Source organism: Ostrinia furnacalis, unplaced genomic scaffold (assembly GCF_004193835.3).
Source record: "Ostrinia furnacalis isolate ACB-3 unplaced genomic scaffold, ASM419383v2 OfSCF6289, whole genome shotgun sequence".
Classification (NCBI taxonomy): domain Eukaryota; kingdom Metazoa; phylum Arthropoda; class Insecta; order Lepidoptera; family Crambidae; genus Ostrinia; species Ostrinia furnacalis.
The window spans coordinates 34,430-106,518 of record NW_021136528.1 but is presented as its reverse complement, the minus strand read 5'-3'; the positions used below and the strand labels follow the sequence as shown (position 1 = coordinate 106,518).

The 72,089-nt window shown below is 35.3% G+C and overlaps 3 protein-coding genes across 12 annotated transcripts; 1 reads left to right on the top strand and 2 right to left on the bottom strand.

Annotated features, from left to right (window-relative positions):
* Positions 1–8,966: 8,966 nt before the first annotated feature.
* fabp (fatty acid binding protein) lies at positions 8,967–28,712 on the bottom strand. The gene is made up of 4 exons (XM_028317523.1): positions 28,528–28,712; positions 13,998–14,164; positions 13,324–13,434; positions 8,967–9,244 (listed from the first exon to the last, which is right to left on the bottom strand). Exons 1-4 carry the CDS (start codon positions 28,595–28,597, stop codon positions 9,194–9,196), a joined length of 399 nt encoding a protein of 132 aa, XP_028173324.1. The 5' UTR covers positions 28,598–28,712; the 3' UTR covers positions 8,967–9,193.
* A 4,774-nt stretch (positions 28,713–33,486) lies between these two features.
* On the top strand, positions 33,487–59,115 carry LOC114362232 (neo-calmodulin). Of its 4 annotated transcripts, none has more exons than XM_028317535.1 (8): positions 33,487–33,644; positions 43,309–43,423; positions 44,000–44,100; positions 53,762–53,901; positions 55,507–55,650; positions 57,482–57,691; positions 57,974–58,030; positions 58,212–59,115. In XM_028317535.1, exons 2-8 carry the CDS (start codon positions 43,421–43,423, stop codon positions 58,316–58,318), a joined length of 762 nt encoding a protein of 253 aa, XP_028173336.1. In that variant the 5' UTR covers positions 33,487–33,644; positions 43,309–43,420; the 3' UTR covers positions 58,319–59,115. The 4 variants fall into 4 exon arrangements, with proteins under 4 accessions (XP_028173336.1, XP_028173335.1, XP_028173334.1 ...); XM_028317534.1 differs by having other exon boundaries at positions 33,504–33,644; positions 43,304–43,423; XM_028317533.1 differs by lacking the exons at positions 33,487–33,644; positions 57,482–57,691; positions 57,974–58,030 and adding exons at positions 41,210–41,333; positions 56,399–56,608; positions 56,900–56,956.
* A 2,368-nt stretch (positions 59,116–61,483) lies between these two features.
* On the bottom strand, positions 61,484–71,339 carry Pgam5 (Phosphoglycerate mutase 5). Of its 7 annotated transcripts, none has more exons than XM_028317525.1 (5): positions 71,033–71,339; positions 70,641–70,819; positions 70,068–70,285; positions 67,732–67,865; positions 61,484–63,712 (listed from the first exon to the last, which is right to left on the bottom strand). In XM_028317525.1, exons 1-5 carry the CDS (start codon positions 71,203–71,205, stop codon positions 63,562–63,564), a joined length of 855 nt encoding a protein of 284 aa, XP_028173326.1. In that variant the 5' UTR covers positions 71,206–71,339; the 3' UTR covers positions 61,484–63,561. The 7 variants fall into 7 exon arrangements, with proteins under 7 accessions (XP_028173326.1, XP_028173328.1, XP_028173331.1 ...); XM_028317527.1 differs by lacking the exon at positions 67,732–67,865 and adding an exon at positions 64,176–64,309; XM_028317530.1 differs by lacking the exon at positions 67,732–67,865 and adding an exon at positions 64,176–64,306.
* Positions 71,340–72,089: the final 750 nt, after the last annotated feature.

Here is a 72,089-nt window from a genome sequence, read left to right as displayed (position 1 = left end):
GTTTCTGGTGATAGACTATTTGGAAATTGTGTTAAAAATGATGCGACTAGAGTTGAGTTGAGTTGGTGGACGTAAAACTTATAGACACCTTGGAAGCTTTAAAATTATACTGGTAATAGAGAATAGAGCCCAGACTAACGCAATATAAATAATTAATCCTGTTTCATTGGCTGGTGCCTCACCGTGCCTCGATTATTATACCCTGAAGACAGGCTAGACAGCATCTTAAATTCTGAAATTTTAATCAGGCAGCGCCTCCCTCATATATTAAGCGTATTCTTCCGTTGGTTATGCATATAATTTATGTACATATGTAGTATGACGTAGTCCTCCTCCCTCACATAGCTAACCCTTCTTTAGGGTGCACCTGCTTCATTGATTCCTTTTCCGTTACGTTTCCCAGTAGCACAAGCCTCAATTTGATTTACGTATTCTTATTTCGTGACCGATAAGTTCGTACCTATATAAGGGTGACAAAAACTTGGCATGATTGAAGATAACAAACCCAGTATTGTTTTGTTTTTCTGATCAGTCGTTCCCTCTAAGTTAGTCTTCCCACTCAATTTAACGCACATCATAAATTTCAGAGAGTAGTCTCTGAAATTTAAAGGAGTTGGAGCTGTTAAAGGAGGAATCGAAGCCATCCTTCGCTCATAATTCAATATAACAACACGCAATATTTCGATGGCAATTGATGTACACGCTGTGCAGTTTATAGCTCTCCTTACGGCTTAATTTGATAGGGGCACGCGCAGCACTTGAATGAAGGAGGCCTATCGACTCGAAAAGTTGGAAAGTCAATGACTGGTACAACAGACGAGTTTTCGGATTAAAGCAATATATACCGTAGGGTCCGTAGGGTTGGAGCGTGTAAAACATATTTTTTTGAAACCTAAGTTACTGAGAAATACTGAGAGAGAACAGTAACTTCTAGTTACAATTAATTTATTTCAAGTTTTACAGGCACAGAGAACTATCACACCGCCAAAAGAAACCATTTTTCAAATCGGCGCTAGTGCATTGCATGCCACATCTTAGAAGAAACATGAAACTGTTTCCCAGTGATCAATTGGATGGCGCAGTAGGTAGGTACGCATTTAATTTTGCAACGCGCAGGCGTGTCATTTAAAAATAAAAATTGAACCCTGATAGTACTGTATTTTTATTTAATTAAATTGTGTCTGTTTCTTCCATAGTTCTCATTTCTTTGATAGGATACCTACTTGCAGGAAACTCGACGGGTGACTAAGACGATGCCGTGATGTCGATAAGGGGCCGTTCAAGTATTACGTAAGCAGATTTCTTACCATTTTTTACCCCCCCGCCCCCCTTGTCATCAAAAGTAAGCAAAGCACTTACCCCCTCCCCCTATGCTTACGTAAACATTTTTAGTTATAAATGTTTTTTTATATTGTCATTTTTAAAATAGGAAAATTCATGAAAATATTAGTTTTAACTGATACACACAGAGTAAGGGACAAAAAAATATAATCAGAAATAAAGAACATAACAAACATAATTGCATCAATTATGCATCAACATAAACATAAACAAAATGATAACTTTCAATGCTTACAATACGTTTAGTATCCAAACAAAACACGCGCGCGGGAGGCCGCGTGTTTTGATGATATTATGCGGACTACGACTCTCAAATGGCAATGCCAGATTTGCGGCCATCGACCAAACTTTGTTTTTTGATTACAAAATTTTCATACTAGATTTGCTTTTTGTGCGCAAGTTTTGTTTGCGCAACAAAAGTTTGCGCGCAAAAAGCAAATCTAGTATGAAAATCATCAAACTTTTAATGCTCGTAACTCAGTTCAGACTGAGTTTAGAGATATACATGTCATAGTAAGTTTGATTTATTACACTATTTTGTAATCAAAAAACAAAGTTTGGTCGATGGCCGCGCGAAAAAAAAAGACGCCAATTTCCGGCGTTGTCTTTTCAATGGGCAATGTCGGCACGAGAGTTAATTATATTAGACAAGTGAATAGCGCNAAAATTTTCAAGCTATAGGGTGGCATCACTGGCAACCAGCCAAAGGCTTCCATCCGACAAAGATTCACAGTGAAGTGCGCATTAGTAGTATTCAACGAGCTTCGTCCATACGAAAAATAGGTCATAAGATCATAAATAGTATAATTTGTTAGCTTACTGAATGAGAAATGCATCATAGCACTGCATTGCAGTTTTAATCAGGTCAATTAGAGTCACTAGGGCTTTAGTATAAGCCACGGACGTTCACCTCATCGATTATTTTTCCTCCTTACTTCGAAATGCGACTATAAAAACTTCGAAGTCATTGTTGTCTATTCTCGTTTAATTTTATTTGTTTAATGATAAAAAGGGTAACACTATGCTGTAACTTTATACACGTAATAGTTAATTAAAATTAAAATTGATGCTACTAGAGTTGGTCGACGTAAACCTTATGAAACAGGAGAAGCTTTCAAATTATACGGGTAATAGAGAATAGAGCCCAGCCGACTAACGTAATCTAAATAATTAATCCAGTTTCATTGGCTGGTGCCTCGACTATTATACCCTGAAGACAGGCTAGACAGCATCTTGGATTCTGAAATTTTAATCAGGCAGTGCCTCCCTCAAATAAGCGTATTATTCCCTTGGTTATGCATTATGTATTGCAGTATGTAGTCCTCCTCCCTCACATAGCTAACCCTTCTTTAGGGTGCACCTGCTTGATTCCTTTTCCTTTACGTTTCCCAGTAGCACAAGCCTCAATTTGATTTATGTAGGTATTCTTATTTCGTGACCATAAGGGTGACAAAAACTTGGCAAGATTGAAGATTACAAACCCAGTTTGTTTTGTTTTTCTGTTCAGTCGACTCTCTAAGTCAGTCTACCCACTCAATTTAACGCACATCATAAATTTCAGAGACTACTGCTGTTAAAGCTGGAATCGAAGCCATCCTTCGCTCATAATTCAATAACAACACGCAATATTTCGATGGCAATTGATATACACGCTGTGCAGTTTATAGCTCTCCTTACGTTATAGCTTAATTTGATACGGGCACGCGCAGCACTTGAATGAAGGAGGCCTATCGACTCGAAAAGTTGGAAAGTCAATGACTGGTACAGACTAGTAGGGTTGGAGCGTGTAAAAAATACTTTTTTGAAAGCTAAGTTAAGTACCTACTGAGAATACTAGCTACAATGAATTAATTGCAAGTTTTACAAGCACAGGGATCAAAGAACTATCACACTGCCAAGAGATCATTTTTCAAATTGGCGCTAGTGCATTGCATGCCACATCTTATAAGAAACATGGACCACCCCTGCTTCCCAGTGATAAATTGGATGGCGCAGTAAATACGCATTAAATTTTGCAACGCGCAGGCGTGTCATTTAAAAATAAAGATTGAACCCTGAGTATTTTAATTTTGTTTTACTGCTTCTTTCATAGTTTTCATTTCTAATAAGCTACTTGAACAGGAAAATTACCAAGTAAAACTAAGACTGTGTTTATGACCATGCCGTGTTATCGATAAGTGCAGTCAGGGCTGGGCAGGCACACCCCTTCAGATAATGCCATATGATTCGGTTTCCTGCCAGCAAGGTGTATCAACATGCACCGCACAGCTGACTGCAACGACAGCGGGGGCTGGCTATCGATTGCGAGGCCGGTCGGCCGGATCAGCAGGGCTATTCCGATAGTTTCGGGTCTACCTGTCACCGTCGCACATGCTGGCATCTCGCTTTGCGTGAGGGGGATGTTAATATTCGATTTCAGATACGTTTTCGGAGTAACCCCGCAGAACTAAGTTCAGAAGTGTAACGACCTATGCGACCGACGTATTTTGGGGAGGCATTAAATATTAACCATTTATTTTAGAACCCTGTTTTCCTTACGAGCTTCGACGTCTTACGGGCTAACCAAGGCATGTTGTAAACCTGTTTTTATGGACCATATTTTGTAGGTTTGAGTCAATTAGTTTTATCAACAATGTGTGGTTTTATCACTAATCACTTTTTATTACAAAAACATTTTGGCTTATTTAAAAAAATATTATTTTGACAGGTGGTGTACTAAAACTTCTTTATGTGCCCATGGTATCATCATCTATCTGCATTGAGAAATATTTTACATTATTTTAGGTAACATTTAATTTTATTTTGATTGTGTCTGATTCAACCTCAACCTTATGTGAGGAAACCTACAAAGATATGTGTTATTTATTATTATCTGTAAAAGCAAATAAACAAACATTTAACAAGTTTAACAACAGAGATAAACCGATGTAGGTATGATGTAAATGTCTGTCTGAGTTAAGTCACTACAATATCACTGGAAAATTTTTAATTATTAAAATTCCATCAAATAAGGCCTATTTGAATAAATTGTTTACAAATTTTATTACACATTGATGGTACAGGCAAAAAGACTGAAAAATGATTTGGTTTCTAAAATCATTTAGAACTTTATAGATAAACTTTGGTAATTTTAAATAAGATTTAATGCAAGTGTATTTTCTTGTCTTTTCAATTTTCTTCATGTGGGATTTGTTCCAAGATTTGAAGAATCTGGTGTGGCAACTTCTTTTTTTCTGTTTCCTTTATGAGGTTTTTTCTCACTCACTCCTGAAGTAAATTGTTTTCAGAGCTTCTTTACTCCTACATAAAAATCAAAAGCATTAATACCAGTTGAAAAACACAGCAAAGTAAAGATAAAACTGGTCTATCGGATATTAATGAAATAATTTATGAAATGAATAAACTTGAATAAATAAACATTATATTAATTTTTTTTTTTAAATTATATGATACAGAACTATGTAAGTGAATATTATATTTTGTAATCTACGGGGAGTTTTTGAAAATTGTATGTAGGTACGCCTTGTTATGTTACAGTCATGAGGGTAGGTATTTATATTAATTAAATNACAAGTGAATAGCGCACGGTAATTTCCCTAATGTGCGGTAATTCCCCTAATCAGTTCTCAAAGCGAGTGCCTACGCATATGTATTATTTGCGGGAATCCCCGAAAAAACGTAAATAACTAACGATGACGTAATCATCATCTAGACCCCCCCTACCCCCCATGTCATCCAAAATAAGCAAAACAGAGACCCCCCCACCCCCCCTTGGTGCTTACGTAATACTTGAACGACCCCTAAGTGCAGTCAGGGCTGGGCAGGCACACCCCTTCTGATAATGCCATATGATTCGGTTTCCTGCCAGCAAGGTGTATCAACATGCACCGCACAGCTGACTGCAACGACAGCGAGGGCTGGCTATCGATTGTGAGGCCGGCCGGCCGGATCAGCAGGGCTATCCCGATAGTCTACCTGACACAGTCGCACATGCTGGCATCTCGCTTTGCGTGAGAGGGATGGTAATATTCGAAATTTCAGATACGTTTTCGGAGTAACCTCGCAAAACTGTGTAACGACCTATGCGACCGACGTATTTTGGGGAGGCATTAAATATTAAACCATTTATTTTAGAACCCCGTTTTCCTTACGAGATTCGGCGTCTTACAGGCTAACCAAGGCATGTTGTAAACCTGTTTTGTAGGTTTGAGTCAATTAGTTTTATCAACAATGTGTGGTTTTATCACTAATCACTTTTTATTAAAAAAACATTTTGGCTTGTTTAAAAAACTATTTTTTTTTGACTGGTGTGTACTAAAACTTCTTATGTGCCCATGGTATCTACCTACATTGAGAGATATTTCACATTATTATACATTTTTCAGCAGTATTACAACAATTTACTATTATTTGGATGATATTTCTGTATTCAACCTCACCTTATATGAGGAATTCTATAACGACAAGTGTGTTATTTGTTATTATATTATCTGTAAAAGCAAATAAACATTTAACAACAGAGAAACCGGTGGAAGTAGGTACCACTTTGTTTATGTCTGATTTAACTCAAGTCACTATCTCATTGGAAAATTTTTAATTAATATATTAAAATTCCATCAAATAAGGTAGGTATTTGAATAAATTGTTTACTAATGTTTTTACACATTTACCTACAATTGATACAGATGGAACGGGTGAAAAGACTGAAAAAATGATTTATTTCTAGTCATTTAGGACTTCGTAGAAAAACTTTGGTAATTTTAGTTTTAATAAGATTTAATGCAAAAGTGTATTTTCTTGTCTTTTCAATTTACTTCATGTGGGATTTGTTTCAAGATTTGAAGAATCTGGTGTGGCAACTTCTTTTTTTCTGTTTCCTTTATGAGGTTTTTTCTCACTCACTCCTGAAGTAAATTGTTTTCAGAGCTTCTTTACTCCTACATAAAAATCAAAAGCATTAATACCAGTTGAAAAACAGCAAAGTAAAGATAAAACTGGTGTATAGGATATTAATAAAATAATTTATGAAACAAATAAACTTGAATAAAAAAACAATTCATTAAAATTGTATTGAAAATGATGTGATATACAGAACTATGAGGTAAATATTATATTTTGTAATCTACGGGGAGTTTTTTATGTGTAGGTACGCCTTGTTATGTTACAGTCATGAGGGTAAGTATTTATATTAATTAAATCTATATATTAAAAGAAAGTCGTGTTAGTTACTCCACTTATAACTCAAGAACGGCTGAACCGATTTAGCTTAAAATTGTCAGGGAGGTAGTTTAGAGCCAGGAGAAGGACATAGGATACTTTTTATCCCGTTCGAAATAAAAAAAGTCTGCTTATTTATTGCCATTAAGGCGGAACAAAGTTCGCCGGATCAGCTAGTTTTTAATAAATAGAAGAGAAGCCATGGGCGCAGGTAGTTGATTTGAAACCAACAATGCTGGCCATGACCCACCTGTTATCACTAAACGTTTTTAAGAGTTGATTAAGCATATCAATTAAGTCTATTAATACCTACATAGGTACCTATTGTTTGTTTACTTTTTTATCTATATTGATAATCATTGTATTCAAACATAGCCATTGAGGTAGATAAATAGCTGAGGACTTCATACATTCCAATGAGATTCTTACTCATGTTTGACACAACTAAACCGAATGACTCGGAAGAATGCTATGTTTGAATTTATGTCTTACACTTTATACATAGTTTGTGTAAATATTTACTTACATAAGTATTAAAAATCCAACTGTGCAAGCCTCGTTAAATACACGGAGTCATTCACACACAAAACACAACAACACCGCGAATTCCTGACATGATAACCACAAAGTTAACACAGTAGATCGTCAGGCACCACAATCACAAATGCATTATAACTTTAAACACAATTAACACGAAATATTCACATTTATCACCGTCCCGCAAACACACAGTAAAATCCGAAAATTAGTTTGACAGATGTCGATATCGCGTTCCGTCCGTAGATGCGAAACGTATCCACTTCGGTAACGATTCTAATAAACTAAACAACAATCGAATCGAATCGACCTCGGTCGGTCGGTCCCCGCGAGATGCGAGGAGCAAAGCAAACGCCCGGGTGCCCGGCCGCGGCCCCCTTACATTTATTGGTTCGGTGCGGTGATGATTGATGCTGAAAAGATGAATATTTTTGACGACATGAAACCTTATTACTTTTTGCATTAATTATAAACAAAAAATATATTTCTTAAATATTTTTTTAATCAATAAAACATAAAACACAGATAATAAATGTAAAACCACGAACGTAAGCCATCTAGTGTTGAGTAGACTTACTAAAAATGTTTTGAAAAGCATGCTTTTTGCGCGCCATCTAGCGTCGAGTAGATGTACTATTGTGAAATTTGGTTGCTTTTAACAGTATGCTATTTTATGAAACAAGGTATTGTTTTTTTATCCGCTAGATGTCTCAGACTCAGAATTTAATAATATTTTTTTTAAGTTATTAAGTACTTTTGGGTTCATGAAAATCGTTTTAGGAAGTCCAGTCAGATAGATAATATTTTTTTGAATGATACTTAGATATTTTGGGATAAAGTAGGCAGCCCACCTAGGTAGAAACGGTAGAAGGCAGTTCTAACGTGGTAATGGTAGGGTATAGCATAGCTAAGTAAATGGGTTCATAATCTTCTACAACGTTTACCTACAAACTACAAGTAAGAAGTTCATGCAAAATTACAAACGGCCGATATGTGAATTAACAGAGTTAACTTGACTTATAAAACCATCAAATACCTACCTACCAAGGTAAAATATAGGTAGTAGGTAGGTAGAAAGGGATAGTTTTGTTGTTCAGGGGAAATAATTTATAATACATGTACGAGTTATTATTATTCTGTGGTAGGTATGAGCACAGAATAAGTAATAGTACAGGTNAGAATAATATATGAGATAATAATAATATGTCTGAATTCACCACTATGACTGAAAAAAAGGTATATAGTTCCAAAATACTGAACTGTCCTGTGCATGACATTGACAGCGGGGCGCCACCATCAATACCGAATCGCTAGTTCCGATTTTTGCCATGTTGGAAACCATAAAGTTGAACGATGGTAGCGACCCCCTGTCATTGAGTTTGGCGGGACAGTTCAGCGTGGGTCATCTAGTTTTGTACTGTGGTACTGCTTAAGTAGGTATTTAGTAAATGAACTCCCTACCTGTAGGCTGTATAGGAAACGATGCTCAAGTTTTGGGTAGGATAGATAAGTAAAAATGCTTTCAAACTTGAATTCAAAGGCAACAGTAGAATCTATTCGACTATCACCCTCGTATTAAGAAATGACGATGAAATAAGAATAAGAAATTCAAAATACATCATAGTTTAATCTAACAGGCTTCACGCCATAGTTTGCAATTTGCAATATTTAAATTCTAATGATTACTAAGGCTGGGTTGCACCATCTTACTTTAACTTTGACTGTTTAACAAAAACGTCAAAAAGCGGTCAAAATCCATACAAAAAACACCGATTATTATTATAGTTACGGTCCTAGTTAAGTAGGTGGTGCAACTCAGCCTAAGTCATTAGTAAACCTCTTTAGCTTCAACACCAAATAAAAGTCAATAATATTACAAAACGATTTATTAAATATGCACTGAAAAACTTATACAACAGTAGGTATGATCTTAGAATTCCGAAACTCAACTTTGGCAAATATACTGAGCGTACAAAAATAAATTACTGCGCGTGTCCACACCTACAGGAGTCCTAAATAAAGATAATTTAACTTTACGAATAGTTGTGCTAAAATAGGATAAACATAGGGCGCCGCCCTACAGTCTTGCTTCACGTGCTTATTGCACCTTGTAGACTCGGGTGCATGTGACGTCCTTGGCGGTCATCACCTGGGAAAGAAAAAAACATTTATTAGAACACGGTTAATTTACAGATTCTATGTGGGTAAATCTTATTTGGAACAATTTTAAAAACAATATGAGAAGCTATCCATCTCTTTGCAAATTCTGTACAGCCGGGAATTCAGCTTGACCGTTAAACATTCCAAGCTGTTCATTAGACCCAGGGGAGAGAACTAGTCATTGGATGGACCGAGTGAACTCCTTAATATTTTATATTCTGGTTTCAAAAGTTTTACCACTAAAGTTTTAACACCACACAAAAATTAAGCTTTAATAAGTCTTTCTTTTTGTCCTTTGTGGGACACTAAACTGCAGTAGCGGTGAACGGTGTCTAACAACAAGACACGAAGATTTTAAAAATTCCCTCATTTACATAATTTCTTACGTTACTTCACATTTTCAATGGTTATTGATAGTCTATAATTTGAATATTTTTGCTTAGGTTAACTTTGACAAACCGCCGACAGTTAAAAGTAGTTACCTACTCGTCGCGACCTTTCACCCGGTATTCATACATTTTACTAACGAATGATGAAATTACGAAAAGAAATTCATTTACAATACAAAACAAGTGTCTTCAGTGTGAAAATGTGGATCTATTCGTTTATTAAAATAGTAGAGACAACCAGGGCCGGATCGTGAATTTGTGGGGCCCTGGGCTGAAACTACTTGGGGGCCTATCTTAGTACTCACTCAACTAATAGCCATGCCAAAAAACTGTTTCTATAATGATATTATTCTTATACATACAGTGTGAGTCACGATTAAGTGCACATATGAAAATAGGTGAAACTAGACCTATTTTTATCGACAAAAAAGAGGTCAAAAAATTTTTGATTTTTTTTCTGCCAATTACTTACGTTAGGTAACGTAAGGGCCCCGGGGTTACAAGGGGCCCCCAGATCCCGCTAAAAAGTAGGCAATAATTTGAAAAAAACAAAGAAAAAAAATAGTTGTTTGTAAAGTCGGTTTACGGACGATATTTTTACGTGACAACGTCATAAGAAAATATTGATTAAAAATTGCATACTAAATTTTTGAGATTTTTTAAAATTATTTCTTCTGTCAATTACTTCTTGTAAAGAAAACGTAATAACTTTTAAACTAAGAGGTATATCCTGATAAAATAAAAACAGTAACAATGCTAAATAACAGGCGATACCAAAAAATACATAAAATTCCCAGAAAATGCCAACAAATAATAAAAAAGTATACTTTTTGAAAAAAATTTGCTTTTAAATTCGTGTTTTTTTGGTTATTTGATAAATTTCTCCAAAAAATGCCCCCATAACAGGTGGTTTTTATTACTTTGTATTATTCTCTATCGTATTAATTTTGTAAAACCAAAAATCGGAAGTCTCTATCCCTATCACAACATTTGCTATGATCGTTTGAACAAAGGCCTGCCACCACATTATTCTCCGCTACAGGTTCTCTACCTCAATTTTAATTTTAATTAAAATGCTTATTTTACTTCGAAAACTTTTGTTTTTATTTGAAATGTAACTTGTTTTTATCAAAATTACAAATCTAGAGCCACTTTCAGTTTCGTTGTTAACGAAGCGTTGAATGGCGCGCCCGGAGAGGCTTAGTTCAAACGATCATTGCAAACGTTGTGATAGGGATAGAGACATGCGATTTTTAGTTTTACAAAGGTAATACGATAAAGAATAACACAAAGTAATAAAAACAACCTGTTATGGGGGCATTATTTGGAGAAATTTATCAAATAACCAAAAAAACACGAATTAAAATGCAGATTTTTCTCAAAATGTATCATTTTTTTATTTTTTGTTGCCATTTTCTGAGTATTTTTTTTAGTATCGCCTGTTATTTAGCATTATTACTGTTTTAATTTTATCAGGATATACCTCTTAGTTTAAAAGTTATTACGTTTTCTTTACAAGAAGTAATTGGAAGAAAAAAAATTAAAAAAAATCTCAAAAATTTAGTATGCAATTTTTAATCAATATTTTCTTATGACGTTGTCACGTAAAAATAAAAACTCAGTAAAAAACTCAGTAAAACTCATTTATTTCTGTAAGTAGGCTTTAAAAAAGCACTTTTACACGTCCCAGTATTAACCCTACCACTGCTTCAGGACAATAAATGGTCCAGTGCTGAGAAGAAGCAGCGCAAGAAACTCAGACACTATTGTCAGCCTCTTTTTCAAAGGTTTACAGGTTTTCAAAATACATAGTTATAAATATTTATAAATATTTATGCGAGCTAGGCAGTTACGCATCCCAAACATTTTTATCTTTTAAATAATCATCGACTTTATAGTAGCCCTTTTTCATTAAGGTACTTTTAATATGTGCTTTGAATTTATGAATGGGTAGTTTTACAACAGTTTGTGGTAATTTATTAAATAATTCAATACATTTCCCCATAAATGAATTCCCAATCTTATGCAGTCTGAAATTTGGAACGGCAAGTTTATTTTTGTTTCTTGTATTAAAGTTATGCAAATCGCTCTTTTTCGTGAATTGCTCTATATTTTTGCGAACATATAAAAGGTTTTCATAAATGAACTGTGAAGCTACTGTCAGTATGTTAATTTCATTAAAAAATATTTCAAGGAAAATCGGGGTCCAAGGTTATAAATGGCCCGCACTGCTCTCTTCTGCAGAACGAAACACAGTTTCAATTTCCGCGTGAGAGTGTTCCACTTTTTTTATTTTTCAAATTATTGCCTACTTTTTAGCGGGATCTGGGGGCCCCTTGTAACCCCGGGGCCCTGGGCTGCAGCCCAATCAGCCCATAGGTAGATCCGGCCCTGGAGACAACATTACTGATTCTTACTTACCTATCCCCGTTTGTTGTAAATTATAAGCTATACCTACCCTATAAAATAAATAACCCAGACAATGCCTAATCTCCTAAGCCTTGTACGTACATTGATAAAAATCTTGCAATAGGTAAATATAATTATTGACAGGTGGGGATTTTTGGTACTTATTTTAATGATAATTTGAAAAAAAAAAAAAACCATGTCAGTAATTTTATTTAATACATAGATTGCTTAAGTAGGTACTCTTTATTGAAAAAAAAAAAACTGTCAAAAGATATAAAATTACTCTTTATAAAATTGAAAAGGCACAGTTAAAGCGGTCTTATTGTTCGGAAGCGAACCCTTCCAGAAAACCGCGGCTATAAGACTGCAGGAGGTTGACATTTAAATTCATTTTTTTTTGCATATTTTCCTAATTCATGAATCGACTAACTGTTTGAATGTAAGGCCTACCTATTGTATTAGTATTTCAAGCATTTAAGTACACGAAGTAAAAATCAATGTGACCTTCACGTTAATGTCAGAATTAGTGACGTTTTTCATGGAAAAACAAAGACTACCTAAAATCGACTGTAAAATCAATGTTAGGTACCTATGTAGGTGTGTCAACATTGTTCTCTTTATCGTTTAGTTTAGAACAATGGTTTTTGACATTCGTGTTAAAACCGCCCTTTGAACCTTTGCAAATAATATGTAATATTAAACAGACAAACCTTTTTATAAATATAGAACTTAATTACAAACTCGTTAGTCACCATAGAAGTGGTGTTAATGCTGTAAAGGATCCGTAGCCATAAGTGGACACTAAGTACTGCTTATAAGGAATCTGCGTGGTCTCTTGGAAAACGAAAGTTGATCTGCGTGAGACACGTTACTGTTTAGAAAGAGTGGCCCGTACTTTGATTGAAACGATACTCAAAATATGACTGAATTCAAGAATCAGTCTGTGATTGGTTCAAATATTGAAAAACCTTGTTTTAATGCTAAATTAAAGTTTTTATGATGCAATCGCTATGGTTTTCAGTAGACCTAATGCTGTGTGATGAAGACTAAATAATTGCGATGGATTGAACCCACGGAACACAAAAATGATGAGTATTCCACCTACACAATAGCTTCAAGCTGTAGGTGTAGATCCTGGCTACACAGGAGTTGCAGCGGTGGGAACAAGAGGTGGGAATAGTCCCGTACATCATGTATAGCTTAAGCTATTATTCTGTGATTTTTAACAAGGAATAGGAACATTTTCTGGGAGGAATAGGAATATACTCACAGCCTTCAACTCCTCAGGTCCGAATTCTCTAATATAATTGACTTCCAGGCCGTCGGAGCCCTTCTGTGTCTGCTTCAGGACGTTGCCTTCGAAGGTGCACACTGACTTGACCTGTAAAAACAAAAGAAGATCTCCTTTAATAAAAGTTACATTTAATTTATAAGGTGCAAACGAACTAGCACGAGCGTGCGTGCAGTAGTGGACGGGTGTTTTATGGACGTACGAACGAAGTTAAATGATTGTGCGTGAAAACTGGTGGTAAGGTAGTTTCGTGGAGTAAACTTGTTTGCGTTGTATGTTTTTACAACGTGTGATCGTTCACAGTACTATGAGCAGCGAAAGCTTGGACTTTCGACCTTGTCATGTCGTCTACACATAATTATCGAGTCTAGTAACCATTAATTAACAGAGCTCATGCTATGTCGTAAATTATAAGAGATCATGAGTGTAGGCAAATGTAACAAAACAGTTTAACATCACAGCAAAAGAAATTCTGGTCTCAGTCACATCTTAAGATCTTTACACAAACTTATAGAATGTAGGGGATGTTGTCTGTCATCAAATATCATACATTACATTTTTCAACACACAATAAAAGTAATTTACTTGGCACTGGATGTGCAAATTCTGCTCTGAAAACCGTACAACATCATAATGAAAAGCGAAGATCATACCTTGGCACCGTCAGCGCGCTCCTCATCGAACTCCTCGCCAGGCTTGAACTTCATCTCCGTGGTCTTGAAGGTGGAGGACGTGACCAGGTTGTACTGGTCGCCCTCCTGGCGCAGCTCGATGGTGGGGGTCACGGCGTTGGCGGCCTTGCGGGTGATGAGGCCCACGCCTGGAAAGAAGGAGGATTTAATGAGTTTCATTCGTCACTTCAGCCTATTGTTGGATTTTCTTGGCCACAGCTGGAAAATTTAAATTGAATTGAAACAGTGCCGAAATTAGGGCGGCGCAAGCTGTATCAAGACGCAGGGCGCTGTAAATGAACCTTCCCTGAAAGTCAGGATAGCACGATCATTGCAGTCAGGTCTGTACTGGATGAATTTAGTTGCAGCTTAAAGTTTATTGTAAACGGTGACAGAGTTCCATTGATATTATTTTTTATAAAAGTGGTAAGCAAGTAATTTAATTTCGATGGCAAAGTAAACGTTCAATAGAGCCTTTTTACATCCTTTAAAAGAAAAAACCACGGTCATGGACTTTTTTTATAGGTCCATGACCACGGTCATATTCCATTCATATTCATCATCTTTGCCCTCAGTCTTTACCTAAAGCTTTCATAAATTCGTTGAAGTTATCAGTATAGGTAAGCTTATACTTCTTGCCGAAGTATACTTCCATTTTCTTAGATCTAGGTGATATATTCCAAGGTTATACTTAATTATAATGCCGAGAAAAACTAGAAATTGTGAAAGTAAACCGCAGACGCTCGGGTGAAATGACAACTCAAACGTGGGACGTCATTCGGAATTGCGGTCAAAGATATAGACAAACTCTATGTCTAGAAAATAAGGTTACATACTCAATGTAAATGTTGAGTATGGGTAAATTTTATTGTTTCAGACCTGAAAAGTGCATTTTTTTTCAAGTTAAAATTGGTTATGCAAAAATATGAATATTTACTCCAAAGTCTAAATTAGGTACCAATAAAATTAATNGGACTAATAAATGACCTAAGTAAGTAGGTATTTATGCATGCATGCTTGTAGACAAAGCAATATTTTGTGGCAGGAGTCTAAAACATTGTCAGGTCACCTCTAACCGGTATCTAAGGAAGTCTTGATAATGATAATAACAAGTTCTAATCAGAATTAAACAGCGCAAAAACCAGAAATAATCTATGATTCATTCATCGTTTATAATCCCTGGGTAATTATCCCATAGGAATCAAAAGGAAACATAAAAAGCAGACGTATATGGATAGTTACTATTCATGTGAAGTCCGAGGAAGGCAGGGTGTACCGTGACCATGTAGGGGGCTGCCGCATTCCAGGCTAGGGCCTTCGGGAATCCAGTTACATAAATTTATAGGGCTGCCACACTTGTGATCTTTTGTTAAAATAATGTAGAAATCGCCGAAAAAATGTTGGAAAGATGTATTGTTATGAATTAAAACATAACTACGATAGTTAAAGCGTTTAACTCCAAGGTTTAAACAGTTAAACGCGCTGATCTCAGGAACTAGGTAGTGGTCCGATTTGAAAAAAAAATATTGTGTTGGAAAGCCCATCTAGGAAGGTGTCGTTAATGTACCATCTCGCTACGACCAATAGGAGCAGAGTATCAATGAAAATTGTTGTGGAAACGGAAAAAATATTCAAGCTATTTTCACGCGTAAAATACACATTTCGGATTTTCTGTCAGCGATTGATAATGATCGATTACTCTTTCCCAGATCTATCTTAGCTTCAATCTGTCTGTATCTTATCAATCGGTAAACAACAACAGATTATTCTGGGCTTCTGTGTGTCACGTGAGATATATTTCTAAATCCGCCTTGACATGATTTTGTTCTCAAGTGTTATGACCATGATTGTTTGGAAAAACTACCAATATGAACTAAATATTTACAGAAAAATTTGGAAAAGCTGCCCCTGGATTGCACCATCTTACATAATAAAACGTCATCGTTCGGGGTTAAAGTGAGTGGGTGGTGCAACATAGGCTGATTTTTAGTTGCTTTGAAATTGTTTAAAATTCAATTTTGCTGGAAAATCAGTGACGTCATCGACTAGTATTACAATGTACGATACAAAATCTAAGGGAAAATGGGTTTCTAGTTTCGAAAACATATAAAAACGTCAATTGATATGGTGTCAAATACCCTTAGCGAGTGGCACCCCTATAAGTGACGAGCGCGCCTAGTAACCGCATCTTAATTGAAATACAACGCCATCTAGTCAATAAAGTGTAGCAAGAACTATATACCTTGCAAGGGTTCTTGCAACGGCCATGATGAGATGAGTAATACTAATCAGTCATAATAACGATACCCTTGAAAGCATAATATTTTCTTTATGCTTGATATCTTATCAGCTGTCTGTGACCTTTTGTGATCGGATGTTTAACATTCTTACCAAGGGGTAGGTCATCAACTTGTTTATAAGTTTGTTTTGTATCTGCTATTATAAATGCGAAAGTAACTCTGTCTGTTTGTCTGTCTCGCTTTTACGCCTAAACCACTGAACCGATTTTGATGAAATTTGGCATACCTACAGATAGTTCGAGTTCCGGGAAAGGACATAGGATAGTTTTTATCCCGGTTTTTGAAACAGGGACGCGCGCGATAAAGTCTTTCTGTGACAAAATTCCACGCGGGCGAAGCTGCGGGCGGAAAACTAGTAGGTATACATTTAAAATGAAATTGCTGTTTAACAACAAAAGTCTTGCTAAAACTCGAGATGATATTGGTTTGAAGTGTTGTGGTCCAGTCCAGGCACATGAGTAATAAAGAAATAAGTTACTCATGTGGTCTAGATTATTTCAGATATGTAGGTACGTGAGACATCGAGAAAATAATATAGAATAAATAGATAGTTGTAGGTATTCATGAAGTTCACTGGATAATCTAGTCACGGAAAAATATATGGATACTCTTCGTTAGGTTCTTATTCAATTCATTAGCTACTGGGTAATGACATTACCCACTAAGTTCCTTCTAATGCTTACCACGTTCGCAGTTTCCCACCCCTCTGCGGAAAACCGGCCTCCACAAAGGGGAGACGGGAGAAAGTGCTCCTAACTCGATTAATATTATAAGTTTGATTAGTAAAGAAAAGGCGTCATTATTTGAAGGGATATTATTATTGCCCTTATAATATCAAATGGGCAATAATGGTTTAAATTTTGTTTTTGGTTTAAATTACGCCCACAATTTGTTATTTATTTCTTTGTTTAATACTTGTTATATTAACGTATCTTTTATGAGCAACAAATAATATTAAACTTGAGTTGTACCTACATAGGTATTAAAAAATAGTAAGTGGCTAGATTATAGTCGAAAGCAATCATTAATGTTAATTAGCAACAAATGCGGCAAGGATAATTAATGAGATCATTGAATTGTAAAAGAAAGTAACGGAAAAGGCGACAAAAGCCTTTAGTTAGGTAATTGAAATTCACATTCACACTTATGGTGAATCTCGAGTCGAATAATCAACGATGGTTGACCGTTTTGCACTTGAATAAATAACGCAGGAGAGCAACTCGATCCTAGTGCGTTGCACTTCATTAAAAGATTATACACCGTCGTACAATATTATGAGTTTATAGCAGTGCCCGCGACTTCGCAAGCGTGAAAATCAAGTTTGCTCTGCACCTATTACTCGTAGCGTGATGGTATAGGTAATATTGCCGGTGCGATACGCCCTAATTTAACTTCGCACTGACGTCACTCCACCCTTACACAAGTGGCTTGCATGTACAATGTAAGCACATCAGGGTAATTAAAATCGAGTTAATAAAAACTGAAAAACTCACACAGACTGAGGTGGTCGACATAATTTGTGCGGCATAGAGAAAACTATAAATCTATAGCCTTTCTCGATAAATGGGCTAAATTTCTCGATAAATCTAACACTGAAATAATTTTTCAAATCGGACCGGTAGTTCCTGAGATTAGCACGTTCAAGTAAACAAATAAACAAACAAACTCTTCAGCTTTATAATATTAGTATAGATGAGACAGTAAGTAAGTAGTTCACAAATTATTTGGTATTTATCTCTGTATGATTTACAAGTTGAATTTTCTTAATGAAAACATTAATGCTTCAAATTAATTTAATGAACTATAATAATTTCGACCAACTATCAAAATTAGAACTAGAACGCACGAATGAATTTCGAATTTATCGTTAAATAATTAACTTCCAATTACAGAATAAAATAATAGTTTCAAAAGTAGTGGTAACTTATTTGTAAATAAAAAAATTCGTCAAATAAAATGTTTCACTTGTAAGGTAGTTAATTTAAGTACAAATAGTTTTATAACTATTGCAATTACAACAGATTGTAAATAAAATTGTAGGAATTCATGCATGAATCATGCTTCCTTAGAGCCTAAGATCATTCCACACACATCGACATGCCTATTAAGATGAATCAATGATCCTACGCTCTGATTGGCTACAGCAACTCATCGCACCACCCTTCCTACGCTCTGATTGGTCGTCGAACGACATTCCCGCGTCGTGATTGGTCCACTGGTGGCGCGGTGTGAGGTAGAGGACATCGACCTCCTAAATGGCGGCAATTTTTCAATTTAGAATCCATTAGCGAAGGAACTAGTCAGGCGATCATAAAGGAAGATTTGCTTTGTATGGGTGTGAGGCGAGAGCAGGCAATTACCATTTATTGATATAGAAGCTATTTTTAGGCAGAAAGTGTAGACGTAAATATTATTTATGTAGGTACGCATCTTTCCAGAAAAATGTTTTGCAAATGTCTCCGCGCTTTTATTGATCAAAACTAAAATTGGATGACAAAGGGGATGCTGACTCAAGAATAATAAGAGAACCAGCGTCATTCCTTAATAAACAAGTCATCTATGGAGTGCATTAAATCATGCAAGTTATTATTTAACGGAGCGTCAGTCAGATAATTATAGAGGTTCAATGTCCACGGTGCCGCGGTGTCACTATCAGCTGGCGAACGATGCCAAAGCGCGACTGAATGAAGTATTTTCGTCTGTGTTATGTATTTCTGAACTGAATGCAACCAGAAAATCGCACGTTTCTAAGTCAAACGGGTCGACGTTGAAACAAAATTTCACTGAAATTTGTTCTCATGGATACTACCAAAACAACTCTAGATAGAGCCTTCATAACATTATCATCAGTCCATTTAGTTTAGTTTAGTCCAATCAGACCAAAACCCTCTCTAATTTACCAGAGGCAAATGAAGGATTTCCAGAGCAAAGGCCTCTTTAACTATTTGCTCCAGTTTTTCCATGTTTATCTTTTTTTTTTCAGATTCTCTTTACATGATTTTTTCTTAAAGTTGGTCAACTATTCATAGAATTTCGAAGACACAAATTAATAATTTGTTTGGTTATAAAGTTTTTAGTAGTGTAATGGTTGGCATATGATACAAGTAGCTTTGATTTCCTAATCATCTATTAAATTCATATTCTGGGTAGTTCACGGCATGGAAACTAAATCTCATCTCATCAACCCTAAACTACAAGTGCGGTAACATCTTTCAAACAATCTTTATTGCACCCAACATTGTTCCTTGCGTAAACACATAATTATTATCAGAGATGACTAATATCATTTGCGTGATATAACAAATTGTGTAGCCCACATAGATCGCAATGTCAAGTTCATTGTGATTGGTGCAGATGCGTAGGCTGCGTGGGCGCAGAGATCCGCGGTTGTCCTGAAATTCTTGATGGAAATTGCTATATGTTTATAGTTATGCAGCTCGTAGTTAAAGGAAATAAAATTTATCATTTAAAGTTGAATCACATGACAGAACTTTATTGACCGATCCTTAACTTGATTTAGACAAAACGAGAAACCAAAGTCCCTTGCAAAAAGGGTCTCGTATAGAATAATATTAGAGTAAAACAAGCTGTAAGTGCTGTAACATTAGGACGAAGCGAAGCAAGGAACAAGTAAATTTACTCCCAAATAAAAAAGTGGAATCGAATTTTCGAGACAAACATTATGTTGAGTTCAAAGCTAGCAATAATACAAATAACAAAGGGGAGGCGGGGCGTTTCTGTCAAAGAAACGGAGAGTCATTTTTCGTCCATCAATTCAATTTAGGAACTCTGATTGAAACTTGAAACAAAAACGAAACGACTAAAATCAGCCAAGGTTTTTGTTTTATTTCCATCTCGTAGAATGTAGATCCATATCTTTGTGCGTCAAATACAATGTCGCAGCGCAGACCGCAGTATCTTTCCACAGACGATTGAATAAATCAGTGCAATCCGCGCCGGAACCCAACTGTCGGGTTATAGAAAACTGTCGGCTCCCAGCATGTATCTTGTTGAGGCAATTGAGGTTGATTGTTGGCCATTTTACGTCAATTGCCGACCGCCTAAATCGCCCAACTATGCCGGGATATTCACATGCAGTCTTCCTAATTAGTTGAAAGGATCGGACCATTCGGGCGTCTTTTGATGTCCCAAATAGAATAGATTAACTATGGATGGGTACTATGTAAAAGGACCTAACTGTCTATGGTATAGTCACTTCTATGTATTTGGCATAGTCACAATCGTTTTATGGTAAGACTAAACGCTAAACTGCGTTACTGAAATAATGAATAGGGAAACAAAATCCACAGTCCGGTTATTTTATTTTTATGACCTATAATTAAGGACGATAGAGATACCTAAAGTACATGACAAGGTTCAATTTCGTGTCATGATACATAATTTGTGTAATACTTAATTAGGTACAAAGGAAGTTGATTCAACTTACGACGTTAGAAATGACAAGTTTTTTGCCAAAAAGACCTTATCAGAACCTCGCTCTGTCAGTTAAAATAAACCTGAATAATATCTAATCGATGAGTGATTGATGAATCAGTCATCGAGTGCAGACAAGCCCACCACGATATCATTGTAGTCCAGTCGCACACATTTGGCGTATTTTTTAATCCGCCAATGTCATTCACATTTCACACGGCTCAAGTCCAAGGATTCGATAATTCTGCGGGTTTTGGTGTGTGAATCTACTAATACAATTTAGGCGTCTGTTTGGATTATTTATTAACAGGTTTACAAATCTAAAAAACTTTATGTCTGTTTATACTGGTAATATCCGAAACGAATAGTCTGTAAGTATGTATTTGATTTTTTCGGTCAGACTGCTATTAAGAAGTAAGTTAGGCTTAGTATTAAAATTTTTGTTTTCGAAAAAAATCTGATTCCGCTTTGAAAATTTTATAGCCCTGATACTTATTGGAAAAATAATTTAGGTAGGTAATCGTAACGGACCCAAATCCACTTAGGCTAAGCCACGGTTAACTGATAACATACATACAACATAGGTACTTCAGAACCTAAGAACTTATCGAATATAACACTAATCTGATCAAGTGAATCTGAAAAATACCCAATCTATGACATGACAATGTTGAGTCAGGTCCGATTTAGACAAGCCCACCACGGTATTTGCACTGTGGACGGACGACGCCATATCAAGCTTAACATTGAGGCCTCTTATTCAGTTGCCATGGGTGTTATTTTGCAACAAAAAGTCAGATGCTGTAGACTGTACTGTGTCCCACACCTTTTGGCTATTCGCACTCCGTCCAATGTCATTCACACGGGGCCAAGTCCAAGGTTACGATTATTTCGCGCTTTTTTCCTGCGCGTGAGTGCTTTTGGGAACGCTCAAAGTACAAGGCAATGTCGGTTTTGGGGATATGAGTCAGGGTATAAACAGGCACAGATTATGTAACGAATATCTTTCTTATTCTTTTTTCAAATACCTAAGCGATTGTTTTTTGTTTTATCACGAATATCTTTTCTTATTCTTTTTTGAAATACCTAAGTGATTGTTTTTTGTTTTATCTTTGCGATGGTTACAGTTGAGTGCACACTGTGAGACCTTGAGGATGTTTTATAATAGCAGTTAGTTACTTCACTTGTTTACTGTGTTTTGTTTAAATTACTGAAGAAGATAACACGTATCGCCTTGACAAGGTTCAGTTAATGTTAACGTCTAGTCGCAAAGGCAGTTTCTACTTAATTTTCAGTAGGTTAGGAACACCAAGTGGCAACTAGGCCGTAACCTGAATTCTATGCCAAACAACGCTGCTGAACTCTTGAACTGACCTGAGTTTTATTTGCTTCTCATAGAGCTATGAGTACGATATGGATCAATACTTAAACGCATAAAATGGTTGGAGACTAGGAATGATGCTTGGACTATTTTTTTTGGATTTCAATTGGCATGATCGTAATGGAAAAATCGTTGCAAAATTAGAGCGCCAAATTAGACTGGGTAAGAAAGCGTAGGTTGAGGAAATTCAAACACCACAGGTGAGGTAAAACCAGAATAATAAATGTGTGTTTTCTAAGATAGGTCGTCAATTTAAACAAGATGTGCATGGTAAAAATCAAAGAAGTTGGGGAAATAAGGCTAAAGGTGTAGATTTCCATAAGCCAGTTTGGTTTTGCCGCACATTTTAATATGTTCGTGTTAACCTACTGTATTAGCAGGTCGTACAAAGTCGTGCTTCACGCATCGTTCACCGCATTGTGATGTAAGCGGACTATACAAAATCACCATTGTAAAAACATCTGTAGTTCTTATGCTGTTGTAATAGAATCGTTTTTTGCTGCAAAAAAAATGTAGGTATAGTCTGATGTGCTGGTGTCTGCATGGCTGACAGCAAAAAGTGCATGATTACGATAATTAAATCCGGCCGTCTATATTTTCCGAGTACGATCTATTCTCGAACAAAAAATACTTGCAATAGATTTTCAATACCATCTCAGAAATTGTATTGAGTTGATTTATCTTTGAAGTCTTTGCAGACTTCTTCTAAACCTTAGATTAATAAAACCTAGATGGATAGTCTTCATACAAACGCTTCGTCAAGAGTGAGGCAAAAATCTTATGTCATTAGTGTCAATTTTGTTGGGGAGTGTAGACAGTGAAGGCGATTTTCCCGAAAGTAGGGAAATTTTTAATACGTTTTTAATTATTTTATAATTAACAAAAACAAAACGCATCATGTACTTACTTATTTATTGAATTCAAAGAACCTACCTAATCACAATAAGATAAATCGACATAAAAGTCTCGATTTCATAAAAAAAGGAAGTGTATTTGTAGGGCGAACAATTGGGAAATAAATTTTCTTGTTACTGGTATCATTCCCGTATTTAAATTTTGAAAGCCAAATACAAGCAAAATACGCGTCTACTTATGAAATGTAACACTGGTCACTTTCTTTCGTTTTTCTGATGTATTTAGACACCCTTTCACAGCCCAAACCGTCATAATTAATTAAAATTCGTCGGACGTGTTTACTAATTTTTCACTTTAACTGTTCATGTGACGTTTACGGGTGAGCCATTCTGGCTCACTAAAAGCTGCCTCACCTTTCGTGTACTGACTATCTATCTAGGTTTTATTAATCTAAGTTCTAAACTAAGTAGGTAATATAAAAAAACGTCCGATTTGAAAAAATATTTTTACGTTGGATAGCCCATTTATCGAGGAAACTATTATCACCCTACAGCCAATAGGAGCGGAGCAGTAAAGAAAATTGGTGCAAAAACGGGAAATATTATTCAAACTATTTTCATGTGTACGAAGTCGCGGACACAGCTAGTTTTATTATAATTTTAAGATCACCTAGACTAAGTCATTTTCTAGATCTATACGAATTAAGACTACAAACATCATCGCATTAATCAAAAACATTTTAGAGGTTCTTATAATCGTTGCATTTTGTTTTCTTATTAGAATGCAACAGACTTGAATTTGCAATGCAAATGGAGTTCAAAATTGACTCTATGAACTAAGTACATAATGTCAAAAAGCGCAACTTCCTTTAGAAGCAATACCTAGTATGTAACTGTGGGTCAAAGGCTAACTGCTAACGTATTCACCGCAGAATTGATACACGACGACTTGCATAATCAGTAGCATTGGGCTCGATTCTTTGATGTTTGAGTGTTTACTATGTCGAAAAATTATATAAATATGTATTATGAAGTTTTTAAAGTTATCTTAAGTTTTAAAGAAATAGAAAATGTTGACCAATTGAGTGAGACCGACGTACAGAATACACATGTGAGTGATATTTTATGGGCTCCGCTATTAGAATTTATTTCTTAAAAAAAAATGAAACTTCAATTTGAAAACAATTTTGTAATAATGCATACAGTAGCGTTGTCGTAAATATCATCAATATCATACAGGTTAATCCACAGAGGTGGTACGGTGAACTTTGGAGATAATGGCGGATTCAGAAAATAAAAATTAATTAATATTGAAGCATAGCAACAACATAATGACTCACACAGGGTATACAAACAAACAGTTTGTTCTTACAAAGAGATTTGTCAGCAGACAGACTATCAACAAAAACGATAACCTTAAAAGGTTAAAATATTTACCTACTCATGGTATATAGATGGAAATGAACCTATCTTTATATTAAACTGTACAACGAATTCAACAGAAATTCCTTGAATGGACCCATTATTAATTAAGTACTTAGTACCATTTAATTTTCTTCAAAGACCTCTGTCAAAGTGAGTATAATCAACATTTATTGGATCATTAATTTGATCATATCACTATGTAACTGTTGTAATAAAACGATAGCCAGTATCTTTATTTATGACATTTTTATAATATATTTAATTTATCTTTATGGGGACTTCAAAGATGTCCGCCTGCTAGAGATAAGTTAATTTAATAATTACCTGTTTAAGTATACTTAATACAAAAAAATATCGATACATAATACAAAAATAATGATTCAAGATAAGATGAGAATCAAAATTCAAAGAATTAATCTCAAAAATTACAGGGGTTACGTTCAAGAATACATGAAGCGAATGAATAATGGAGCGTTTCTAATAAAATTGAAATTCTTATTGTGAAAATAACGTGTATTAACAGCATTGGATGACCTGACCACTCCTCAAAAATAAAGTATTAGCTGGCCAGGCTAAAATGATAAGATAATCTAGCATTACTAAGTGCAGGGATTAAGTTAATCTACTGACTCAGACAGGTTCCAAACCTCGAAATTGTTACTAAGCCGATAGCCGAAGCAGTGGTAGGGTTAATACTGAGACGTGTAAAAGTGCTGTTTTAAAGCCTATTTACAGAAATAAATGAGTTTTATGAGTTTTTATATTTAGTAGGTAAAATACCTAGATGCATATTCACATGTATTTAAAATGAGGAGGAAGTGCGAGAAAAGCTGGCATCATCATCATCATAATTTCAGCCACAGGACGTCCACTGCTGAACCAGGCCTCCCCCAATGATTTCCACAATGGCTGGTTGGTAGCGGCCGGCATCCAGCGCCTTCCTGCTACCTATATGAGGTCGCCTATCTATCTTGTAGGTGGACGTCCAACTATGCGCTTCCTAGTTATAATAAAAGATGTTCAACATTAACTGCCGTTGTTGATTTCTAATGAAATATTATCTTCATCGTCATGTCATGAATATACTTAGCCGAAGTCCAAGTCGCTATTTCTGTATGAATAATTTAATACGTAAGTTATTTAACTATTTTAAAAACATTTATTGCTTTGGTAAAGATACATTAATGCCTTTTCCACTTTAAAAAAATCTATTTACGATTCTCTGATAAATATTTATCAGACGCTATCTATTTATATTTATATATTTCGATTTCGATAAATAATTTTATGTGTAGTTATTTTCCAGAAAAAAATTGGTACTTATACAAACACTTTTCATGTTGGACATAGTTTATNGGAAAATGCCTAAGAACTGAATAAATGATTTTTTTGATTTGATCATTGCGACAATTGTTAACTTTCGCTGATGTTTATGGATGGACGGTAATCACTTACCATCTGGTGATCCGTCTGCTCGTTTGCCTAATGTCACATAAAAAAATATATCAAAAAACTTATTATTATCAAACTTAAGAATAGTCCTCTTGCAAAAAATGACCTAAGATCTAATTAATAAGTCCACAAAAAAAAACGGTCATATTTAATGTTTGACACTAGCAACTGTTTTTGAGTTGTTAATGAATAACAAATAAGCAAAAAAAAAACAAGGTACAATGAAATCAACTGTTTTGACTTATTCGTCGAACTTTGAACTTAAACAAACATAAACAGCGACGAAGGCTGGCTGAATGACGTACAATACAAAGATTTCTGTCTACACGGTTTTTCTTATCAGTAAGACCTCAAATACATTTTGTATTTTATCTGGAAATACCTACATCCCATCAAAAACAATACTTGTCAAAAAACCAAGTCTCGCAACTCAGTTGTTCTACGGTAAAAAGTTGTGAGATCCATGTAATACCAAGTCCAGGCCAGGAAATCTTTAACGTTTTACATAAATATATTGACTTGGCCATCGCATGAAAACACGTGTAAATTAAATTATTTAGTGCGATGGCCAAGTCAATATATTTATGTAAAACGTTAAAGATTTCCTGGCCTGGACTTGGTATTACATGGATCTCACAACTTTTTACCGTAGAACAACTGAGTTGCGAGACTTGGTTTTTTGACAAGTATTGTTTTTGATGGGATGTAGGTATTTCCAGATAAAATACAAAATGTATTTGAGGTCTTACTGATAAGAAAAACCGTGTAGACAGAAATCTTTGTATTGTACGTCATTCAGCCAGCCTTCGTCGCTGTTTATGTTTGTTTAAGTTCAAAGTTCGACGAATAAGTCAAAACAGTTGATTTCATTGTATATTGTTTTTTTTTTGCTTATTTGTTATTCATTAACAACTCAAAAACAGTTGCTAGTGTCAAACATTAAATATGACCGTTTTTTTTTGTGGACTTATTAATTAGATCTTAGGTCATTTTTTGCAAGAGGACTATTCTTAAGTTTGATAATAATAAGTTTTTTGATATATTTTTTTATGTGACATTAGGCAAACGAGCAGACGGATCACCAGATGGTAAGTGATTACCGTCCATCCATAAACATCAGCGAAAGTTAACAATTGTCGCAATGATCAAATCAAAAAAATCATTTATTCAGTTCTTAGGCATTTTCCAGGGCACTTAATACACGTCCCAAATATAGCTTGCCCTACCACATTCGGGACAACATGGGCTGGTACCGAAAAGTGGCGGAAGAAACTCGGTCACCTTTGTCATACATAACAACGGGTTATTATTTTAACAGGTTTTATTGAATAAACCTTTAAACGTCATTGGCAGACCGATGTACCCATAAATAACTTTTAAATTGATGCAGATTGGACTTCAATGGACGTCACCGCATCAACATGTTTATCAATTTCTATTGATTTTCTAAGTGATCCGAGGCATTGAACTGTCCAATTGAGTTTTAGGTGTAAGTAAGGTTCAATTCTATTCCCATCGGAGGGAGTTAATTGAAACAATGATCGTGATTGATATGCGGGCTCTTAAGATACATAGATTTGTTTTTCAACCAGTTAAAATAAGTTCACGACTCAAATTACAGCCGTCTGATACTGAAAATGAATGTGGTGATTTCAGACAATAGGAAATGAAATGTCGCGTACAGATTTGCGTCACCGCGTACAAAAGGTTAAATTATATTTTTTGTTTCAATGGCGTGGGGTAGATGGCTTTTAATCACACTTAGCTTGAATGTAGAGTACTTAGATGAAGGTAGTTATATAATTAGAAGAAAATAAAATCTTCGCAGCGATGTTGGTCCTCCCTGCAGAGATTTCTACAGTTAAATATTAGCAGTAGAATTCTCTATGGACTTTCAATAATCTAATATTGAATAATTTATTATCCTTAAATTGAAAATGTACTTTACGTGCATTCATTTATGAATATTACGTACACGTAAGTAGGTATTACTTAGGATCTTCCGCTAACCACAAAGTCCACAAATCTAAATGTAGGTTAATTTTAAATCTATTAATTTTATTATTTAAAAGACGTGGATGAGCTTACATGGCTTTTTATTTTACAAATAGGTGCTTACTCCCAAATTATTGACGTAACGGTATCTACTTAACTATCGATTAATATTTTATTTCATATTCATAATCACGATGTTCCATTCTCCCCTTACCAGTTCAAAAATTTGGGATTTTGGAAAAAAAGACCGCGTGGTCCGTGGCGTGGTTGATGTAAAATTTTACACACTACCCGCATCTTTCGGCGCTTAAAAATATTTTTAACATCATCTATTTTGTCTAATATGAAATAGGTAGGTGGTATAATTATTATAATTTATTAGCAATATTTAAATTAAGTAGGTACCCTCAAAATATTATGAGAGCTAATTTAGTTTTTTTTTGCAATAGCTGTAACTAGGTAATAATATCAGAAAGAGTTAATAAATATTAATCTGGATTGTAGGTAGAAATACTAATTCAGAACAACGCGGTAAAAAAAAAGTAAAGGAAAAAGTGGTTAAACTACCAACGCGAAGTAAACCGACCGTCAAAACCGGCGTGCAAACCGCCCATCGATTTATTCTCAGAATCGCGACTAAAATAAAAAAGTAAAAACTAAAAGACACTCACCAAGCACCTTCATGAACTCGTCGAAGTTCTCGGACGAGATCATTTTGTATTTCTTGCCGACGAATTCCATTTTTGAATTTTTTAACTAAGATCGTTGAGTAAAAAAATAAATGTAGTCACCGGGTACCGGCTAAAACTAGAATGAGTACTCGCGGACGCCGGCCGGCAAAGTTGAGCGCGCATGTGTGACCGAATGGAACGGGAGAACGAGTGAACGGTTCGTTGAACCGACCTTGGTAGTGATGTGGCAGCGATACTGCATGAATCACACTGTGACTGTGATGCACGATTATCTTATTGTTACACTTCGACACAATAGATTCAGACCTACCTAATTGAGATATCTTTGAACTTTGATCTCGATGGCATCATAACCTACTTATTACTTAATGATCAATGATGATTACACAATATAAATAGATTAGTAAGATTACTGCTAATAAGTAAAAAATAGACAACAAAAATCTTTATTAAATACAAATGTAAAAGTGCAGAACTTCCAATATAAATTGAGTACCTAATTAGATAGTCCAATAAAAGTAGTATAAGATCCCGATATAAAATGACCTTCACCGAGATGCTTATTTGATGAAACATATTTTATATTCAATTTAACATGTTAATAATTATATTGCATATGGGTTGCCTAATAAATTTCAGTTCAGGATATTTCACTTTTCAAAATTCGAGACTGATTTTTCGTAGGCAACCCTATACCACCGTGTTCATAATGAAATAATCTTTATTTTCATTTAAATTTGATTATTATCAGACCGGTGCAAAATGCTACTATCAATTTACCTGTTTATACCTGGCAACCCGAGAGTTATGACTGGAAAAGAATAGGCAACCTAACGTTTGCATATTCTATGGGCTTCATACTTTCGATTGGTATGGAATTTCTTAATAGTCAAACCGTTGAAATATTTAAAAAAAATCTTTTTTTAATTATTAATTAATCATATTATCCGGGACTGAAATTTATTAGGCAACCCATATGCAATATAATTATTAACATGTTAAATTGAATATAAAATATGTTTCATCAAATAAGCATCTCGGTGAAGGTCGTTTTAAATCGGGATCTTAGACTATTACCTATACAGATAATTACTTTGATAAACAAGGTTAGGTATCTACACCAGTCACAGTCACAGTGTCGGTATCTCAAAATCACGCTACATCACTACGCCTCATCTGTCTCGTTCTTGCTTAGCACACATTCATCTCCCCATCTCTTTCCCCGGTCAATGCAGATTTGCAGTTCACCCTCTTGGAATCTGACAATTAGGTCACACGGAACGTGAATGGAACGAACAATGAAAATGAAAGCAAATAATAGGGAATAGGGAATCGGGGCGTATTGTCCCCTCTGATTGAGCATACGCTTCAGAATGTAATTTAATGAATATGATTAGTTTTATTTCTTAATCTGTAGGCGTAAACGTAATACGGGTAGCTATGATAGATAAAGCAAGGCGCCCCCATATTTTAGTTATTTTTGGGCATGCTTGGTAGGAAGAGGAACTCGAGAACTGGAAATTCTTATGCCACTAAGTAGTGATGATTATTTTTAAATACAAAATAGTAACTATTGGTGACCAAATACCTACTGTATGCAATTTATAACTTCTTTTAGAAAAAAAATACAATCACCCGATTGATTCATAAGCCTACAGTTAATTCAACTATACCTAGTAGGTACCTACAGTTAAAAATAAGTAAACCTATAACGGAAATAGATTTTATGTGAAAGGTTAGTAAAAGGCTGTAAACTTAAAAGCTTAAATTAAACTTGTAACCCAAAGTGATAAAAGAGCTACTATTGTTATTAATATGACCCTAATTTTCAGCAGTTGCCTGAAAATTAGTAGCGGAGCCACGGGGAAAAGGCTAGTCTTAGCTCAAAGGGCTAAAACAAGACATTTCTGGAAATAACGAAACAAAATATTTGAATGTTTGTACTCCGAACATTTCGTCGGCAATCAAACGAGGAGTCTTTGCATTTTATAACTGAACCTGAACGTCTTATCCACTCGAATATGGATGTAGTGTGACCACAGTTATTTCGTTATATTGTTTTATTTTCAACTAATGGTACGAAACTAACAAGTGTAAAAGCGAACTGACATAATTATGACCCAATTTGACCAAGGCTATATAATTTTTGGAATTTTCAGGCTATTTCTTGCATCTTACTTTTTCATTTTAGGTAGGTATGTGATTGAGTAATGTAATACTCGACGAGAACATACGATGCGAGAAGAATGGCCGAGAATACCTAAAGGCATTAAGTTCGCCTTAGGTACCAATTAATATGACCTTAAATATAAATAAATAAATTAGGCACATCCTAAACGTTTATTCATCTATACGATGATAGAATCGCGGTCTTTGTGTGCTGGTCATCCTACTCTATACCTGTGTGTGCTTGTATTGTCTAGCACGAGGCTTACAATGATTTATTTATTACGTAGGTATAAAGATTATCCGTGTTATTAGTATTAGCTTGGCCACCCGAGCGGAGTGGTGCCGCTGGATCCCCTTCACACTGTTGCTGTATCTACACGATGTATATTTTGCTTACACATTATATTTAAGCACTGGTTAGGAAGGAGTTTCGCTGATGCGTTTTATTTTTATGGATCTGAGACTTTCATGAAACAATGACTTCTTTTAATTATTTGCTGAAACAGCAGAACCGGGGGACCAGTGCACCGCAACACTTGTGTTAGACTAAACCACCAAAGCTTTTAGGTGATCGAACTGTAAGGGCTTGTTCCCACTGATATTCTGTTTTTGCAGGATCCCGTTGAAAGTAGTATACCTACTGTTTTCTAACAGTGTTCCGCAAAAAGCCGATCCGTTCGAATTTTGAATTCGAATTTCAAACACCCATTTGTTTGATCCAGTAATGCAGGACCCCGCAAAACTTGATAGCCGTGGGAACGAGCCCTTATAGACTAAGAGCTAGTGAACGCCAGACCTACGTTATTTTATAAAGGCTGAAAGTTTGTCAGCGCATGCTCCCAACATAGCTAAGAACCATGGCCAAACATGAAGTTTGGGTCATGGTGGCTTTGGCAGACAGACGGTACTAAAGGTGTGTAAAGTACCTACTTAATTACGTCAAAGTATAAAGGCTGATTTTTTGATATTTTCTTCAAAATGTTATTAGAAATGACGTCATTAATTGACAGACACCTACCATGGTGGCAGTCCTTAGCCAGACACCATAAAGTTCATGAAAATGTAGTCATACTTAACGTCATACTATAAAGGCTGATATTTACATAAAATATTTGAACTATCATTTGATGAAGTTTCCTCATCAGCCAGACTCTTCTGATGGTTCCTTCGCCTTACCAGACAGCTTTTAGGGTGGCTGAAAATGCGAACGCGAGGCACTATAAATATTGTTTTTTGTACTTTTTTTAAGTTACTCAAGTATTTGAGTCTGTAAATCATCATCTCATGTTGATGAGCTGATGATGGAAGGTAAGTACAACTCCTTAAGGCTTAGGAGTTGGAGGACAATTCCTTAACCAGTATATATAAGTATAGTTTCTAAAGTTATTTGGGTGTTTGCATCAGCTAGCATCATCCCATGTTGATGGAAGGTACAACTCCATAACGCTTAGGAGTTGTAGGATAATTCACGTCATGCTCCCACGGCGGAACTACTTTTGATTTAACTAGTCTAGTGTAAGTTTCTAAAATAAATCTTTGAAATGTCTATAAAATTCTAGTCCTATTTAAAAAAAATGATGTCACAGGTTTCGCCGTATTTTGTTATTGAAAGTGGTTGCGCTGCAGAGTATCCTACCAGCGTAACCATCACGATATATCTATACGCATAGTATAATCAAATGTATAGTATCAAATAATACTATAACAATTCTATATTGAATTAGAACCCCCAAATACTCACTAGAATTTATATACGCGGAAAATGTGGTGCCACAAATTTTATCTTCAAAATAGTTGCTAAACGCCTAGAGGAATGTTCTTAGCAACATTAGCATTAACATAGGTAATGATAATGTTGCTAAGAACTTTACTCTAGGCAACTTTCAGAGGTAATCACTTTAAAATACGGGATTACCTAAGCCTTAAGGAGTTGTACGTACCTTCCATCATCAGCTCATCAACATGAGATGATGATTTACAGACTCAAATACTTGAGTAACATAAGAAAAAGTACAAAAAACAATAATTACAGTGCCTCGCGTTCGCACTTTCAGCCACCCTAAAAGCTGTCTGGCAAGGCGAAGGAACCATCAGAAGTGTCTGGCTGATGAGGAAACTTCATCAAATGATAGTTCAAATATTTTATGTAAATATCAGCCTTTATAGTATGACGTAAGTAGGACTACATTTTCATGAACTTTAAGGCGTCTGGCTAAGGGCTGGCACCATGGTAGGTGTCTGTCAATTAATGACGTCATTTCTAATAACATTTTGAAGTAAATATCAAAAAATCAGCCTTTATACTTTGACGTAATTAAGTAGGTATTTTACACACCTTTAGTACCGTCTGTCTGCCAAAGCCACCATGACCCAAACTTCATGTTTGGCCATGGTTCTTAGCTATGTTGGGAGCATGCGCTGACAAACTTTCAGCCTTTATAAAATAACGTAGGTCTGGCGTTCACTAGCTCTTAGTCTATTAGAAATGTTATACCTCCATTGTTGGTTGATTGATACCTACTTATTTGCAAGTGGATCATGGCCTTCATCATGACATCTCATGCTCAATCTAAGAACGAGACACTGCAACTGCTGTTGGGACTTGAAACACGGGTGAAACTTGTTGCTAGATCCCAATGAGAGATCATGTGAGACCACAATGTGCGACATTCCAAGTAGCTTTTCCATTTATCCTACTGTAACCATTAATACAACTGCAGACTCATGTATCGAAGGCTTTATGTGACTGCTGAAAAATCGTACCAACAGCACTCCACCTTAAACTCGCAGCAGTGTACGCATGCGCGATCGCTTGGCTCCTCCAGCATCCTTCGTCAGTTCCGACCCAACCTCCTCACCGCTAGTTCGCGCCAAAACGCAAACCATTGTGCCAACTTAAAAATCTGTGCAACAATTTTTAAAAACAGGTAAGACATAGATTAAAAACACTCAATATTTTATTTTTAAAATTGGTTTTCAGGCAGAGGCAATAAATTGTTAGTATTGAGTGATGTTACATGGGTATTGTTTGACCAAATGACCGAATTCACGAGATTTGCAATTCAAATGCAGTTGGGTTTCATTAAATTCATATTGGCAGTCATGACTTGAGTATTCAGTGCGCTGTAAGCTGTAATTATTATTGTATTACAGAACTTCAAGCCAAATGTTTTTTTTTTTTCATATTAATTAATAACGTTTCCGTAATTGATTTTTATCAGAACTATTATGTTGTTGAAAGTAATATTAATAGGTCTTTACTTGAATATGTAGTAATAGATATCTATTGTCATAGAGAAAATATGCTAGGTGCAACTTCAAAGGGTCGCCCACTCCCTTCTTTATGTTTTCATTGTTTTCACCCGACTACACAACACATAATATGTTACTTTGTACCTTCTGATAGCCTTTTATTACATATTGTCGTCTGATTGTTATATTTCCTAAACGTAACTATTATCGTGTCCTATCTCTATATTCAGTTCCAAAGACACATGTTCATATGTTAATACAAAGTTACTTTCAGGATGTCTTCTGTTTTATGTACATAAAAAATATGAGATTTTTCAAGAATAGAAGAATATTATGTATATTCATGGGTGTTCTATGTCTAGAACTCTAGAGTGTGAAGGCTCTTCTCATTATTATTTATTTACAACTCAATCGGTTTATTATTTATCTACCTTATAGACATTATAGTTCAAATTTTTAATTTTAAATCATCCATAATATTGGCACATAATTATTACACTCTAGTATGTAACAGATAACCTTAGAACTGAAGATTTAAACAAATAACCAGCACCTAATAACTTTGTTAACGATACATTTATTTATTTAAAAGGTGGAGTAGAAAAAGATAACTAGAAGATTAGACTATAAGATAGTAATGTTTATGTCAGAATATATCATACTATGACGCACTCACTGGTCATAATTTTCTCGTTATTATAACCATGTACCTACTCAAATTACACGATTGTGACAAATCAAATTCTGTAGAAAATCTATAAGATAGGGTTTTTGAATAAAGATAAATACCTATAATCATTATTATAATACAACACACATCCACATCTTTTTAATTGGAATTTACGAAATTCCTTCTCAAGCTTTTAGAAAAATAAATAGGTACTGCGGAATTTACGTGAGGTTCTGTATTCAGCCGACGACTGCTAGCGAAGCACTTTTCCAAATTATTTCGAGTTTTCGGTTCGTATTTCAACACGTCACTATAGAATTCTGAGAAGGTTTTAAGGAAAAAAGTTACGAGGAAGTATTTTACGCCTTTCGATTGACGAACGACGAACGTTTCGTATCGTTATGGTATCGTCACCAAAGATAGCAGTCAACAGACATGACATCACACTTCTTTTGTTGTAAAATAGCTTTATCAAAACTAAATAATTTATTTTACTTTATTAGGAAATATGCCACAATATTTAGTTTTTATGTGCCATCTGTACAATCGTAGACTATAGGCACAAAGTAGGTACTTCACAAATTCAAATCCAGACACTGTATTTAACTGCCAAATATATTTTTTGTAATTTAATCGCCAGTTTAGAGATAATCGCCAGTTTAGAGAATTTATTGAATAATAAAAATCGTGACGACAATAATTATACAACTACCTTGTCGTCAGAATGACCAGTATTTGACATGTTGTCACTGGCTCCACAAAATCCCCAGGAAGGAAACCATTACCACCAATCCCACTATATCATTTCCTATTTGCCTTCCGCTCTCAATAGCTTCAACATTGCTTTTCCTTGGGGCCTTGGGATTGTCAGCCCAAAGGTTTCTGACCCCGACCCGACCCGACTAGTTTTTTATCTACTCTGCACTATATTTAACTAATTGAATGATGTAATTGGAAGACGTCTACTGCTTTAAGAAGGTTTCCCTCAAAGATTTCTTAACAAGTCTTGTATCCGCATCTAAGCGCTTCTTTTTTTTTACGTCCTATGATATTCGTAGTAAATACATGCATGAGATACCTCATGTAGTAAATTCATCAATAGGGAGTGTAGACAATAAAAACACATGAATATTTATTATTATTCTGTGATTCAACTAGCGGCCCACCACCACGTCTTCGCACGGGTAGAATAGGTATTTTTATGTGCCTATGTTTTTCAGAAATATTATTCAGAAAAAAAAGGAGGATTGTAATGGTGAAAGAGTTTTTAAAATCAGCCTAGTAAACTACTAGAATATTAAATACAAATGTACAAAAAGGACAGTGCCAATCCATGTATGGAAGTTGGACCAAGTGCTGCCCAGAATGAAACCATAGTGCATTTTTTTTCTCAGACCAATACTAATGTGTAAACCGAAGTGCACTGAAATCTATCCCTGGAGTTAAGAGAAAAAAAGAGTTTTGTTTTGAATAATTTACATACCAAATATCATCGATGTATACGTACTACGCATAAGATTTCGCGATTTTGGCATTAAATAACACTCGATATGTTGAACTTAACCATACTGCATCCGTACACTTTACTTTAGTGCGACAGACATTCTTTATAAGCGATCTAGCGCTGTTGCAGTAGTTTGGTTAGTTGACAGAAATCATTATTTCCAAAATGAAGCAAGAAGTTTTAGCTTACAATAACTTCAATAATCGATTCTAATACACCAATAAATTGATTTTTCGCAAGGATAGAGAACTAAAACTTCTTACTTCATTTTGGAAATAATGATTTCTGTCAACTAACCAAACTACTGCAACAGCTCTAGATTGCTTATAAATAATGTCTAAGTCGCACTAAAGTAAAGTGTACGGATGCAGTATGGTTAAGTTCAACATAGCGAGTGTTATTTAATGCCAAAATCGCGAAATCTTATGCGTAGTACGTATACATCGATGATATTTTGTATGTAAATAATTCAAAACAAACCTCTTTTTTTCTCTTAACTCCAGGGATAGATTTCAGTGCACTTCGGTTTACACATTAGTATTGGTCTGAGGAACAAAATGCACTATGGGTTGATTCTGGGCAGCACTTGGTCCAGACCCTGGCACCATCCTTTATATAGGTATAATCAGTTCTTCATAAATCATTTAGTTCGTAAATAAAATAAATGACTTTCAAACTACGTTATTGGCTCGTAGCGCGTAGCACGTAGCCGTAGTGCCATGTTTTCATTTCGTAACGCTACGAACTCATTGATTTCCGGCTTCCGTAGTTCAGTACGATTTCCTGTGATGAAAAGAACGATGTTGGAAAAATCTGCGAGCGTTTTATTATTGTATTTAATGCTGTTAAATAAAATTATTCTTATTTGATCTAATCTTTGAGTGCGAGTAAATGGGTAGTTGATTTTCAAACAAAATATTCTACAATTCAATGCCACAATATTTCATGTCTTCTAGTTAGATATTCTCAACATTATAATACTTTTTTTTATTACTGAACGTCATTCAGATATGAATGATGAATTGCCCCTATTATCCTTGGATGCTTCAGAGTCATCAATAACATCTTGATGTGTTAACACACTTCGGTCACGGTCTTCGGTATATTTCGATAAAAGTCAATTTCGAAACATCTAAGCATACCTTTTTCAAGTTGAAATATCTTCTTGGTACGTGTAAGCGTTTTTAGAGCATATTTGCATAAATTAAATAACTTCCAATAGTTTTTTTGACCCTGTTCATGAATGAAAATGTTTTTAATCCACACACAGACGCATGTAGTGATAAATAAAACCAATGGAAGACGTTCGTACCCAATTTGTTTGTTTTTGTTCCCACGGGGTCTAGTCTAAACCACAAGGCCATAGTCCCTATTACCATGGACATAGAGCTTAATTTTGAGTCTCTCGTTACGCAGACACGCGAGGACAGTTGGGAACACAAGTGTTATAGATTTTATAAATGTCTCAAATTATTGACATAACAATGATTTAGAGCAGGGTTTCTCAAACTTCTGGCACCACGTACCCCTGTTAAAATTTCCAGGTGACAGCGTACCCCTAACTCATTAATTGCCCCCCCCCCCCCCCCCAAGGAAATAATAAAATTGACTNTCAAACGATCATAGCAAATGTTGTGATAGGGATAGAGACATGCGATTTTTTGTTTTAAAAAGATAATACTATAGAAAATAATACAAAGTAATAAAAACCACCGGTTATAGGGGCATTTTTTGGAGAAATTTATAAAATAACCAAAATAACACGAATTTTAAAGCAGATTTTTTTCAAAAAGTATAATTTTTTATTATTTATTGGCATTTTTTTTGTATTTTATGTATTTTTTTAGTATTGCCTGTTATTTAGCATTATTACTGTTTTTATTTTATCAGGATATACCGCTTAGTTTAAAAGTTATTACGTTTTCTTTACAATAAGTAATTTGAAGAAAAAAAATTCTATAAAAAATTAAAAAAAAATCTCAAAAAATTTTTGACCTCTTTTTTGTCGATAAAAATAGGTCTAGTTTCATCTATTTTCATATTTACACTTTAACGTGACTCACACTGTATAATCATCATTTAATACAACACACAGCCACATCTTTTTAATCGGATTTTACGAAATTCCTTCTCAAGCTTTTAGAAAAATAAATACTGCGGAATTTACGTGAGGTTCTGTATTCACTTATTCAGCCAACAACTGCTAGCGAAGCACTTTTCCAAATTATTTCGAGTTTCCGGTTCGTATTTCAACACGTCACTATAGAATTCTGTGAAGGTTTTAAGGAAAAAAGTTACGAGGAAGTATTTTACGCCTTTCGATTGACGAACGACGAACGTTTCGTATCGTTATGGTATCGTCACCAAAAGATAGTGGTACAGTCAACAGACATGACATCACACTTCTTTTGTTGTAAAATCGCTTTATCAAAACTTAATAATTTATTTATTTATTTTACTTTATTAGGAAATGTGCCACAATATTTAGTTTTTATGTGCCATCTGTACAATCGTAGACTATAGGCACAAAGTAGGTACTTCACAAATTCAAATCCAGACACTGTATTTAACTGCCAAATATATTTTTTGTAATTTAATCGCCAGTTTAGAGAATTTATTGAAAAATAAAAATCGTGACGACAATAATTATACAACTACCTTGTCGTCAGAATGACCAGTATTTGACATGTTGTCACTGGCTCCACAAAATCCCCAGGAAGGAAACCATTACCACCAAACCACCTATAATATTTCCTATTTGCCTTCCGTTCCCAATAGCGCCAGCATAGCTTTTCCTTGGGGCCTTGGGATTGTCAGCCCAAGGTGTCAACTGAAGGTTTCTGACCCCGACCCGACCCGACTGTCTTTTGTCTACTCTGCACTCTATTTATCTAATCGTAAGATAGCTTTTTGATTAGAAGACGTCCACTGCTGTAAGAAGGTCTCCCTCAAGGATTTCTAAACAACCGGTCTTGTGTTTTATTCATCCAATGATATTCGTAGTAAATTCATGCATGAGATAGCGTATGTCGTAAATTCATCAACAGCGTATGCGACGCGTAGACAATAAAAACTCATGAATATTTATATTCAACCAGTACTTATTATATTACTAGCTTTTGCCCGCGGCTGTGAAATTCAGTTTGCCACAGACCGTCAGATATGTTATTGTAGGTTATAAACAATAATACTGTAAAGTTTCATCAAAATCCGTTCAGTAGTTTTTGCGTGAAAGAGTAACAAACATCCAGACATCCATACAAACTTCCGAATTTATAATATTAGTAGGACTAGTAGGATTCTGTGACTGAACTAGCGGCCAACCCCGACTTCGCAATGGTAAACTGGAAAAAAATGAGGATTCTAATTGTGCAAGAATTTTTAAAATCAGTCTAGTTGCGGAACCTATCCCATACAAACATACAAAAAATTACAAAATACAAATCTTTCTTCTTTAAAATATTAGAGTAATAGACATCAACTCAATATAACAGCAAAGAACTGCTTGCCAATAAAATTATTAGTATAATCCGTTCTTCATAAATCATTTAGTTCGTAAATAAAATAAATGACTTTCAAACTACGTTATTACAGGCTCGTAGCGCGTAGCACGTAGCCGTAGTGCCATGTTTTCATTTCGTAGCGCTACGAACTCATTGATTTCCGGCTTCCGTAGTTCCGTAGTCCGTACGAATTCCTGTGATGAAAAGAACGATGTTGGAAAAATCTGCGAGCGTTTTATTATTGTATTTAATGCTGTTAAATAAAATTATTCTTATTTGATCTAATCTTTGAGTGCTAGTAAATGGGTAGTTGATTTTCAAACAAAATATTCTACAATTCAATGCCACAATATTTCATGTCTTCTAGTTAGATATTCTCAACATTATAATACTTTTTTTTATTACTGAACGTCATTCAGATATGAATGATGAATTGCCCCTAAAATTTTATCCTTGGATGCTTCAGAGTCATCAATAACATCTTGATGTGTTAACACACTTCGGTCACGGTCTTCGGTATATTTCGATAAAAGTCAATTTCGAAACATTTAAGCATACCTTTTTCAAGTTGAAATATCTTCTTGGTACGTGTAAGCGCTTTTTAGAGCATATTTGCATAAATTAAATAACTTCCAATAGTTTTTTGACCCTGTTCATGAATGAAAATGTTTTTAATCCACACACAGACGCATGTAGTGATAAATAAAACCAATGGAAGACGTTCGTACCCAATTTGTTTGTTTTTGTTCCCACGGGGTCTAGTCTAAACCACAAGGCCATAGTCCCTATTACCATGGACATAGAGCTTAATTTTGAGTCTCTCGTTACGCAGACACGCGAGGACAGTTGGGAACACAAGTGTTATAGATTTTATAAACGTCTCAAATTATTGACATAACAATGATTTAGAGAGACTAAGCTATGCCAGCTATTTTGTAAACTAATCTAGTTTTTGTGCCCGCAAATACAGTACATAATAACAACTAAAACATTTTTTTCTATGTAGAATCTTAAACGAGTAGTATTCACGAACGTTATAGGTCAGCCATACATAGGATTACGTTCAGATTAGTGATTATGCTAGTATAGTTAACTAGTTCTAATGCAATAGCCCCAGATTTTATAAGTTCAGTTATGCGTCAAAAATAGGTGTCAAACTATCTAGCTACCACAATCTTACCTAAGTCTGTCGCCATAACAACTTAGTTTCGACAGTGGAGGTACGAAGTACTTATTATTATTCTGTCATAGAGGAGTACTTACTATTACCTATTCTGTGGTAGAGGTAAGATAGCCAGTTCCTCTGTGGTTGAGGATTCCGGGTGACGCTCGCTTCCACCTTCGTTCTGATCATCACTTTCCATCAGGTGAGATGCAAGAGCTTCCTCGTCGTAGATAAAAGTCACAATATTTGGTTGCAACGTCTTGTGTGTCCGACTGTACCACAAAAATCCACAATTTCCCCGTTCTTCCTAATAAACACAACGTGAGATTAACCAATCAGTCAGAAATTAAAAATAGATACCTTGCTATAATGTTTACTTGAGCTAACGTAAATGATGTTAACTAAAGATGTTTTTCTAACACTTTCGCATGCACGAGTTCTTAGTTTTGCTAGTTTTCTCTCTGGAATCGACCGTTGGTTTTGTGCTATGTTTGTGTTAAGAGTGATGAAAAGGTTCATTATGTGAGTTTTTGTGACCATTTACTTTTCTATTCTTTATAAATATAAGATAGAAGTGTGTTGTGGTAGCATTATAGGCAATTTACTGGGGCTAAAGTACTTTAGTTCCCAAGAGATGAGAAATCGAAAAAGGGATAATATGAATTATAAAATACCTATTACTGGGAAAACCTTGCAAGCAAAAGTCTTTTGTAATATTAGTTCCATATTGCACGTATTTGACTTTCTGTTGTCGTTGTCAGAGCTTAAGATAAGCTCCTTAAAGCTGCTTTAGGAGGTGTGCTAGATCCACCCTTGTGTTCTTGGAATGGATCGATGTAGAGTTAGGAGTAGGGTTCCCATTATTTTGCACATACGTGAGTAAATAGGGACGGGTGTTCTGGATATTTTAAACTTATTATAAGGCCGCTGAACTTCCATTGGAAGCGAGAATTAGCCTCGTCGTGTTTTTTTAAGATTACAAATTAGTTAAATAAAATCTTATAAACTTTTCATCCATTCGACAAATCGATAATATAATTTCGCCAAAGCTGCGCAGATTCAGTACGAGTACTATGTGCACGTATAGTTTAATCCTTTTGTGAAACTTCTTGTTAACGACTATAACGTCTATTGTCCCCCGGTTTTTGAATTAAGATCTTCTGCTCGTACCTAGTTGTGAACTTAACTAGTATGTAATAAAATTGACAGAAGAGCCAGTGGCGGCGTAGCATGGGTTGGCACCCGGGGCGATCACCCCCCTCCCCCCCGTCATAAGTCCTAAGGCACCCCCTGGTACCCCCCAGGGTTTTGGGGTTTTACCTACCGATTCGAAGATTGAAAGACAATCGCACCCCCCCCTATAACCTGCCCAGGAGTATGAAGAATAATTGTACCAAGTTTCGTTAAAATCCGTCGAGTAGTTTTTGTTTCTATAAGGAACATACAGACAGACAGACAGACAGACAGACAGACAGACAAAAATTTTACTGATTGCATTTTTGGCATCAGTATCGATCACTAATCACCCCCTGATAGTTATTTTGAAAATATATTTCATGTACAGAATTGACCTCTCTACAGATTTATTATAAGTATAGATAAATATAAGATAGAAGTGTTAATTTGTGGTAGCATCATAGACAATTTACTGGAGCTAAAGTACTTTAATTCCCAAGAGATGAGAAATCGAAAAAGGGATAATATTAATTATTAAAAACCTAATACTGGGAAAACCTTTCAAGCAAAAGTCTTCTGTAATATTAGTTCCATATTGCACGTATTTGACTTTCTGTTGTCGTTGTCAGAGCTTAAGATAAGCTCCTTAAGGCAGCTTTAGGAGGTGTGCTAGACTCACCCTTGTGTTCTTGGAATGGATCGATGTAGAGTTAGGAGTAGGGTTCATACATTTATCAATTTTGGTGATAAATAGGCATTTTGTATTAGTTTTTGTATAACGCCTGAACAAAAACAAAGGGTAATATTTTGGTGTTATTTATACATAGATTTCGAATATAAAAAATATATAATTTAACTAATTAAGACATGACAAAAAAACTGAGGTATGTCTCGTTTCTGTCGGGTCTGGGTTTTTTTTGTATGGGGCGTGACCGTTCTTCTTTAATGTCATTTAGCATTCTCCTTCAGTAAACCTTAGGGCTGAACTGAAAGTAGAGTAGGTAGTATTTATCCAATTAAAGGTCCAAATTAACTTTCGAGATCTGCTAAAGAGGTTGCTTGTGTACGACATTAGTACAAATGTTTATCATTTTATGCCCAAATGCCTTAAACTTAAGGCACAAACATTCACTTAACATTAACACCTTATGTACACATGTTTGAGCAAAAAAAAATCTTTATCTTTATCACAAATTTTTTAAACCTTTTGAGTGTTCTGCTAGCTAGAGCTGTCTTTACGCCTGATTCACATATTTATCATTTTAAACCCAAATACCGTAAACTTAAGGTCCAAATTAACTTTCGTGTTTTGCTAGAGCAGTTGCGGGCGTGGGAACGCCCGCGCAGACGAGACGAACAAACGCGCCAACATATTCTCCGCGGTGAACAACTTCTTCGCTGATTCGCCGCTGGTGAATCAGCTCAAAGGGATCATGGTGAGTTGACACCCTGATATTTTTTTAAGGAATTTATCAATTTTTATCGTAAGTACGAGTATATTTTTGGTCGCTCTATGGAATGGAAGAAATCACAATACTTAAATATCTTTTTTTTTAACAAGATTGTTAGTATTTTTTATTGCACACAATCCTCATTGGTTGGCCGCAAGATACTGGCCATCAAGAAAACTGCGCTCGTTTCTCGACAGACAATATCGATGTTCTTTTGTTTTTTCTTGTTTCGGATTTTCCACGTAACATGCATTTTTACGATTCGAATTTGTAAGTCTCTAGTTTTACAGTTTATCAACTCAATTTAGATACTTAACGCTTTAGCATAGTAGGTAGGTACGAGTATACCTACGAGTACTTTAACTGCTTATTAAACTGGTTGTTTTACTATATTTCAGCACTAGAAACCAATTTTCCCGAGTGAGCAGATTTTTCGTTTGTGAGGGGAAAAAACTCACTGACCAAAGTTCATACCTATACCTACTAGTATATTATTTCCAAAAGCACAAAGACAATCACTTCATGATATTTATGATCCTCAAATGCTATTTTTGTACACAGACTCGACAAACGAGCAGCAGCGGGGGCGAGCCAGGCCCTCCAGACGACTCCCGGCCTGCCAGCAGAGAGCCTCCTAACCTGGCCATCAGCCCCTCCGAGAGGTAAGTCTTCTGATCAACAGCCTTATGCATTAATGATCTTCAAAGTGGTCCTTATTCACCCATAGGATTAGTCAATATTGAGGATTGCATCCGCTGTCGTTATTGTATGTTAGAAATTTTCGGCAGCGAATCTGTCGCGCGTTTGTCGCTTTAGGTTAATGGCGATTGATTGATAAGCAGTGCCGTAACTAGCCTTTTATGCGCCCGGTGCGAGCTTTCAAAACTGCGCCCTTGAATAATGCTTGGTCTGGTCATTTCTGCGCCCCTCCAGGGTCTGCGCCCTGTGCCTGGGCACCGCTGGCACCGCCCTAGTTACGGCACTGTTGATAAGTAATTAACCACTAAATGTCTAATAATCCCGAATTACAATATGACATTATATGAAACACTTAACAATACAGTTGTGTTAATATCTGGAAAAGCCCAAAGCATTACGTTCTGAAATTTTCCATCTAAAGAAAATTTCCAGCGATAAAAGCGTCTATTTTTATCGCATAAATAAAAAGAGTTTCGCCTTCCTCCATTTATTACCTTTGGAAAATGCAGGAATGTTCAGAATCTTTTAAATTCTTTTACTCGAATCTTCCTTGGAACGACAAGGAAATGCCTAAAAAAGGTTTATCAAATAAATGGTTCTCATTATGCTTGATGATGGCATAAAAATTGTTGTTACGATTTGTTTTATTAGCTTTTTTATGTGCTCTAGGTTACGCGATAAACTTCTATTGTAAATGAAAATACTACATGATTATGTGCACGTATAAGTGGTATAAGTGACTAAGAATTTATGATGTCAGTAGGTATGGCGATTAATTCGAACAAAATGGTAATTTGACATTGTTTTTGTATAAATAAGTATTTAGTTAGAATATGTAATAATAGACCTAGTATATGTAGAAGGCAGTATAAACCGAAGTAACTTTAAAAACCATAGTTTAATCACTTTGCTTAGTAGGAAAGTTTTTTTAAAATTAAAATACATTACTTACCCACTTAGGTATCCCCCCAGATCTGATCTTCTATAAGGTCTACCTTTAAAATGGAATCCATGATATCTAAAGAAATACAAAAATAAATTATGTTTATTTCGAACCAGCTTAGGGTCCAAAATAAAAAAAGTTTTTTTCTGTAAAATTTGCAACACCGAATTAGAGTTGTTTTGTATCTAAGTAACTTACGGCCGAATACTGAAACACTACTCAAATCTGTCACTCAGCTGACGGGCTCCTAAATGGCAATGCCAGATTTTGTATGGAAGGTGGCGTCTTTTTTTTTTCGCGCGGCCATCGATCAAACCTTGTTTTTTAATTACAAAATAGTGTAATAAACCAAACTTACTATGGCATGTATACCTCTAAACTCAGTCTGAAGTAAGTTACGAGTATTAGAAGTTTGATGATTTTCATACTAGATTTGCTTTTTGCGCGCAAGTTTTGTAAGAAATTGCAACAAAATATTGCGCTATTTTTTTATTGCGCTGATTCTGCTGCATACTGATGTCTGGAGCCTTTAATGGATGGTATTGTTTGTTTACACATACAATGTCATTATTTTGTTGCAATTTTTTACAAAACTTGCGCCCAAACAGCAAATCTAGTATGAAAATCATCAAACTTTTGATGCTCGTAACTCAGTTCAGACTGAGTTTAGAGGTATACATGTTATACTAAGTTTGGTTTCTTACACTATTTTGTAATCAAAAAACAAGGTTTGGTCGATGGCCGCGCGAAATAAAAAAGACGCCAATTTCCGGCATTGTCTTTTATAAATATTCAGTCAGATTTTTTCAAGATATAATTATAAATAACTTGTAAAAATACGATTGCCCAAGGTTGGAATCGAACCCACGACCTTTCTAGAGCTCATAATAAAAAATCTAATTGCCTAATTGTACCAACCTTTCAATAGCGTATAACAATGTTTTTATAACCTTTCCAGTGGGCCTCCGCCATGCCTGTCAACGCGAGCGCAACTACCGTGACAGTATGGCGTGGAAGGCGCGAAACTTCGGCGATTCCCGCCAATTTGCGGACGCGCAAAAACTCCGTACGCCTAGCTGTGAGAAACTGCAGTCGTACCAGCGATAAGGTTGAACTGGGCGGTCTAGTCGCGTCTGTGGTAGCTGGTCGGGTAACGGTATTTTTGGGAGTTATTACCGGTAATAACGGTATTTGGTACCGGTAATTTAGTGTTAATACCGGTATTTTGTACCGGTAATTTCAGTGGTTAATACCGGTATTTTGTACCGGTGATTAATAAATGTCCATAACGGTTTTTTGTCACCGGTATTTACAAGTTATAAATGCCGGTTATTGATATCGGTATTTTGTACCGGTAAGTTACTAATAAAATGAGAACCGGAATTTTACAACGTTATTTTGGTACCGATCATTTGGTGGATTGAATGATACCTAAGTTTGAAATCTGTATTTTACTGAATAAATATTACCGGTATTTCATAATATCAGTATTTTGGTACCAATAATACACTATAATAGTACCGGTTCTCGCAAATACCGTTATTCCGGTACCGGTTTTCATTAGACATTCAACACAACGATATCTGTGTTATGTTACTTGATATGTATAAAATAATAGTATTGTGCAAAAACGTTATTATTATTGGTGAAATGTCCAATATTATGTAAATTATACCTCTTTTGTGTTGGGTCGCTTGTTAAAGTGTGGTTTGCAATATTATTCACTCTAAAGATTCACAGCTTGATATTGTGCTGTGTACTATCCTTAAATAAATAAAGGACGTCGCACATTTATCAGCCCGGAAAGGGATCGTAACCGTATCAACTCGAGGCGGGCAGTATTCTTTGTGTGAAACTCCATACTGCAACGCACACTTATCCGCACCGTAACGTAAACGCCTCGCCTCGCGGTTGACAGCGCGCGAAAGGTGATACGATGTTGATCCCTTTCAGAGTTGATAAGTCTGCTATGACCTTAAGACTCCCTGCAGACTTACGGACTTATTATTGGCCCGAATTCACAAACGATGCTTGCTAGTGAAGCAGCAAATCGAACGCACAGCATTGAACAGAGCTCTGTGTTTCGTTCGTGTGTCACCCTGTGCGTCCACGCGCACTGTGAGACCTCATAGTAATGTTTGTGAATACGGGCGATAGTTTGGTCGACTTCGAATATGTAATCGAATCGGCCAAATCAAATCGGTGTAATGTGCGTATATTCATACTGATTAACAGCCCGACTAAACTATCGGCCGACTAAAAGTCTTGTATGCGGTTAGTCTATAAAGAAATACAATAAAATAAAATCTATAGTCTGGTCTGCGAGCACGTAGAATTTTGTCCAATGACCCCAAGCTACCCATCCTTATCGCTCGCGCGTAATTATGGATTTTGTAAAATTTATTTTGTATGAAAATTAAAAAAAAAATAAAATCATGATATAAAATTTTTGACTTCACCATACCATTTATAGTATTTATAGTGTCGGCTCATATACCCATTTACCTAACACCCTGTATAATTAATAATCAAACAACAAACTCGTAAATTGCATTCTTATTTAAATTTATTTACGGAAAACATGATTTTAGGTTTAACTTGCTACAATATCATCAAGATACTAATTAATAAATACTAAATAAACAGATAAAGGGGACGGCATTAAGACACTCAGAATTCTCAGAAACCATTGATTTCGTGTTTGTTTGTAACTGTATTAAATGTATGAAAGCTGGAAATATAGGTTTTTTGAATATATTCAGTTCGTTCTTAAACATATTATTGATGCCGTTTGCTAGGTCTCATGAAGCACTTTTTCAGTAAGTAACCATTTGTTCGACATCCTGTATACCTACTATAAGAAATATTCGAGTGAGATCACTTATCGATTATTTTCGTCATCCAATTTAATTAAAATACACTAAGGCTGAGATGCACCACCTAACTTTGACCCTAACTGACAATAACCGGTGTTTTATGTTAGACAGATTTTTGACATCCAAAATTTTGATGTCAATGTTAAAGTAAGACGGTGCAACANATACAGGGTGGAAACGATAAGTGATCTCACTCGATTATTTCTAAACTATACAAGATATCCAAAAACTGCTTACTGATCCTAAAAGTGCTTCATGAGCTCTATCCAACGGTACCAATAATAGGTTACATAATAAATTGGATCTATCTGAAAATTCAATGTTTCCAGCCTCCATACATTTAGTAAAACCTCATAATATTAAAAACTAAACAAGATATCCAAAAACTGGCAACTGATCCTGAAAGTGCTTCACGAGCTCTATCCAATGGTACCAATAATAAGTTATAAAATAAACTGGATCTATTCGAAAATTCAATGTTTTCAGCTTCCATACATTTAATACTGCCACAATCATAGCACTCATGTCTTGATAATATTATAGCAAGTAAAGCCTAAAACCAATGTTTTCCGTGAATAATTTTAAATAAGAATGCAATTCACGAATTAATTTTAAGTGTTTATTATTTAAAATAAAAAAATTAACACTTCTAATATTGTGTGGCTGGCATAGTGGCATACATTTAGTATGGAGGCTGAAAACATTGAATTTTCGGATAGATCCAGTTAATTCTGTAACCTATTACTGATATCGTTTGAAAGAGCTCGTAAAGCACTTTCAGAATCAGTAATCAGTTTTTCGATATTTTGTATAGTTTAGAAATAATCGAGTGAGATCACTTAACTTTTCCACCCTGTATAGTTAGAATAATATTATAGAAGGCGGTATAAACCGAAGTAACTTTTAACTTCTTTAATCAAGTTTTTTTGGAATTAAAATACATATTTACTTAGGTATCCCCGGTATTCCCCAGATCTGCTCATCTATAAGGTCTACCTTTAATGGAATCCATGATATCTAAAGGAATACAAAAATAAATTATGTTTATTTCGAACCAGCTTAGGGTCCAAAATAAAAAAAAGTTTTTTTCTGTACAATTTGCAACACCGAATTAGTGTTGTTTTGTACCTAAGTAACTTAATTTGATTCGCTCTGAAGGTTGTTAGTTTAGCCGGTATTCAAGCGGCATATAACTGCCAAATGCCGAATTGACACGCTCATTAGATGGGCTGGGTTGGGTTAATAACATGTTTGAGTAGAATACCCTTCGGTTAACAATGTTTGCTTAACATTCTGTGACAATACAAGCCAAAATACGAGTATGAACGTGGTATAGTACCTACTTAGAGACAAGGGCGCTCGGCTCGCAACCCGACGTTCTGCATCAGGTTTATGAAAAAGTCCGAATTATTTTTTTGAGAAACTTTGTATTACAACAGTTTATTATTATTTGTTTCTTGAAACCTCAAAAAAAAAAATGAAATCACCGAAATGATTTATATTTGCCATGTTTCTTTGGTAGAGTCCTTTAAAATTATTTAATTTGCCCATAATATTGTCCATAGATTTAGGTATCGTGAATAAATGTGAATTTTCAAATCATTAACTTAGTTTGCTTTAAGTAGTTAATTTACTACCTACGGTAACGTACCGGTTGTTTCAGAGTTGTGGATTTCCTTAACGGAAGTTACGTCGAAGTTAATCTAAACTTGAGTTGAACTTTCGTGAACGTAATGTATGATCGATGAAGCTTCCATTTAAGTTCAAAGCTGCTGAGGTAATTAATCAAAAAACATTTATAGCATTACTTTATATCTTAACTGTGTTAATGAATTTTGAAATATTTTTACTAAGTACCTAATTGTCGGCAAGTAAATAAGTAATATTTTATTATAATTACCTCTTAATAATCACTAATCATGAAATGATTGATTTTTAATAACATTCTACGTGTAGATGCATAAATAGATAAGGTACTTGAAAAATTATCTCAATCAACATGGTAATAATACTAATATAATGTAATTAACTTCCATACAAATACTTTCAGATATTATGTAATGCAAAAAATTATGCATTGCTGATAATTTTTAAGATAAGTATCGATAGATTTATCTTTGCATCTTATCGCATCTTTATTAACTACAAATTCGGCATAATCGAACGGAATTTGCACAAAGGAATGGAAATTTTGAAATGGAATCTTTTCAATGACATGTCTCTAGATCTAGAATAAGAAATTAAAATTATGTAGTAAAAGTCAAAATTGCACAGCGTGCTATGGAAAGGGCTATGCTAGATATTTCTTTACGAGATCGAATCAGAAATGAGGAGATCCGTAAAAGAACTAAGGTCGCTGATATAGCCCAACGGATTAGCAAGCTGAAGTGGCAATGGGCAGGCCACCAACCGGCCATTTAGGAAATCATTGAGGGAGGCCTATGTTCGGCAGTGGACGTCCTATGGCTGAAATGATGATGATGAAAAGAACATAAAAAAGCTTTGTCAATAATGTAAGAGCCAAATCAAGACAAAACTAACAAGTCCAGTTACGATATTGTTGCTGTAAACCATTGAGGAGTTGGGTGGTCTGCAGGTGATCCTGCTAGCAGAATCAGGTCCATCTCATAATCATATTACATTGACAATGTTGACATAATGCATAAACACTGGTATTCAAGCTAACCCACTTCCCATGGGAACTAGTTACAAATTAAGTTGCAATTGACCTAAATAATATCAAGTTAAAACATACATAAAAAGTACTAACCGAATTGAGGACCTCCTCCTTTTGTTGAAGTCGGTTAATAAAAGCTGACATAAAAATCTAATAATTTGCGATACGTGTGCTTACGACTTTACTTCTAAGAACTTTAGTAGCATCGAGTATTTATCGATTGGTTCTTTGTAACTCGCGTGCCTTCTCGATAGTGATTCACACTTTCTATTGGAACTCGCTTCAGCGTGAAATTGAAGGCCACCCTTATATTCCATTCAGCCTTTGACATATATTAGTGTGCTGAATATTGAAGGATTTTCCACTGGATTTTCGTGTGCGATTTATTTATGGAAAACTGTGATGAATCATCTGATGCGTTGTTTTTATTGTACTACTTATCTCTTAAAATACAACAATTTGATTTGTTTCGGTGTGTTGGTAATTTATTAAAATGTAAGCTTTCTGCCTGTTCACTTTCACTTGGAGATGGATGTTATGAAAGAACTTATACTTTTATTTTTTTAAATAATTAGGATTCTACAAGGTTAAAGCCCAGGCAAGAGTAATATAAATATAGCTTTTGCATGTGACTTCTTTCGCTATTTGTTATCGGAAGTAAGATCTACTAATTCGTACCTAAAATAAATGACTCTATCATATCAGCCCAACTCTTTGGAAGTAAGTACAGTACTAAAACGACAAATAAAAGTTAAGGAAGTAGATATTTTACAAATATAGGTAGGTACCATGAAATAACCGTCCATAAAAGTACATAATATATCAAGCGTCTTTAGAACATAATCAAGCAATTTTCAGTTCAATGTAGCAATACGGTCTGCTTTATTATGTATTTTTCCTTCCGCATCCAAGATCCTAATCTAATGAAGGGACAGGAAAGGTTTTCCCTAAATACAGTCACCAGTCCATTCGACTATAATTTCTTGCAAAATAAGACTTATCACAACCATTTAAGATACCATAGAATAGAATAATTCATGAAGTCCTGTCGCCTGTACAAGAAGGTAAATAAAATACGCTCGTATAATGGATATTTTCAGAAAATTAAAATCTAGTTAAACTAATTAATTAAACATTTGTTGTTAAAGCGCTAAATTGGTTTGATTTTAGTCCCATCCAAGTAGGATGAAAGACATTATTAATTAAATCATTTACCTACTTATTGAAAAACTTACTGTTTTCTCTCTAACTTGAGTAGTAGGAGTCTTTAAGCTATCGCTTTCTTTGGATAATTTGATTTTCTGCTTATATAATAATTAAATAAGTAGTAGTCTTATTAAATGTTATAATTGGACACAGTTTAGTTTATCTCATTGAGCACAGACGAATTTACAAAACTAACTAAATAAGTAGTCTGGGACAGTGTATTTCTACTAGCATCGTATAATTTCTTAATTAACATAAATTAACACCATCCATTTTCACTAAATATTTCAGGGGCTGAATATGTTACCGCTCTTTTCAGCGAAGCTTTAGATTGACACTATAATTTATTACTTGAAACTTCCAACAATTTTCACAGGGTTTTACGCATTAACGACTTTTTAAGCCTTTCATTGGCAATTAGGTGTCTATCTTAATTTAAAATTGTAAAGAGGCCTTTTTTTAAGGCTTTTGTGATTCCATTATATATTTTTAATTATACATAATATTATTTATACATATGAATATTAAAATAAAATTATTAACGACTAATACTTCTATAGTCCAAATAGTCTAAATTGTGATAAATTAAAACTAGATCCTCCTCTCTTCTAATTGCAGTGCCCCACAGGGTCCATAATGATCTATTTAGCTTTAAGCCTTATCTACTCTATGTTACATTATGGTGATGCAAATAAATATCTATCTATCTATCTTCCAATCTTTCTGGATGATTTAATATAGGTAGAGCCACAAACTGAACTTGAAGTTTATACATATAAATGTGAAAGTTTCTGAGAATGGATGGAAAAATAAATTGTTCATGCAAAATCTACTGAATGGATTTTGGTGAAACTTTACATTAACCGATTGAGTCCCAGACGGCATTAATTAATGTCATAACAATTGATTATCTATTGTGTCTAGATTCGCGGAGCTTGAAGGATTAAGGTAGGTATGGAGGCTTTATAACTATATTTCTGTGATAAACTGGAATTGAAAAACTGGCGATGAGGCGGGCAACAGCTAGTAAATAAAAATAATGTCAATCACCTGTGACTCTCCGAAAATATTTATAGGCCATTGTAAAATACTAGTCTTCCTCTATCTAAATAATTGATAGAGAAACTTCTACAATTTCAAGCAAAACGTTCCACAAGTCGTTAAACTTCAACCTAGCTGTTTGATCAGACCCTCTTCGCAGCAAATAGAATTTTTAAATTGAATTCTGTAGCAGCCGGGTCCGCAGTTAAGTTGTACGCTTCACCGATTAAAAAGGCTTGGGATGGCAATAAATAAAATGGAGGTCATGCCGTTATGAAAAGGCCGGTAATCAGGCGGGGTTTATCGGGTTGTTAAATTGAGGAGTTGTCGGTAGGAAGTGATTAGGAAGAATACCTGATACCTTTTTATGGATTTATAGATACCTGTTGGAATTTTATTATTAATAAATATTTTTCCTGTAAAAGATAATTTTTAGACTACTATAGGCTATATATTCAGACAGTATTGAATATTTATTAATATTGAATAACAAACTAATTGATGATCCTTAATATTGGGATCTTTACGGAGTTATTTTATGTGAAAGTGATAGGTATACTTATCTATTGGAATATCTTTAGTAACTAGGTACTTAAACCTGGGTTAGTTACACAATAAAACATGATTTTTATTAATAAAGGATAATATCCTTTGTCTGAGTAGTGTAGTGTCGAAGTAAAGTCATGTCGATATTCAGTAGTGTCGGAGTAAAGTAATGTCGAAGTAATGTTTGTCGGAGTTTATTAAGGTAGCCAACTACAGACTACTACGGCCATAGCCCACATTGGGTGAAGTGAATGAACGAAGGTGTCTTACTTTGTATAGGGCGCTGTAGGCAGGTGTCTCCTATGACACAATAGTGATCCAAGTTTTGGTTGCAGCATATTATCGGAGCGCTCCTGCGGCAGGGGTCAGCAACAGCGGCAGGTGTCGTTCCTGAAGCCGGCTGCGGACACCACCCTGGACAGGAAGGCTTCCATCGTGGACGAGACCACCGGCATCACTCGGACGCAGATGAAAGGTACAGAGGAGTTACCACGAGTCCTAGTTTCTGATAGGGTAGATTTAAGATCCTGCGGCAGCGGCAGGTGTCGTTTCTGAGGCCGGCTGCGAACACCACCCTGGATAGGAAGGCATCCATCGTCGACGACACCACGGGCATCACTCGGACGCAGATGAAAGGTAAGAGAAGTTACCACGAGTCCTTGGTTTCTGGCAGAGTGGATTTAAGATCCTGCTGCAGGGATCAGCAGCAGCGGCAGGTGTCGTTCCTGAAGCCGGCTGCGGACACGACCCTGGACAGGAAAGCGTCCATCGTGGACGAGACCACGGGCATCATTCGGACGCAGATGAAAGGTAGGAATACGAGTATAACCCTTCAAATATACTGAATTATACTGGGTAACCCTATGATAAATAATTTCAGAGTTGATGATAAATAATTTCAGAGTTGTAGAAATATTTTTTTAACTTTTATGTATGAGTTGACAACCCTACGATTGAAAGATGGGAAAAGAGAAGAGTTAACACGTTGCGGGTCACGACAAATAGAGGATCCGGTAGTATTCAAATTAAAAAGTCAAGTAGACTTTTAAAGTGTGCGTGGTCAGCAAAATCAGAGACTTAGGGCTGATTTTGGTTAATTCCTTAAAAACTGCACAGTTATATAAGTAGGTACTATTTAATCAAAGTGGAACCAAGGACCGGCATGTTAAACGCATTTTGATTGAAGCAGTTAAGAAATTATATTTTCAAAGGGAATACCAACCCCCCACTCCTGCTATTAGTGCTGGTAATCGGTATCGGTACCTAACTTATTTGTTCACGACAACCACGAATTAGTGATGTCATTTTTAGTATGGCCGTTGAGAATATTGGATTGAACTACACCAATATTGATATAGGACGATGATAGGATTAGTTTGTATGAGTATAATAATCTGAGCACACACTAGGTATTAGCTTTCAATATGGTTAATTCGCTTTGTTAGTAGGTAAACTATGTACGTTCATATAAAATGGAAATGTCTAGGTATAGAATAAATTAGGCTTTGAGTGTATTAATGGTAAGGGAGACCGAGGAGAGTTGAGACTATCGAGTTTTTGGAATTTATTAACTACTAGCGAGCTGCTAACAGTGCGTGTTTTTTTTTAGTTCAAAATCTTCAGCTAACAAATACGCGCTGTTGCGAGCTGATAGTTAATAAGTTCCATTAAAAATACTCTCCTCGGTTACAACTCTCCTCTTCTCCCCTACCACCCACCTCATAGAGATTTTCTAACTATAATAACTAATTAAGTAGGTACACAGTACACCTCACTTCTGAGTAGGTATATCTGAGTATTCCGCGGAAGGCGCCTTGGTCGTTTCTAGTACCCAAGGCGCCGACCACTATGCGGCAGAGGGAACTCCCCAGGTTTTTAGTGGGTTCGAGCCCCACATAACCTGCCGTCCCCCGGCGGTAGGCATGGATAGGCCATTTTCCTAAGAAAAAATAAAATAAAAAAAGGTATACCTGAGTACTTATATGTGAGGATGTAACAGTCCTAAAGTCCAATTTATGGATGACTGCGACACTTGTTTTGATTTTTTACCACAGCCGTGCAATTATAATTTTGTCTCCAGAGTTCCGCGAGGCCTTCCGTCTCTTCGACAAGGATGGAGACGGGACAATCACGAAGGAGGAGCTGGGCCGCGTGATGAGGAGTCTGGGGCAGTTCGCGAGGGTTGAGGAGTTGCACGACATGTTGCAAGAGGTCGACAGCGATGGTGAGATATTCAAATTCTTCATCAGTATTTAGGCCCATTTCAGGACAAGTACACACTTCCCGAAAACAACTTGCTGTGACAGTGATGGGATCACTTTAACTTCAAGACAACACTGCTCAAAATAGGCGGCATTATCTAATTATACGCACGTCCCAACACAGCATATATAAAGAGAAACATGGGTCTCAACGCGAGATTTTTAAATGTGTCTACAATGTACTCACAGCTTGATGTTCAACATAGCTTGCCAACTCCAGAACAACATATTGACTGGCTGATAAAAAGAGAAAGAAGAAGTGGCAGAAGAAACTCGATCACCCGTGACAGTATAAGTTGTCGGTGCTTCCCGCATTTAGTTTCCTGATTGGGCGCGCCATTGTTCTTTTTGTTCATTTACTAAAAACAATCATCACCCACGCGGGATTGCACCTTATTCCACGCATTACAATAAAAAATACTTGTATGAAAGGAAACTTGCGGGTGTCACGCATGCGGGGAGCGATCTCGCGTGCGTGATGAAATTGGTCTAAGTATTCTACTTTGATCACCTAGTGGACTTCTTATCTTATCACCACCACCTAGTGGTAATCAAAGAACATCAAAGTGTCACCTGGAGTCCACTTTCATTACCTGGGTGATCAAATCCAGCCAATCAAAGTGGAATAGACCGCGAAATTCGCACGATATTAAAAACACCCTTAGATAGGTAGCTTACCTGCCAATTTTTATAAGAATCTCCTTATCCCAGGCGATGGCAACGTCAGCTTCGAGGAGTTCGTCAGCATCCTCTCCAAGTCGATGTCAGGGGCCGGTGGCGGGACCAGCTCGGCCGAACAGGAGGAGAGAGAGCTTCGGGACGCCTTCCGCGTGTTTGACAAGCATAATAGGGGGTACATCTGTGCTTCAGACCTGAGGGCCGTGCTGCAGTGCTTGGGCGAGGACTTGTCGGAGGAAGAGAGTGAGTTGTTGAGCTGTTTCATTGGGAAATATAGTATTTAATTAACATTTTACGCCAATATTCACAAACGATGCTTGCTTAAGTGAAACAGCAAATCGAACACAGCGTTGAGTAGAGCTCTGTGATTGGTTCATGTGTCACCGCACGCGCACTGTGAGACCTTATAGTAATGTTTGTGAATAAGGGCGTTATAGTCTCATTGTAGGTAGGTATGGAAAACGTAATTTGATATGCAGATATCTAGCTACATGTTGCCTTATGGATTGTGAATGTTTTTTTTTTTGTTTCCAGTTGAAGACATGATAAAGGAGGTGGACTCTGATGGTGATGGCCGTATTGACTTTTTGGGTGAGCAAAAATTTATAGCTTAACATTTTAACTTCCATATTAAAAAACTACCTATTATATATTTTTAAAAACAGTTACGAAGTTGTAAATGACGTAAATGACGCGACACGAATTTTATATCAGTGACTGAAAAAATAANGACTGAGGCGGGGATGTGTCCAGAGCTATGTTTTACCAGTGAAAGAAACTAAATGACATTAGTGGTTTCAGCACAATCGCGAAAGATCATCTTACCCCAGGGGATCAACTCGTACTACTTTCCCCTACTTAGTCCTGCCTGAGAAAGAACCCTTATTGTTCATTACAGTAGGTACCTAGGTACTTATTATTTTTCTGTGTCATTACTAAAACAAACATTTCATCACGCACGCGGGATTGCACCGTATTCCATGCATTACAATAAATACTTGAAAGGACACTAGCGAGTGTCTTCCGCGTGCGTGGTGAAATCCACACGATATTAAAAACACCTTTACTTAGATAGGATCTCACCTGCCAATTCTCATAAGAATCTCCTAATCCCAGGCGACGGCAACGTCAGCTTCGAGGAGTTCGTCAGCATCCTCTCCAAGTCCATGTCAGGGGCTGGTGGCGGGACCAGCTCTGCTGAACAGGAGGAGAGGGAGCTTCGGGACGCCTTCCGCGTGTTTGACAAGCATAATAGGGGGTACATATGTGCTTCGGACCTGAGGGCCGTGCTGCAGTGCTTGGGGGAGGACTTGTCGGAGGAAGAGAGTGAGTTGTTGAGCTGTTATATTGGGAAATATAGTATTTAACATTGTACGCCCGTATTCATAAACTTAAGTGAAACAGCAAATCGAACGCACAGCGTTGAGTGATTGGTTCATGTGTCACCCTGTGCGTCCACGCGCACTGTGAGACCTTATAGTAATGTTTGTGAATAAGGGCGTTATAGTCTCATTGTAGGTAGGCTATGGCAAACCTAATTTGATATGCAGATATCTACATGCTTTATTAAGCTGCCTTATGGATTGTGAATGTTTTTTTTGTTTCCAGTTGAAGACATGATAAAGGAGGTGGACTCTGATGGTGATGGCCGTATTGACTTTTTGGGTGAGCAAAAAATAGCTTAACATTTTAACTTCCATATTAAAAAACTACCTATTATATATTTTTAAAAACAGTTACGAAGTTTTAAATGACGCGACACGAATTTTATATCAGTGACTGAAAAAATAAATTACCTACTCACCAGCTCCACGTTGTCAACATTGTGCTAACTTGTAAATTCCAGAATTCGTCAGAGCTCTCGGCGAGCCAGAAGACGCGTGCGACGACGAGGACGAAGACGACGCGACTGAAACCGAGATATCCCTCCCACGAGCGGTCGCGGCCAACTAAATTTGAGGGTAGTTTTAGGCCCATATTGTAATGACGCAGTTACACTGTGCGAGAAATTGATCGAGACGTATAGTGTAAACACTCACTTCAGTTAGTTTCGTTGTGCGTCACCCATACTTCGATATGCGTGCTCGTGCTTCGTCTCGGTCAATTTTCCGCACAGTGTAACTGCGCCATAAAACTTGACTCAAAACTCGATTCAAACTCAGGTGTGATTGGTTGAACAATAGTTAAACAACTAATACGTTTGAGTTTTCAATCTAATATTCATTGAGTCTTAATAATACGGGCCTATAAACCGTTACTTTAAGCAACGATTTTGGCGGACTACTAGGGCTTACTAACTCTAGTATCTTTTTCAATTCATCATAACTAATTACTTGATAAATAAGAAAGGATGTTCAGATAGATTGCCTAATTAATATTTCAAACTATTTGTCCAAAGATATTTATTTCAACCGAAAACGCAAAAAATGGGATTTTGCAGTTGGCTTTTAATACAGATTCAGAACGTTTGTAACAACTCCTACATTTTAGATATCTCTGAATTGCCTAATGAAATATTATTAACTTTTTACCAGATATATCTTAAACTGTATTTTCTACATTGAATCAAAAATAACCATAGTCATTTAAGAAAACCAAAATACACTTTTAAAATAAACTTTTCCATTTCATCTAAAATTATGCAGCGGACTATATTTCTATGTACCTAAATTAATATTTCCTTAATTATTGCTAAGTGTAAGTTACTAAGCTAGGATTAATGTAATCATCACGACTTTGTATTATTGTATTAACCTACTTACAAAACGATAAAAAATCGCTTAACGCTATCTTTTTAATCGAAGTCAAAGTATTTAAAAAAATTAATACTCATATTTAAAAATAAAAGAAAAACGCACTATTTAACACGTTTGCGGTCTAAAAAGTTTTATCACGCAACTGAAAAACATTCTGTATAGGTACAGTATGTAGCCTGTGAACGTGTTAAATAAAATTTCTTTCATAATAAAATTAAAATAATTCATACTTTTGTTATAACTAAACATATCTTATATGAATTTATAATGATACTATCGCAAATGCAGATGTTATTTTCGATTTATTTTAGGAAACAATATTCCAAACTAAAAATGCATGGTTAGAGATAATTTCTACGGTTCTATCGGTGTTGTAAATTAATCAGACCAATATACAAAATAAATAAATTCTTAATTATGATGGAGTTTTCTTAAATAACGCCTAATAGTTAACCATCTGTTCAGAAATTAAGCATTCATCGGAGTAAGTACCTAACTTAGTTTTGTTACCTCCGAAAAAAGCCTCTCATACACTGATGTGTTTGTGCTATAATAAGACTAGGTTTATGTTACGAAAACTTGATCAAATAAGGAACTAAATGAAATGCAAAATCTTTTGTTCATAAATTTTATTAACATATCAAAATATTTACAGCTTATTTTATATACATGTCGATACAAATTCACATTGGCTTCTAAAATGGAGGTATTTTGATTGACTACAAAGGCAAAATTGCTCGAAGCCGAATATGTTAGGAAATACATTGAGCACAGATTATTATTATTCAATATAATTGTATATTTTCCTAATATACAACAAGTTAAAAATTCGAATAAGCATCAATTTAAATGTTGCCATCGCAAAGAGTAACTTACCAAATGGAATTTCCGAAGTATCTGAAAAATACATTTAATTAAAGAAATAATTACTTGTTTAACTAGAAAATCTATGGCAAATATTGTGGATCCCACACTTAGTAATGCATTTATGTGCAGTCACATAATGGCAATGTGTGTTTGATGACCCCAATGTAGTTAAAATTAGTTAAATGAACAGTTAATTAATTTAAATCCACGTTAGTTTAATAGGTATCTAGGTACTCACTTTGCGAATGGCACTCAAATTGTAGCTATTCGAATATGGCAGTGTTATCAAATACAAATAAAGTAACAATTTGTTAAAGTAACAACATAATATTTGATCATTATATTCATTAATTTATGAATTTTATTCTCAAGCTAACAACGCAACAGGAAAAAACATAATTTGCATCTTTTGCAATTCACTATAAGGTGGCTTTTACAATGATGGATTGTGACTGCCAATGATTGAAGAATTCCAAGCAAAAATCAACCCTATTTCATTCGAGCTAATGCCCGTATTAAGAAACGACATCCGATTTAATAATACACTCAATAATGTACAGATTTTTAGCTATAATACGGGTAGGACTGGTAAAAATGGCACACAAATATGAATCTACAAGAAACATAGAAGATTGAATTTTGAGTGTCGTTTTAGAATAGAGCTGAGAAGTTTTGGTAACTCACATCATAAATGTATCATTTAATAAACAATATTTTAATCGTTTTCTAATTAATTAAACATAATTATTCTTCTTTATAAAAGTATAAAGAAATAGTAAAGATTTTTTTTAAACACTGTAACTGCTATATGTGCAAACAAATGATGGTGTAAATGAACATTAAGAACTATGAACATGGGGATACAAAATGCGGACACCTTGACATCTACGACGGACAAATATTACAAGACGATGAAATACATTTAGCACACTTTACCCATTAAAACAAAACAAAAATACATTCAAAAAATTAAAATACATATGTATAAAAAGAGGGTGGTCTTAGTGAGAGTCGTTTTTCGATATTTTTATTATGACAGTAATGACATTTCTTTTGTAGAAAATGGCAGTGGCGTGATCTAGGTCTTCGAATCTAAACAACACACAAAACTACACATTTAATTGACATGTGGTAACGAACAAGCATCTACAAATCGATCTATTGTTTTGTCAACAATCGATCTTCATTACGGTGTGCTATTACAATAATAAGTGTAAGTTACAACAATACAGTTTACGAGGGCTGCACTAAAAGTATCGGGAATGGAATATTTCCACTGTTCCAGTCATATTAAAATCTATTTAATTGCAAACTCCAGGGTTTTAAAAATCGTATACCATTTATTTATTTAAAAAAAAGATTCTCGGTCGTATCACAAGGTCTTGTCAAACTTGTTTAGTCGTTGAGAAAATGGAATTGACTCGAGAAAATTCAAGAGCGATGATTTATTATGACTTTTGAAGTGGTTTAACACAAAAACAGTGAGTTNAACTATGACCTATTTTACAACAAAAAAAAACATAACATTCTAAATTCGAATTTCCCTTCACATTATTTTGGGAATTAAATTATCTGTCTCATTACAAATACTGCAAAGCGAACACCTTTTAGTCGGTTCTATTTTTTTTTTTTGTTAAATTTGAAGAAAACCTATGCGCGGATTTTTAGGAATTTTTAAAAATTCAATCTAAAACATCAAGTGAACCCAAAAACATTTTATTATTTTTAAATTATGGCGTTAAACGTGTTAAAGGAACTTTCAAGTTACTTTTAGCGCTAGCTGTAAGGCGAATTCTTTAACATTTGTGTTCGTCAAACCTTCACGAATGTTGCATTTTCTAAGCTTTTCTTAGATTTCAATTACTGTATTCTTGTAAAATACACAAAAGCCTGTGCAAAAGCAAGTTACGGCACAGTGATACTACGTTAAATACCGTTCGTCTGCGTTTCTCAGCATCACTTAAGTCGGATTATTCCTGTTAACACATGTTAGGTTTAAATAAGTATAATGTTAGTCAGAGGTAATGTGTGAACACTTTAGTTTGTTATTTTATGGTAACTATAACTAAAAGACAAGTTATTCAGTCTATTTTGGTTAGGAAAAAATACGGGGAGTTTTGTAAATTTTTTTTTTCTGAATATTTTTCATAGCCATAAAAAATTGGTGGTCAATTATCGCATTCTATTTCCACAAAACTGATAATTATTTCTGCGAATTGCAAATATTAAGCTGTCAAAAAATACGCCTGCAATACATTCATTGTATTTTAATAGCGAATTCAAAAAACAAAAAAGCAGAATTCAAATAAAATTATTTTATAATAACGCCCTCTCTTAGTAACAGATTTAAAATGCGTGTGAAACTGCATTTTGTTACTAACAGATTAAAATATCACACAATAGCGTCCTTTTGTACTGTATTATGAATGCTCAAACCACTCGTTTCCCTATTATGGGTGAATAAAGAAATTAGAGGCCAATTCAAAAACCGTTAGCAGTACAAAGCTTTGACGTTTCAACTCTCAATGACATTACAAATATACAGGAAAGAAGAAGAAATATACAGGATATCTGACGTGTGAATCAACGTCTGAAACTTTTTATTTTAAAAAGAACAGTTCGTAACCAAAATGCCAATATTTTTACTCTCATAAGGTCTCCAGTCTTTTCATTTAGACATGTAACTAGACTTAAGTGACTATAGTTGATTTGATAGTTGTGTGATTAAGAAAAAAGAATTTATTAATAATTAATTCACATTTCACTAATAATAAAAAATAATACAAACGCACACTACATAATATGGATAAGGATATGTATATTAAACAGTATTCATTTTATGTCAGTCAAATATCCTTGGTTTGTATTTCATTTATACAAAATCAGTATACATAAATGCCCATATGAAAAAGTCACATATCTCAACTTCTATGTGATATAATAACTAAATTGTTAGTAACATAAAACTAGATTTATTAATTACTACTAATAATACGTATTATGGGCTCCGTTTAAAATGTAGGATTTGATTGAAAAAGCATTGCACATATTTTCATTCCACTTGTTAATTATTTAAAGATATGCACTAGTTGTAAGTTAGCGCCGACAACACATGTAGCAGATATGAAATTGTTGCTCATAAATTCGAGATATATAGGGCTAAAAAAGTTTAGAAACCACTGCTCTAGGCACCAAAAAGGGCGCCAAAATGTCGCACATCGAAAAAAAAGCTGCATCTTTAAGTTTAAAAAATTTGGGTCATCCCACTTATCCCCATTCACCGTCATCAATAAGGGTATGTGAACTTTTTCCACGAATCCCCAATTATTTCCCAATTTTTTTTTCATTGCTATGAACAGGGTTGATGGGGCGAATTAATGGTATAAGTGGAAAAAACCCAAAAACTTGAAGGGACCAAAGGGGCTTGAAAATTGATCCACCTTAATGGGGCGATTCAATAGGAATAAGAAGTGTAAAACCCAAAAATTTCAAGGGACCAAATGAAAGGGGCGCCCAAGGACTCACTGCTCAAACCTAACTTCTAGATATGTGACTGTAGATATATCAACCAGTTTACCGGCTGCTGATATATTTGGGGGCCATGTGTCCCGTCTCGCCCAGGGTGCGGAGGACCACGTTCCCGCTAGGAAGGATGGAGATCCAGGTGATGGAGCCATGGTTTAGTGCTATCCGCAGCCAGCCTTCGGGAGGGAACTGAAGGGCTCTGGAAGAGAGGGGTAGATTGAGTATTGAGAGTGAAGCGACGTATTTCGTTTGTATTTTACCAATTAACCCCGCTAAATATGCACGTGTTACGAGTGGATCACCACAATAATCGAGCGGTGGCGGGGTTCAAACCCGCGTTCCTCTGATCACACGTTGGTCAGTCCGACACCTTTGCATTTTAAATAAATAAATAAAACTAGGCTAGTCTCTAGTTTCAATTCAGAAATAATTAAAAGTACATAATAGGTAATTTTTCAAAGCTTTTCAATGCACCTATAAATGAAAATCAGTGGAAACATAGCATCCATGTAAACCAGTACATATTTAGACAAATAAACATCCGTGACATTTTTATTTCCGAAATCGCTTCACGGAGTAAAGTAACTTCATTTAAAAAAATTGCCGCAACGAAGCGATTTCGACATCGTAACTGTCAGTTGTTTAAGAGGCTGTACACTCACTTGCAAACGAAGAACCGTATCACGTTGGCATGGCACACCAGCAGCGTATAACTGTCTTGGGTCTGCTCCGGCGGCGCCCTATGGAAGTAGCGGCGGAATGCCGCCTCGATGCGCGCGCCGTCCTGGAAAAACTGCTAAACGTACCAGACCAGGCCGCGTTACTATACTGGCCAGTTGCAAAAAAAAATAGGGAATAGAGGAAATAAAGAAAAAAAATAGGATTCAAAAAGAGAACGAGATGTTTGAAGTAAAAAATAAGAGGATGAAGAAAACGGGGAGAAAAAAATACTAATTTGAGTTTATGGGCGCATATTTGAGGATAATTAAAAAAGGTAAAAGTTAAATAGAATGAGACAAAGATAAAAAATGAATACTACACTTTATTTATACTAATAGATACATAATAACATTGGGGATTTACTTTTTTAAATTTCTGTGTATAATGATAATTTTATTTATTACATAGTGTGATTTTATGAATGGGAAATGTTATGAACGAAACTATTACTAAGCTAAGTTTACAGAAGCATTTATGGGAAAGGAATGTTATGGATGGGATAATGCAACACTGGTCAGTTAGCAATGCAATCACAATGATGAACATGACAATGGTTATACATTGTATAGAAGATTATTCTACATGCTTGATACACAAAACAGGCTGATTTGCACCATCTTTCTTTAACTTTAACAAACGTCAAAAATCTGTCAAATTCTATACAAAAAGCATCAGTTATTGTTACGGTTCAAATAAGGTGGTGCAAATCAGTCTAAAAACGTTAATTACACAAACAACATGCTTTTCTTTTATTACACTTTTTTTTACTGATACAATCATTGAGTTTAGTGCCTTTTTCCTGTCATGTAGTGCCCCCATGCAGACAAGATCCACACCGTTACGAAATCCGCTTATCAGGAAAAAGGCACTTAAAATCAAAACAAGTAAAAAATTAAATAAAATACTATCATAAGCAGTCGCCATAGCATCTTATGTCGTAACCATAGGCCCTTTTTACATTTGAATTTTGATAATATTGGCCTATTTAGTTGTGCAGTAAATAGTGCAAATCTAACTATGGATCTCAATAACACAGATTGTTCGCAAGTCTATTCATTTGCATCTGTCCTCAATCTGACGAAGAAAACAATAATGCAGGTGTCAAGAGGTCATCTAGTTGCAACTCTTGTTTGTCCTAGATCACTTTTAGAGATTAAACAGTTGTTTAAACGTAATATTTGACCTTGGGTTTACTTAATTTTTTGTATTGTCTATTATTTAAGTGACATTGATTATTTACAGCAAACAATAATTATCTCATTTTGTCATGGTTTTAGTTATTTCAAACAAGAATCTACAATATACTTGTTGAATAGGTGAGTCTTTCTATTTCTACTTTTACTAAATGCTGAGTTTTGATTCTTACATCATCAAAGTAAATTGATATTGAAGTGAATGTGAAACAAAGGAATTTAACAAAGGAAATGCATTTTAAGAGATATGGTATAGCATTATATACAGCTTTGTGCTCAATAATACAATTCTTCATACATTTCAACTCTTTTGTTTAAAAAAACCCTGATATTTCTTTATTTTGTACTTTTAACAGGGTTCATCACATCAAATTTGTATGAAAGCTATACTATTATTTTATTGTATTATTTAAGAATATCATTGAAAATGTGTCACATAAACATGTTTTTAATGTTTTTAAAACTTAAAATCAGACAAATAAAGCAAAAACATTAAATCTTCTTGTAAAATCGGCAAAATCAACTAAAAAACAAAAATCTTATGTGAAAAAGCACAAATACAGTTACAAATTTAAAAAATTGATATATATCATCAAAACCGGCTGGATATATATCGGATATATATCTGATATACAACGTGTNTTAAACCAGGTTATCTTTAATAATATTTTTCGTTAATTTATGAAAATATCAAATTAGCCCGTAATCCTGAATCCTGATACATAAATTTAGCCTATTAATTGAACACATGTACGACTGTACTCAGTGTTGCACTATCAAATGCAATTGAAGCGCCTCTGTGCCAGGGTTTTTATGTTCCTGGTCAGGCTATAACTAAATTGTAAGTAACATAAAACTAGATTTAGTATTTACTACTACTAATAATACGTATTATGGACTGTGCTTAAACTGTAGTATTTGTTTGAAAAAGCATTGCTCATATTTTCATTCCATTTGTTAATGATTTAAAGATATGCACTAGTTGTAAGTTAGCGCCGACAACACAAGTAGCAGATATGAATTGGTGCTCAAAAATTCGAGGTATATAGGGCTAAAAAAGTTTAGAAACCACTGCTCTAGGCACCAAAAAGGGCGCCAAAATGTCGCAAATCGAAAAAAAAGCTGCATCTTTAAGTTTAAATACGGAACCCTAAAATTTGGGTCATCCCACTTATCCCCATTCACCGCGTCATCAATAGGGGATAGTGAACTTTTTCCAGCGAATCCCCATTTAGCGCCCCATCAATAAGGGATAATGAACTTTTTTACACAAATCCCCATTCAGTGCTATGAACAGGATTGATGGGGCGAATTAATGGTATAAGTGGACAACCCCAAAAATTTTAAGGGACCAAAGGGGCTAGAAAATTGATGGGGCGATTCAAGAGGAATAAGAAGTGTAAAACCCAAAAATTTCAAGGGACTAAAGGGGCGTCCATAATAGGTCGACCCTGACGAAAGACTCACTGCTCAAACCTAACTTCTAGATATGTGACTGATATATCAACCAGTTTACCGGCTGCTGATATATTTGGGGGCCATGTGTCCCGTCTCGCCCAGAGTGCGGAGGACCACGTTCCCGCTCGGTAGGATGGAGATCCAGGTGATTGAGCCGTGGTTGAGCGCTATCCGCAGCCAGCCTTCTGGAGGGAACTGAAGGGCTCTGGAAGAGAGGGGTAGATTGAGTATTGAGAGTGAAGCGAGCTGTTCCGATCGAATTAATAATTGAATGAAATAATGAGGGTTTTCGCGATTGAAAAATCCGCCAGATGGTAATACGTAGACGCGAGGTCCAAATGCTGCATGATTGGTTATTTTTGACATGACATTGACAGATATATCAAAATCCACCAATCACGCAGCATTTGGACCTCGCGTCTACGTATTGCCATCTGGCGGATTTTTCAATAGCGAAAACCCTCATTGAATGATTTTTTCGAATTCAGAATCACTGATTGTCAAACTTGGTGGGGTAATGTAGTTGCCATTACCCCACCAAGTTTTGCTAGGGTAGGCTTACAAATCTTAGTTTTCTTATAATGGGTAATGGATGAGCTAATTCAATCGAGAATTCACATAAACCCTTGAATATTTTTATTCAATTCAAAAATTTAAAGAAAATACAGCACCTGGTAAGCATGTGACTAGAAGTAAAATTCGTGAGATTTAATTTTGAAATTGCCTCGAGTTTGCTTTTTTTTTAATATAATATCACTTCGCTTCATGAAGCAATTTCGAAATTGAAACTGTCACTTTGTCTAACTCTAAACGACTCTAAACGACTCTAAACGAACTTTAAACTTACTTGCAAACGAAGAACCGTATCACGTTGGCGTGGCACACCAGCAGCGTATAGCTATCTTGGGTCTGCTCCGGTGGCGCTCTGTGGAAGTAGCGGCGGAATGCCGCCTCGATGCGCGCGCCGTCCTGGAAAAACTGCTAAACGTACCAGACCAGGCCGCGTTACTATACTGGCCAGTTGCAAAAAAAAATAGGGAATAGAGGAAAAAAAAGAAAAACAATTAGGATTCAAAAAGAGAACGAGATTGTTGAAAAAAAATAGGATGAAGAAAACGGGAAGAAAAAATACTAATTTGAGTTTACGTAAGGGCGCATATTTGACGGAAATTAAAAAAGGTAAAAAGACAAAAAAAATACTACTACCTTTTCACTACTAGGTACATACTTAATAGCATTGGGAATTTACGTTTTTATTATTCTCAGTGTTTAATTTTGAGAATAATTTTATTAATTACATAGTGTGATTTTATGAATGGGAAATGTTATGAACGAAACTATTACTAAGCTAAGTTTACAGAAGCATTTATGGGAAAGGAATGTTATGGATGGGATAATGCAACACTGGTCAGTTAGCAATGCAATCACAATGATGAACATGACGATGGTTATACATTGTATAGAAGATTATTCTACATGCTTGATACATAAAACAGGCTGATTTGCACCATCTTACTTTAACTTTAACAAACGTCAAAAATCTGTCAAATTCTATACAAAAAGCATCAGTTATTGTTACGGTTCAAATAAGGTGGTGCAAATCAGTCTAAAAACGTTAATTACACAAACAACATGCTTTTCTTTTATTATACTTTTTTTACTGATACAATCATTGAGTTTAGTGCCTTTTTCCTGTCATGTAGCGCCCCCATGCAGACAAGATCCACACCGTTACGAAATCCGCTTATCAGGAAAAAGGCACTTAAAATCAAAACAAGTAAAAAATTAAATAAAATACTATCATAAGAAGTCGCCATAGCATCTTGTGTCGTAACCATAGGCCCTTTTTACATTTGAATTTTGATAATATTGGCCTATTTAGTTGTGCAGTAAATAGTGCAAATCTAACTATGGATCTCAATAACACAGATTGTTCGCAAGTCTATTCATTTGCATCTGTCCTCAATCTGACGAAGAAAACAATAATGCAGGTGTCAAGAGGTCATCTAGTTGCAACTCTTGTTTGTCCTAGATCACTTTTAGAGATTAAACGGTTGTTTAAACGTAATATTTGACCTTGGGTTTACTTTATTTCTTGTATTATCTAAGTGACATTGATTATTTACAGTTTACTCATTTTGTCATGGTGTTAGTTATTTGAAACAAGAATCTACAAAATACAGAATCAGTTTGTTGAATAGGTAAGTCTACCTATTTTTACTCTTACCACTCTTACTAAAAGCTGAGTTGCTTGGATTACTAATGTTTGGCCGAAAAACGTTTCCCAAATTATCACATCGCAAACAACGTTTCGCAAATTTTCATTTGGCAAATTCTCATTTGGCAAAACAACTTATTGCAAACTTTTAATTCGCAAATGTCGTTTTTGGCATATTATTGTTTAGCAAATTATTGTTTGGCAAAGTATGTTTTGCCAAATGTTTCATTTGGCAAAAATATTTCACGATATACTATTTACAAAATAATTTGATTGGTGCATAGAATGGAATACAAATTAGCTTGTGGTTATTATTTTGTTTAGTGAGTAGTTAATATGAAATTTGTTTTAAATTAATTTTCATATTTCACTCTTTTTATCGAAATTTCCAAATGATTCATTAACAATAGAGGTGATTCTAGCGCTCGGCGGCNATTATACCATTTCGGAATCTTGGATAGTTGCGTCAACTTTATAAAAAACTTGCCGCAGTAGTGTTCATACTGTTTTTTTACAAAACGACGAGTAAAAGTGGAGTGTAAGTAAAAATCGTTCAAAATTTTAAGGAAATATCATATTTTGATTAACTTTTGTGTAAAAACTGCAAAGATTCTGAGGGTTTTAAGAATTGGGGTGGACAGCAGCACTACTTAAGTTGCCGATACAAACAAAAAAACTGAAGTATTTGAAAAATTGTAGTCGTGGTAATGTAAAATATCATAAGGGGTGTCAATTTTCGACGAATTTCATAATTTATTGTGTAACTTAAAAAATAATTGAGATAGATTTTTTTTCTTATTTTTCCTAAAGCAGTCATGACTAGGTCCACCCTGCGGCGCCGGCTTATCCTTGAATTTTGGGACACGTTGTATATCAAGATATATATCCCTTGATATATATCCTCGAACCCTGACTTTTAATAGTCAAAAAGTGATAAAATTTGGGTAAAATTTAATTATACTTACTCTTGGCTCTGGTCTCCAGTGTCCCACAGGTGGCTCTGGTGGGATAGGAGCCCCCTCCTCAATTAGCTGACAATCTTTGACCTCAATATTTTTGTCGAGATGCTGCGCAATGATTTTGGCGGTCTCCTGAGCGCGTGTCATCGTTGACCGTACCAGTAGGTCCCATTTGATGTCGAGGCATGCTAACCTCTGGCCTGTTAGGTCGGCTTGCTGTCTACCTGCAGTTGTGAAGTTAGTGGTGATTAAGCACGTTGGAAGATAACTAAATTCAAATAGGTTTTTTATCAGTTTAGTTAGGCCTCATTAATATTCTAACTAGTATTTGTAATTGCTTTTCTTATCAGGTGGTGTGTGTACCACTAAAGTTATTCTATTGTAGAAGGAAATATTGTGAGACATTTTATTTATTTAATTTTAGTATTAAAACAAGTATAGACTTCACTGTGAAAGTATAATGAAATAATCATTTACAAGTGTAGATTTAAACGTAACACAATATCTAGTCTAGTTGTTCCAATCATGACCAAATAGATATAAAATAAAACATTTCAATTTCATGACTTACGGACTTACCTAACTCTGTCAATGTCCTTTCTTTGTCCGTAACACCGTCCACGTTATACTGGCCGTGTCTGATGAGGAACAAATGCCTGACAGCTTTGCTTTTAGACTTCTCCAATTGCTCATTGTACCTGTTTTCTTCCTCGGGCTTATCGGAACGTATAGGCTTCACTAAGCTCGCTGGCTCTCGACTGGAATATACAGAAATACTGATCTTATCTTGATAAACAGATAAATCTATGAAACGTGATTATATTATCAAAGGACAGTTTCTAGAAGATGTAGTGTGTAAATAAGATTGTATATTGCTTCTGGAACGGCAACAATTTTATAAATAGAAACGTGCAACGCCAAATTGCATGGTTTTTTGGTTAGAATCTTTGCGACCAAAAATTTACACTTACTGGTCCCAATTCTTGTCCCATTTCACACTGGGCGTGAAATTCGTCGTCCACGAGTTCTGCACATCGAATTTTTTATCACTCCTTGTACTGTTTATTTGATAATAGGCAAAACCACCGCCAACAGCACCTAAACTTATGATCGCTATTTTCTGGAACCTAGACCACGTAGCCATTTCAGATCAATGAAAACTTAATACAGTCAGTTTACTGGTAATACTTTGTGGCATTAGTTAATAATTTTATATTAAAATTTAATTGATTTTAGGATAGCAAGGTAACCTCTCTCGATACCACCGTTTTTGACAATAATGACAGCAAGCTGACAACTATGACAGGTGTATTCACAGTGTAATTTTAGTAGGGTGACATCATCACGATGGGACTTTTGTTTTAAACACAGAATGTTTGATTTACGTGTGTTCAATGAAGTTAACTGTCGAAATACACCGTGAATTTTTAATTACCCGAGAAAATTAACTAACATACTCAGATATCGATATACATCGAATTTGGCGAATAAAAAAGAATTTTTTTTTATGAGAAATTTATTTAAAAGGTCCCTAACATTCTGAAAAAAATATGCACCATAAAAGTCCTGCTAATTCAAATAGTAATCATTATCATTATCATTTCAACATTAACGAAACCAAAATCCACGGAAAGATTAAGGCTGGGTTGCACCACCTAACTTTAATGGTAACTATGACGATAACCGGTGCTTTTTGTATGGAGTTTGACAGACTTTTGACGTTTGTCAAAGTTAAAGTAAGATGGTGCAACCCAGCCTAACTATGACGCGAGTCGGAATGAATGCATGCGTCTCTCTCTCTCTCTCATTAAACAAATACTACGAAGTTGGTTTACATGTTTTTGGTGCATTAACAGGATTTATTTGAAGTCCTATAAAACTATATTTTTGTATGAAATCTATAATATTTGTGTGTTTAGTGTTACTTACTGATATAAGTACATATTTTTATAAACTCAAATTTTAGTTTTCTCGGGTAATTAAAAAGTCACGGTGTATAAAATAAAATGAAAAACAGTCAACAAATTC

Coding starts and splice junctions, on each gene's coding strand:
- fabp (XM_028317523.1), bottom strand. CDS start 28,597: ATGGAATTCGTCGGCAAGAAATACAAAATGATCTCGTCCGAGAACTTC. Junction 14,165..28,527: donor CGAGTTCATGAAGGTGCTTG/GTGAGTGTCTTT, acceptor CCTTCTTTCCAG/GCGTGGGCCTCATCACCCGC. Junction 13,435..13,997: donor AGCGCGCTGACGGTGCCAAG/GTATGATCTTCG, acceptor TTGTTTTTACAG/GTCAAGTCAGTGTGCACCTT.
- LOC114362232 (XM_028317533.1), top strand. CDS start 41,299: ATGTTTGTGTTAAGAGTGATGAAAAGGTTCATTAT. Junction 43,424..43,999: donor ATCAGCTCAAAGGGATCATG/GTGAGTTGACAC, acceptor TTTTGTACACAG/ACTCGACAAACGAGCAGCAG. Junction 56,957..58,211: donor TGGCCGTATTGACTTTTTGG/GTGAGCAAAAAT, acceptor TGTAAATTCCAG/AATTCGTCAGAGCTCTCGGC.
- Pgam5 (XM_028317525.1), bottom strand. CDS start 71,205: ATGGCTACGTGGTCTAGGTTCCAGAAAATAGCGATCATAAGTTTAGGT. Junction 70,820..71,032: donor TGGGACAAGAATTGGGACCA/GTAAGTGTAAAT, acceptor TGTATATTCCAG/TCGAGAGCCAGCGAGCTTAG. Junction 63,713..67,731: donor ATACGGTTCTTCGTTTGCAA/GTAAGTTTAAAG, acceptor CCTCTCTTCCAG/AGCCCTTCAGTTCCCTCCCG.